This window comes from Trichomycterus rosablanca, chromosome 1, assembly GCF_030014385.1.
Source record: "Trichomycterus rosablanca isolate fTriRos1 chromosome 1, fTriRos1.hap1, whole genome shotgun sequence".
NCBI lineage: Eukaryota > Metazoa > Chordata > Actinopteri > Siluriformes > Trichomycteridae > Trichomycterus > Trichomycterus rosablanca.
The window spans coordinates 15,460,648-15,521,595 of NC_085988.1; the positions used below are offsets into that span (position 1 = coordinate 15,460,648).

General features: G+C 41.3%; 2 protein-coding genes, 2 long non-coding RNA genes and 6 other non-coding genes across 10 annotated transcripts in view; 6 read left to right on the forward strand and 4 right to left on the reverse strand.

Moving 5' to 3' along the window:
• The window catches only part of LOC134319102 (uncharacterized), a 4,762-nt gene extending 1,283 nt beyond the window's left edge, over positions 1–3,479 (forward strand). The window contains exons 5-10 of the mRNA XM_063000103.1: positions 162–280; positions 384–432; positions 520–767; positions 851–893; positions 1,041–2,409; positions 2,507–3,479. Coding sequence (XP_062856173.1) covers positions 162–280; positions 384–432; positions 520–767; positions 851–893; positions 1,041–2,409; positions 2,507–2,613 — 1,935 coding nt within the window. The 3' untranslated portion in view covers positions 2,614–3,479. The remainder of the gene's footprint in view (positions 1–161; positions 281–383; positions 433–519; positions 768–850; positions 894–1,040; positions 2,410–2,506) is intronic.
• A 3,822-nt stretch (positions 3,480–7,301) lies between these two features.
• trnas-gcu (transfer RNA serine (anticodon GCU)) lies at positions 7,302–7,383 on the reverse strand. The gene has a single exon. It is a non-coding gene; the product is annotated as a tRNA-Ser (tRNA).
• A 1,174-nt stretch (positions 7,384–8,557) lies between these two features.
• trnas-gcu (transfer RNA serine (anticodon GCU)) lies at positions 8,558–8,639 on the forward strand. The gene has a single exon. It is a non-coding gene; the product is annotated as a tRNA-Ser (tRNA).
• A 342-nt stretch (positions 8,640–8,981) lies between these two features.
• trnas-gcu (transfer RNA serine (anticodon GCU)) lies at positions 8,982–9,063 on the reverse strand. Its single transcript has one exon. It is a non-coding gene; the product is annotated as a tRNA-Ser (tRNA).
• Positions 9,064–31,434: 22,371 nt separating this feature from the next.
• On the forward strand, positions 31,435–36,612 carry LOC134319110 (uncharacterized). The gene is made up of 3 exons (XR_010013463.1): positions 31,435–31,544; positions 32,392–32,489; positions 36,544–36,612. It is a non-coding gene; the product is annotated as an uncharacterized LOC134319110 (long non-coding RNA).
• Positions 36,613–39,845: 3,233 nt separating this feature from the next.
• Positions 39,846–41,325, forward strand: LOC134319117 (uncharacterized). Its single transcript, XR_010013465.1, has 2 exons — positions 39,846–39,981; positions 40,070–41,325. It is a non-coding gene; the product is annotated as an uncharacterized LOC134319117 (long non-coding RNA).
• A 1,130-nt stretch (positions 41,326–42,455) lies between these two features.
• LOC134319122 (fibrous sheath-interacting protein 2-like) lies at positions 42,456–47,170 on the forward strand. The gene is made up of 10 exons (XM_063000130.1): positions 42,456–42,792; positions 43,101–43,196; positions 43,351–43,512; positions 43,616–43,705; positions 43,927–44,045; positions 44,149–44,197; positions 44,283–44,530; positions 44,612–44,654; positions 44,802–46,090; positions 46,188–47,170. The coding sequence occupies exons 2-9, from the start codon at positions 43,101–43,103 to the stop codon at positions 44,811–44,813; spliced, it is 819 nt and encodes a 272-aa protein (XP_062856200.1). The 5' UTR covers positions 42,456–42,792; the 3' UTR covers positions 44,814–46,090; positions 46,188–47,170.
• A 3,770-nt stretch (positions 47,171–50,940) lies between these two features.
• On the reverse strand, positions 50,941–51,022 carry trnas-gcu (transfer RNA serine (anticodon GCU)). Its single transcript has one exon. It is a non-coding gene; the product is annotated as a tRNA-Ser (tRNA).
• A 1,174-nt stretch (positions 51,023–52,196) lies between these two features.
• On the forward strand, positions 52,197–52,278 carry trnas-gcu (transfer RNA serine (anticodon GCU)). The gene has a single exon. It is a non-coding gene; the product is annotated as a tRNA-Ser (tRNA).
• A 342-nt stretch (positions 52,279–52,620) lies between these two features.
• Positions 52,621–52,702, reverse strand: trnas-gcu (transfer RNA serine (anticodon GCU)). The gene has a single exon. It is a non-coding gene; the product is annotated as a tRNA-Ser (tRNA).
• Between the last annotated feature and the right edge of the window lie 8,246 nt (positions 52,703–60,948).

Consider the following 60,948-nt stretch of genomic DNA (forward strand, 5'->3'; position numbering starts at 1 on the left):
GAGGAGGATTTAAACCCAGTCAGAAAGATCTGCTCTGAATACTGATGTGTTCAGATTCAGTATAAGCTCCTCACTACACTCATGAAACTACAGTAAAATACATTAGTGTGAAAGTGTGGGTGGTGCCTACAGCACTAACAAATGATCACTTCTGGTTACAGAAGCAGCTACTGAAGAAGTTCATGGTGCTGAAACTCAATGGTGGAGTTCCTGAGAACATCAGTGCTGCTCACATGAAAGAGTGGCTCATCTATAGAGAGAGAAGCACCTTCAGGAACATGTGAGTCTTTATGGCTTCCCAGTTTCACCTCCATCATGTATTAAATCTCTCACTCATTTATTCATATTGACATTTTCAATGATGTTTGTTTTTCTATGTAAAGCTTCAAGAAAAATGTAAAACAAGGCAGCAATTCAAGCTATGCTGAAAAGGTGAGAAAATACTTTTACTACACTTTAATGAGAATGGTGTTGGACAGGATTATTTCAATACAAACATTATATAAAATATGTGCTTAGGCCTGGGAGGTAAATCAGAGGATCGAGCTGGAGGAAATGGAGAAAAAAATTCTCAGAGAGCTCAGTGTAGAACGTCGAATCCCACAAAGACCAGTGGACGTTCCTTCTAAACTGGAAAATGTACAAAAAATATTTGTACTGCCCTGTTCGTCTGGCTCGACCATTTCACCTGCTGATGACCAGGCCGAGGGAACCCTGCTGGCTCAGGACTCAACACTAGAGAATTCACCCACTGAGAACTCAATCCAGTAAGTTCTTTAAACAGTGAATAAAAGCTCTGATATTTTATGTGTTTGACTAAAATTCTTCATTGTTGGTTTTCATGTGACAGGAAATTTAGTCAATCAGCTGATGGAGCTGCTGCAAGTATGTTGGTGAGTTTATCATCATTTTATTCAGATACGTCTACAGTATCTTCAGGATTGTAATTAGAACAGGTCTTACTACAGATCAGATGAATTGCTCTGAAAACCTTAACTTAAGATCTAATTTTAACATTTCATGTTTTCTCTGTACTTTAGATGAAGGTGGAGGATCTGAAGCAGTTTGTTAGTGGGATCAAAACCACTACAGTGATGGAAGTACAAGAAAATCAGCTTCCCGCTCTGGTGGAATTTGTTCATCCTACACAGTCCACCCTAGTGCATCTTCCAGACTTGGTCTTGAGTCAGAATCTTACAAAATCACCAAGCTCAGGGATTAAATCGGACAGTTCTGGGGGTTTTGAGAGCTCTGTAGTAATGAGCTCCTCTGATGAATCAGTGAATACACCCCCCTTACTCTCGACGGCTGAGAAGTTGGTGCTGGAGGTGCTGTACTGTTCTGCATCTCTGATCAAATGTCAGCAGGAAGAGAGCAATGACAAGGCTGATGATTTTGAGAACCTGGACTTGGATGTTCAACTTCCAAGTCCGTCACCGTCGTCTGTCTCCTCTGTTGAAGTTATCAGAGAGAGGAATGTTATTACACCAGTGGAAGAACCAGAAACTAGTTTTCAGTTCTCCAACACAGAGGAACCCGAGGTCACCTTTCTGGGATTTAGACCTCAGAGAACGTGCCAGTCTCGGACCAGCCCAACTAGCCAACATGTACAGATAGAAAACATGAGTGAAGATATTGTCGGATACACCCTGGACATGGTGATATCAGTTCTTGCAAGTGAAGGACTTTTGTCACTACAGGAAACATCAGATATGTCTGATGTATCTTCACCAGAGAATTATATAGAATCAGACATGTTTGCAAGTTGTGGCACCACAGATGAAAGCCAGAGTCCGACCCAGTGCTCATGCTCAGATTCTGGTTCCCAGCTGAGCTTACAATCAAAAAAGGTAGTAAGTGAAACTCTGGTGGGAATCCAAAGGAAATTATCAGACCAGTCTTTAACTGAAATCATCTCACCAGATAACAGTGATGCCATCAGTGACCTTATCAGTGGCATCCTAAGGCAGATCCAGGAATCACCCAGCCTGGATGCCAGTGAGCTAATCTCCTCCAGCTCTTCAGAAAGCAGCTTCATTTCACTCTCACATGATTGTAAAGCTCAGTCTGGTTCTGAGATCATGGGGGATGAATTAGTAATGAAGAACATCCAGCCACACATTGGTACCATCAGCAAGGCTCAAAGGAAACCTTCAGATGTGAATGGAGATGTTATCAACTCTCTGGTTCTAGAGGTTTTGGGATCTGCTCTGTTTGAAAACCCTTCAGAGAAAACGTCACACCTTGATGCTCTGAACAGAGACCAGACTGTCAGATTGGTAAAATCTTCAGATAATACTGCAGAGAGACCCTGCCATCAGAGGCCAAAGTCCTGCCCGTTATTAAAGAAGGACAGTACTAGTAATGCTGCAGGGGCTTCTGCCAGCCAAACACCTGAAAACCCAACTGGTGAGTAAAAGTTTGAGATGAGGTTCTGTTTAAAATTTATTGTCAAAGTTCATGTAGTTTCATTTTAACATTCATTCTTTGTTTCTTTGATTTAAAGGCAAGAAACAAAAGAAGAAGAAAAGTGTTCGTTCTTTATTCATGATGGCCTGGAAAGTGGTGAAACGGACCTTCACCAGAAGATCCAACAAGATATCTCCAATCTAATCGTCCACCATTTATTTTACCACCAGCCAAAACTGAGCAGAATTATACACTCCTTAGCTAGATCATTATCAGGGACATGTCTTGGGTCCTCGCTTAGAGAGACCTGAAGAACCACGTTCCACCAGGAAGACTTCATTGTTGTTAGACTTTTGTCAGCAGGAGGTCACCTTCCTTCTTTAGTAACCAACTTTTATCTGGCACTACTGTGATCTGTGCCATGTTGGTCACTTTTGATTATCATGAATGGTCAGTCTTGTTCCTTTCTCCACTTTGATTCTCAGTCATGAGCTCCATTATCGAGAGCTCTGCTCTGAGTTTTCTTTGGTAACATTTGGGTGAGGTATTTCTGCTGTCCCACAGTCTTACTTGGTACCATCTTGGCTTGGCAGCATCTGTTGTTCCTGGTCTTTCTGAGTACTTTCGATTGCTGAAAGGTTATTTCACTCAACATGTACCTGTTCAGCATTGCTTACATTCTCACCTGTGGAACTGTAGTTCTAAAAGATTCATTTACCTTCACAAGGAGCAGAAAATCCCTCAAACATCCCAGGATTGCAGGATTTCATGGTGACTATTCTGGTGAAGAGAGTTTCCTCTGAAGAACAGGAAGAAGACATCACACCTGCTTCTCTGAAAAACCTCACCAAGTTATGTCCAGAGTGATGATCTAGCTAGGAGTGTTAATATGCTCATATCTACAAGCCTCATGACCAAGCACACATCTGTACCAGCTGTGTTTCTTTTTCAATATAATAACAACACAGGACTCGGAGTGCCAGCCAGAAGAGGATGGATGCTGCTTAATTTTCCTGGACACTCTAGGCTTTATTCTCTGTACATTTTAACAAATAAAAATTCAAAACTGATCCTGGGTGCAAAAATGGTTTTTGTTTGAGGTCTCCATCAGTTTGAAAATGTTGATTGTTTAAGAGGTAACACAGTAACACAGGAGGAACAGTCCAGCAGTGGATCAAAACTAGATCCGGTTAGGATACTGGTACTTGTTCATGTAAAACAAAGAGTCTGTGTCTTCATAGCATTCATGACCAGCCAGGAACTACACCTGATATAACCGATTATATGAAGATCAAAACCAACTGATAACACATGGGTAAAATCAGCTGAAATGTGTGTCTGCTCAGTATGTAAACCTGCAGCCACCTCGACCCTAAGTGGACAAGACTGATTCTCAAGAATGAAAGATGTGATTATGTAATGCAGGTTTTCTGCTCTCAGCACACCTGATTTATCTTAAATAGAGTTTCATGTCATTTTTACACTGGTCATCAACAATGCACTGCATTTTTTTGGTGTTTTCTAGGTTAAACCATTACATTACATCATTACATTAATAAATAACCCTAGTTACGACTGTAACTGTGGTTATGTGAGTAGTGGATGACCGCCAGGGCGGTACTTACGTAGTGGTTGATCCCGCGCGTGTGCGCTCCAGACCGAGATAATTGTATACCAAATTAGTCACACGTGACCCCTGCAGTGATGTCACTTATAATATATACACCTGTGACTCGCTGCAGACTTCCTCAGGAACCTGGAACGTCTCGCATACTTCGAGTGACCAGGAACCCTGGTACTTACGGTACTTAAGTAGTGGATGATTTATGCCCACGCCGTCACGAGGAGTGCTTCAACTTCCACTCGTGGTAAGGGACAGGACAGCCGGTGCCAAGCTAGATGAGGCTGCAACATTCACATTATAAAAGCATGAAAACGTACATGGCGAAGACCAAGTGGCCGCCGTTCAGACCTCCGCAATGGGGACCCCTCTTAAAGCGGCCCAAGATGTGGAAACTCTTCAGACAGAGTGACCAGATGACCATGCGGGTAAAGGACGCCTGGAGCCAGACTGATCGCTATATGCCACTAGACTAATGGACTGGTTGATAAATTCTGTCCTGTGTATTTTCAGAAGAAAAGCTGGATTTGGTCTCAAGGTAACAGAGCAACTCGCAAACATGCTTTGCTGTAACAATAGCAAGCAAAAATGCTAATTTTAGGGACAACCACTTGAGACCAACCTGGTCCAGAGGCTCAAACTGAGCATTACAAATATATTCAAGCACCTTTGAAGAAGGCCACAACAAGCTTGTGTGAGTCTAGAGATGCACCGTTATTCAAGGTCAACCGGCTCGACAGAGCAGCCACGTAGATCTTCAGGGTGGATGAAGACCTCCCTGAGTCCAGCAACACTTGTAAAAACAAAAGCACTGTTTCCACTGAACAGGAAAGAGGGTCAACCAACTGTTCCGTGCACCAGTTCACAAATTACTGCCACCTGCTATCATACAAAGCTCGAGTAGATGCTGCTCTAGCATTCAGGACAGTATTTTGCACTCTCAGAAGACATGAGGAGAGTTCATTGTTGGCCCTAAGGGCCAGAGCCACAGTTGGAGAAATTCTGGTCGTGAACACCACACTTGACCCTTCAGTTGTGAGAGGAGGTCTTTTCTTAGGAGAAGCCTCCTCGGAGTACCCCGAAGTAAAGACAGTAGCCAGGGAAAACCATGGTTGTCTTGGCCATCAAGGGGCTACCAGAAGAACCTTGTGACCCTCCTCCTGAACTTTGCCCAACAGTGCCGGCAGGAGAGGGAGCGGAGGGAACGCAAACAGCAATTCCCTTGGCCAGTCGTGAGCTAATGCATCCTGACCGAGTGGGCTGTCCTGCTGGTGTTCTGAGAACCATAATGGACAATGAGTTGTGTCCGATGAAGCGAACAGATCCACCCGTGCCTGGCCAGACTTCTCCCATATTAGATGAACCATCTCTGGGTGAAGTCTCTAATGACTGGGGCTCAGAGGCTGCCTTGAGAGGGCGTCCACTGTCCTGTTGGCCGCCCCTGCTAGGTGAACAGCCTGCAGAGAAAGGAACTTTGGATGCGCCCATGTCCACAGCTCCTTTGCCATATTCAAGAGAGCTTGGGACCTGGTGCCACGAGAACCTTAAGAACGACACTCTCATGCCAAGTTTCAGGCGGCGCACACTAGACAGGATTGCACACAAGTCTAACAACAATGAAGTCTTCCTGGTGGAACGTGGTTCTTCAGGTCTCTCTAAGCGAGGACCCAAGACATGTCCCTGATAATGATCTAGCTAAGGAGTGTATAATTCTGCTCAGTTTTGGCTGGTGGTAAAATAAATGGTGGACGATTAGATTGGAGCTATCTTGTTGGATCTTCTGGTGAAGGTCCGTTTCACCACTTTCCAGGCCATCATGAATAAAGCACGAACACTTTTCTTCTTCTTTTGTTTCTTGCCTTTAAATCAAAGAAACAAAGAATGAATGTTAAAATGAAACTACATGAACTTTGACAATAAATTTTAAACAGAACCTCATCTCAAACTTTTACTCACCAGTTGGGTTTTCAGGTGTTTGGCTGGCAGAAGCCCCTGCAGCATTACTAGTACTGTCCTTCTTTAATAACGGGCAGGACTTTGGCCTCTGATGGCAGGGTCTCTCTGGTCCTGCAGTATTATCTGAAGATTTTACCAATCTGACAGTCTGGTCTCTGTTCAGAGCATCAAGGTGTGACGTTATCTCTGAAGGGTTTTCAGAGATAACCCGAAGGGTAGAACTTTGAACTGGAACACCCGGGCTATAATTGCACACTGTAGGAACCGTCTGTGTTCTGGTGCTATCGGAACGGTCCGTGTACCTTTGGTCATTCCTTTTTTAATTCAAATCCCAAAGTTGAAGAAAACGAGCCGTTTTTCGTTTATCGTTTCAAAAACCAATATTGAAAAACGGTAAAACAGGGCGTTAATCGTTTTTCATTTTAAGATCAAAAATCAAATAACAAACAAGCAGAAATAAAAAAACGGCTCGTATTTGAATTTTCCAAAATCAACATTTTCTATCAGTTCAACTGGAAATAAACACACGAGTGCGTATTTACTTAATATATAGAGAGTGTAAATCAAGTACAAGTGTTAAAAAAGTAATAATAAAGTAACAACGTGTCTCCTGTTGTTCTGACTTTTGTGTTTGTATATTTGACGTGCAGATATTTGCTCTATCTGCAAACCTTTAAACATTGAACAAAACCCCCTGAAATTCTTGCTTTCAGCTCTGTGCAAAATATTGGCGCTACTAACAAGAAAAAAACAGTTCATCTTATTCAGCAGTTCTTTTAATATGATGTTAATGACATACGGATTAGTTACCTCCCGTGGTTTAAAGGTTTCCACTTTGTGGATTTGTGTAGCTGGTTTATTGAGCATGCATCAAAAGCCTAAAAGTTGTTGTTTTCGACGAGGATGGGATTCTAATCCATGCGTGTAGAGCACAATGGATTAACAGTCCACCACCTTAACCACTCGGCCACCTCGTCCTTGGCTAATGTGTTAGATCACCCTTGATTACATAAGTAATCAGATGCAAATAGATCAGCAGTTCAAGCTGACGTGTTGATCAGTCAGACCAGAAACGCACGAGAGCCGGCAGGAATGCTCCTGGTCCGATTGCAGATGCGTCATTTGAATTTGAGCGTGGCAGAAGGCGCTTCAGAGGGCTGGATTGGCCTGAAATCAGTTGGAAAGAGGCAACACAGACATCTTAAATTGCTACTCGTACGGCCGTTTGCTTTTCCACACATGGTCAATAGGCTGCAATGTTTTCAATTTCAAAGACTGAGGACATTTGAGAGAGCTTTAAAAAGTGCTTTTGCTTCGACGAGGATGGGATTCGAACCCATGCGTGCAGAGCACAACGGATTAGCAGTCCATCGCCTTAACCACTCGGCCACCTCGTCTCAGCCTGCTTGGTAATATGTGTTTCTGGGCCGATTGGTCAGATTGATCAACACAGGTGGCTTGAACAGCTACGCTCCCTTTTGAGAAGTATTTTAGGTATTTACTAGAATGTGTTCGCATGCTGCATTAGTGCATCATTAAAGACAGTTTTAAAGAGAACTCAAATAAAATGGTACTCTGGAACTTTCTGCACTTCAGTCTTTTACAAATCTACAAAATCCTGAATCCCTTGTAATTTTTTAAGAGCATCTCTAACATGAACGGCGAAGTCACAGTGCAAGAATAAAGACACAAAGACACAAGCCGCCTGGGTTGATCAATCTGACCGATCGGCCCAGAAACGTATTTCACCATTCAGTATGAGATGAGGTGGCTGAGTGGTTAAGGTGATGGACTGCTAATCCATTGTGCTCTGCACGCGAGGGTTCATATCCCATCGAAGTACAAGCACTTTTAAAAGCTCTCTTGAATGACCTCCGTTTGCTTTTTAAAACATCGCCGCCTATTGACTACACGAGGAAGAACAAACAGGCGTGAGGAGAAGCAATTCAGTACGTCTGTGTTACCTATTTTCACCTGTTTTCAATCCAGCCTTCTGCCACACTCGATTACAAAAGGAAATAGTTTAGAGGAGCATTCCTCCTAGCTTGACCAGACGAGGTGGCCGAGTTGTGCTCTGCACGTGTAGGTTCAAATCCCATCCTCGTTGAAGTTCAGCCCTTTTAACATCAAGCTAAACTCTGACGCACTTGCTTTCAGGTTTGATAATTAAGCTCTCACCTTTAAATCATATTGGTACTACTCACACACGCTCCCATTTAAGAAATATCTGGATATTTACCAGAATGTGTGGGCACGCTGCATTAGTGCATTATTTGTTGACAGCCGGTTTTAAAGAGAACTAAAATAAAATGAGCTCTCTGCTCTTTAGTCTTTTACAAATCTTAAAAAAGGTGATGGACTGCTAATCCATTGTGCTCTTCGAGGTGAAAGCACTTTTAAAAGCGCACTCAAATGTCCTCAGTCTGCTTTGAAAACATTGCAGCCTCTTGACCATGTGTGGAAAAGCAAACGGCTGTAAGAGTAGCAATTTAAAACGTCTGTGTTGGCTCTTTCCACCCCAAATGACACATCTGCAATTGGATTAGAAAAGCATTCCACTGGACATGACCAGACGAGGTGGCCGAGTGGTTAAGGCGATGGACTGCTAATCCATTGTGCTCTGCACGCGTGGGTTCGAATCCCATCCTCGTCGAACTAAAGCACTTTTAAAAGCTCTCTTGAATTAACTTGGTTTGCTTTGAAAATATCGCCGCCTATTGACCATATGAGGAAGAACAAACAGGTGAATAGGTAGCAAATCAGTACGTTTGTGTTACCATTTTCACCTGTTTTCAGGCCGATCCAGCCTTCTGAAGAGCCTTCTGCCACACTCAATTACAAAAGAAAACACCTGCACTCAGATCAGAGGAGGATTCCTATTTCTATTTGGTGTTAAAGAGTCGTGTTTTTTTTCTGGTGAGTGGTGCCAATATTTTGCACAGAGCTGAAAGCAAGAGTTTCAAGGGATTTGTTCAATGTTTAAAGGTGTTGTTTTCGACGAGGATGGGATTCGAACCCACGCGTGCAGAGCACAATGGATTAGCAGTCCATCACCTTAACCACTCGGCCACCTCGTCCCATCCAGCCAAACCAGACCAGACCTTTAGATAGATAGATAGATAACTTTATTAATCCCAGAGGGAAAGTCAGTTATTACAACAGCTCCAGTACAGTAAAGCCAGATGTATTAAAGTACAAAAGTATAAAAGTACAAGAATTAAGTACAATAAAAGTACAATAAAAGTACAAAAGTACAAGAATTAAGTACATAAGTAATGTTATACACACTATGTAATTGAATAAATAGAATAAAAAATAGTAGTATAGAAGTATCCTGGCATTAAATATTCAGATGAGATATGTCATGTGATATACTAAGCTGTAGTAGTGTTCAATAACAACAGATATGTAGTATAGTCTTTATGAACAGAATGCTAGAACCTTCTCTATGGGTCGGTCCTGAAAGTGGTTTAGTGTTCGATTATGTCCCGAACTAGTGAGTTGTTGTACAGCGAGATCGCTGCTGGTATAAACGATCTCCTGTACCGTTCCTTGTTACAGCGGAGCTGGATGAGTCTGTTGCTGAAAGTGCTCCGCTGTCCGACTAACAGGTCATGAAGGGGGTGTGATGGGTTGTCAAGTATGGTAGTGAGTTTATTGAGTGACCTCCTTCCAACCACCAACTCAAAACTATCCAGTGAGCAGCCCAAAACTGAGCCAGCCTTCCTGATCAGTTTGTTGAGTTTCTTTACATCCCCTGCTCTGAGGCTGCTTCCCCAACACACAGCTGCAAAGAACACAGCCCCCGCAACAACAGACTGATAAAAGATGGTCAACATTTTGTTGCACACATTAAAGGACCTGAGCTTTCTCAGAAAGTAGAGTCTGCTCATCCCCTTCCTGTACACAGCCTCCGTGTTAGCCCTCCAATCCAGTCTGTTGTCAAGCCAGACACCCAAGTACTTGTACGTGTCCACCAGTTCCACATTTTGACCCATGATGGTGACAGGTCCACTTGTGGTCCTGTTCCTCCTGAAGTCCACAGACATCTCCTTAGTTTTGGAAGGAGTTTAGTTTTTTAAACAGACCATTGAACAATACCCCTGAAACTCTTGCTTTCAGCCCTGTGCAAAATATTGGCACCACTCACCAGAAGAAAACACAACTGTAACACCAAATAGAAACAGGTCATTTAATACAGCCGTTCTTTTAAAATAATGTTAATGCCATACAGATCGGTACAAAAAAAAAGTTTTCTAAAACGTGTCTTTGTGTTTTTATTCTTGCACTGTGACTTTGCTGTTCATGTTAGAGATGTGTCCTCTGGTACATTCCAGGTCCGTGTACCTTTGGTCATTTGTTTTTCACTTCAAATCCCAAAGTTGAAAAACAAGAAAACGAGCCGTTTTTCTTTTATCGTTTCAAAAACCAATATTGAAAAATGGGAAAACATGGAGTGCACTGACATGCACGTATTTACTTAATATATAGAGAGTGTAAATCAAGCACAAGTGTTAAAAAAGTAATAATAACGTAACGACGCGTCTCCTGTTGTTCTGACTTTTGTGTTTGAATTTGTGACGTGCAGATATTTGCTCTATCTGCAAAAAACAAACATTATGGGGAAGTGATTTCCGTACTGGACGTTGTACGTGGTCAAGTTAGTTTTACACTTGATGATCGCCTGACGTCCAAGACTCATTTATTTATTTATCTTGTATTATAGTATGTCTTGTTCTCGGCCAATAAACATCCAAAAATAAATAAAATTGCACGAACTAACTCTGCAGTAAACAAGGAGCAAACAACAATTAAATATATTTAAAAAAGTTATTTGGTTAGTTTTTAGTTAAAGCTATTTCTTAAAAGTGCATGAAGCAGAACGCTGATTAAACTGCATTAAATGATGTAATAGTTACACAGTGACGTGTACGATTAGTTATGTCTGTATTACAGAATTGAGGTAAAAAAAAAATTTAAATGTTAATGTTGTAACGACGGTGATGTAAAATAATGTAAAATAATTCAAAGTCCAAACATTTGAGTGGGGGTTTACTGTCACACAAGCTCAGTGCAAAAAAACATAGACACAGCCGGAGACGATCATTTCTGATATCTTCCCTACACACTCGCTCCCTATGCCCTAGCATAGTACACTTAACATTCTTAACTAGGGCCAGACAATATATTTGTAATTCACATTACATGACAGGTGAGACGTTATAAAACAACATTCTTTTTTCTTAGAATGGCACTTTTTTTTTTTTTAAGAAAAATACTTCTTGTGTGAATTACAAGGGCAGGAAAAACCAAGGCAGACACAAAAGTCAGAACGGGATGCGGTGTAATGTTATTATTACTTTTTGCTCCGTCTTCTCAACACTTGTCAGCGCATGCACGTGCTCGTGTGTTTATTTTCACTTGAACTGATAAAATGTTGATTTTGGAAAATTAAAATATGAGCCGTTTTTTAATTTCTGCTTGTTTGTTATTTGATTTTTAATCTTAAAACGAAAAATGAATAACGCCCTGAACCAAAAGACGAACGTCCAAAGACCAAATCTCGTAGATCCACTAAGGTGAACCGTTCCCATTTTTGTACACTGCGAAGAACAGTCGCCGTGTGGAGCATTCGAAGGGAAAGAACCTTCAGGTAGAAATTCAATGGACAGAGGTCCAGAATCGGCCGGAAGCCTCCGTCCTTTCTTGGAACAACAAAATATGTTGAATAGAAGCCCTCTGGTTGAACATGAGGGTCCACAACCTCTATTGCTCCTCTCCTCAGGAGAGAACAAACTTCCTGAGAGAATGGAGGAACTTTGTTTAGCACTGAAGTTACCCTCGGTGAGGAAATGAGGGGTGGCCGGTGACGGCCTGATGACATGACTTTGAGAACCCACTGATCTGTAACCATACTTTCCCATCATGTCATGTGCTGGGTCTTCAGCGGTTTCTCCACTGGCTGAAGCCCGTCAGTGACGGTTATGGGCGGCGCTCCCCTTAGAATAGGGGTTGCGCGGCATTGACCTGGTCCCACGAACAGAAGGTTTTGTCTGGCGTGGCACATTCTGCATCTTGGGTCTTGACTGTGGCTCTGAGCTCCGCAAGTACGTGCGTGGTGGAGGGCGGTTTGATACTCCTGAGTGGCGAAAGCGGTGAAAACCTCGAGAAGCTTCAGTTCTAGAGGGCTTCTTTGACCGGAGGGCCAAAAACGTATCCTGGCACCAGGGGCAGTGACCTGATTGTCGTTCTACAGGTTTCAGAAAGCAATAATTGGGCCAACCACACTTGACGGCGCCCATGGATCAGTGTCCCTATCAGTCTCCCATGGTTCCGGGCCAAGTAGCCGACTGATTGTAGGGCTGTATTTAAGAGCTCATCCACCGGTCCACTACTATCAGTACCTTGTAGAGAAGACTGCAAGGCCAGAAGTAGAAGAGAGAGAGAGTTAGCTATTTTCACCATCCTAGTTGCAGTGTCATGTGCCTTAGAAAACATCCCATCAGTGCGTCTACACTCAGCACTGGGGCAACGTGGGTCTGGGCGTAAAGCTTCATCAGCAGACACCATCTTAGACGCCACACAAGCATCCACCGCTGGCATCTGGCTAAGTCCCATGGAAGCAGCATTTGCCAAGCATGCTAGTGCCAGCTCTGCGGCACTTGCCCGCGAACGCTGGTTACTCGTGTGGAACCCGGCTGTGAATTCGGCAGTGAAATCTTCTTCGGCAGGGACAGCCCGCATAAAAAACTTACTAGCTTTTGGGGCTGTAGGATTTGGGGCATCAAGTCCTAGTTTGGCCAACTTGAGCGGTGTGCTCAGGGGTGGCCGTCGGAGCACCCGACTGCGCTGAAGCCGTCGGCGGGGAACCACCCGGCTGCAGAAAATCCTGAAAGAATTCGGCATTTGATGCTAAGGTAGAAAGTGCGTCATCCGCTTTTACTGAAGCACTATCAGGACCTTTAGGCAACTTTAACTCAGGCTCTGGAATACTACAAGCATCTAGTTTGTCACTAAGCTTCATAAATAATGACTTCAGCTGAGACAATTCTTCAGAGAACAAGGCCATGCGTTCCGACAGCGCCATGGACCGTCTCTTTTACCTTTGCATAGGCCCCGGTCCCTCTGAGGGTAACGCAGCCTCGCACCCAACCTCCAGCCCCGCCAACCGTTCTCGGTGGCGGTCTATTGGAATAATAGCACAATCCATGCAGGGGTTCACCAAGGCTTCACGAAGGTGATCCAACCCAAGACATGAAGGGCATAGCTCATTCCCGTCGTAAGTCTCCAAGGCAGCAAAGCACTGGTTACAACCGTTTAAAAGCTTGACGGTTCTGCGTTGTTGATATCGCTGTTTCACTCCTAGTATTGAGTAGTACTAAAAGGAGTAAAAAACTGCACCGAGTACAAACTCGAGGTGAAAACGGCTATTGCTGTAATATCACGAGCCATCAGTTTCACTTAACACCGAGTATGCAACTCTAGGTGAAGGGGTTGTGCTGGTAGAGCTTAGCGATTAAGAGAAAACCACTCGTTAAAGCGAATGAGTGGTGGGCTTCACTTAACACCGAGTACAACTGTAGGTGAAGAAAGACGAGCTGTTGGCGCTCGGAGTTATAACTTTTCGAGCAGCGTGCTCCACTTAAAACCAAGTAACACTCTAGGTTAGAGCGAGCTAACTCACGTTGTAAATACAGCGTTCACTAACCTGAGTTTCACGCAGATCGTTACCATTTCAGCTTATTCCACATCGAGTGGGAAATGAAGAAAATCCAGTAACAAACACAGCTTCTCTAGCCCATTCTCACACGGAGCGTGCTCCAGGTGAAATAGGTTGCCAGATCCCGCTGTGGTATTCACAGCCCGTAGAGCAGGGCTGCCCAATTTGCGGCCCGCGGGCCAAAGTTGGCCCGCCGTCTCTTTTTTTTGGCCCACCTCCCTAGATCAAAGTAGCCCTACTTTTGTCAGTACTGTAGCTGGGAATTTCTTTCATCAGGTGTTTAACTGCCTATAACACTAGCTGCAATTCATTGGCTGACCACAATTTTACATGAGACAGTGGATAGGAGAGGGGGGCGCTGTGGAGCTCCTGTCAGCAGAGATAAATTAATCTATGATGACACGAGTGAGGATGTTAATAATGGAGCGTAGAAGGCAGTGGAATACAGATAAGCGAACATTTAAAAACAGTTGGCAGCATGAATATTTTTTTAGCAATATTGATTCGACCGCAGTTTGCCTCATCTGCAGACAGAGAGTGGCTGTACTGAAGGAGTACAACATCCGTCGGCACTATGAATCAAAACATGCACACCTGTTCTCCAAGTACAGCGGCGAGGAGAGAAAGGTGAAGGCAGGAGAAATGCTGGCTAAACTGAATTCACAGCAACGTGCTTTGTTGCAGCCATCATCAGCACAAGAAAAAGCAACTCGTGCAAGTTATCTGATTAGTGCGATGATTGCAAAGAGTGGACGAGCTCTTTCATGCGGTGATTTTGTTAAGCATTGTATGACCGTGGCTGCTGACACTGTGTGCCCAAGCCAGACACGGGCGTTCTCTCAGATTAGCCTGTCCAGAAACACCGTTACTCGCCGCATTGAGGATATGGCTCAAGACATCCGTGAGCAAATCTTTGCTAAAGCAGGGAGATTAGCTTTCTTTTCAATAGCGTGCGATGAGAGCACAGACATATCTGACTCTGCACAGTTGTTGGTGTTTTTGCGAGGCGTTACTGAAGATTTTGAAGTGTTACAGGAGCTGGCTGGGCTTAAAACACTTTCAGGTACAACAACAGGAGCGGATTTTTTTTTGGCGGTAGAAAGAGTTCTGGAAAAGTACAATTTAAAGTGGGGAAATATGGCTGGCATTACAACCGATGGCGCTCCGGCAATGGTAGGAAGAAAATCGGGCCTCACTACACTGGTATCAAAGAAAGTCCACGACAGTGGGGGCAAGATTTTAAAATACCACTGTATCTTACACCAAGAACAGTTGTGTGCCAAATCTATTGGACTGAAGAATGTGATGCGCGACGTTGTTTGTATCGTCAACAATATCCGCTCAAGGGCACTCTCTCACTGTCAGTTCAAAACTCTGCTGGATGAGATGGATGCGCAGTATGGTGATGTACTGTATCACCAGGAGGTAAGGTGGTTAAGTCGAGGTAAAGTTTTACGCCGTTTTTTTGAGCTGCGTGATGTGATCAGGGTGTTTCAAGGAAGAAATGAAGGTAACATTCAAGTGCCCACGGATAAACAATGGACTTCCGACCTGGCTTTTCTGGTGGACATCACAGAGCTACTGAATACTCTGAATCTTCAGCTCCAAGGGAAGGACCAGATAATCAGCCAGCTGTTTGACCACATCAGAGCCTTCAAGCAAAAACTCTTGTTGCTCAGCAGACATCTCTCAACAGGTTAGGACTAATTACAACATTAAAATGATCACAAAACAATAATACAAAGTAAAGTAGTTATGAAACATACTGTTATTATTAATTGTGTGTTGTATGCAACCACATTTTATTTTTTACTTATTTAAAATAAAGTTTAATTTACTATTTAAATCTTTGTTGTTCTTTTTGTCTTTATTCACATTCAGGAAACTTGGCACATTTTCCCAGCCTTAGAGAAGTAGGCTTGACAGAGGACAATGTACCCAAGTACATGGACATTCTCAGCAATCTGGTGCTTGAGTTTGACAGCCGCTTTCAAGATTTTAGAGAAAATGCAACATCCTTAGAGTTATTTGCCCAACCCTTTTCTGTACATGTGGACACAGTCAGTGAGGATATTCAGATGGAGCTACTTGAGCTTCAGTCTGATTCACAACTCCAAAACAAGTTCAGAGAGCTTTCCTTGCAGGACTTTTACAGATGTTTTCCAGCAGACAGGTATCCTCAGATCTGCAAACATGCACAGATGATGCTGTCCCTCTTTGGAAGTACCTACCTTTGTGAGCAGACTTTTAGTCTGATGAATCTAAATAAGTGTAAACTAAGAAACTCACTGTCTGACTCTCACCTTCATGATATCCTCACTCTATCAGTAAGTCAGCTGGAGCCTAATATTGAAAGACTTTTGAAAAACAAAGACAAGCTTCATGTCTCCCACTGAGTTTAAGTGATATACAGTGAGATTGAAGGTCTGTTACATATGGGCATCTTGTGTTCTGTAATCCAAAATTTACATAATCTAAATTTAAGTGTTTAAGCTTAAACATTTCCACATATTTAACAAGGTGGACCATCAAAGTGTTTTCCACCTATTTTTAACAAAGCACATTTAGTTTTACAGAGCGTTTCAGAAAAGTTGCTTTTCTTTCTGTATTCCTCAGTTTACATTACCTCTAAATTTTCTTTTAAAGATATTTTGCATGTTTTTCATTACAATTTTAAATTTGTTCAAATGTTTCCTAAAAAAAAGATTTTGTATCATCCATTGAAATTAATAAAAGCACTGTTAATTAGAATAAACAGTAGTGTTCTAATTTTATGCAATATTAAAATAACATAACCTTTTAGTTTTGGCCCGTGGCCCTTCACTGAGATTCACTTTTGGCCCCTTATAAGAAATTATTTGGGCACCCCTGCCGTAGAGGATGAAAAAATTCGTAGCTCTGACCCAGTGTCGCCGGGCTGTACTGTCGGTCTTGAAGGTGAGACGAGAAAAGAGAAAGTCTGCAGCGAGTCACAGGTGTATAAACTGTATTGTAAGTGACATCACTGAATCCCTGAATCCACTACTCACATAGCTTCATATTAATTACCTTAAGACAATATCACTGACACAATCATATAAGAATATCATACAAAGGATAACTTACAATCCCCCACACATACATTCAGAATAGAACATTTCCAAAATGGTGCAGTCCAAAGACTTCAAATACCATCAACCCTCAGCGCTCGGGTCTTTAACCTCTCAGTAAAGCTGCCTGCATGCCTGATGAAAACCTGTGAGTACAATTACTTAAACCAAACTTACAAAACCATTTAACACTGCCAACAAAGCATAAAGTATCCTCACACTTCTTAAATCATCCACACCTTCAGTTGGCCACCCTGACTAATGTTGGATAATCACAGTTTGTATTGTTTACCAGGTTAGTGATTCTGGTGATTGTCCACTGCAGCAGTCAAGCAGTAAAAAGAATCTTCACCCATTATCTGTGTGTTTTCATCTTAACTTGTACATGTTCATACCATGAAACAAACTTTAGTTCTGTTACAGCAAGGCAGGAATACCCTGTACAGTTCAACAGTACATCACAGCTTCTCAGCCATCCCACATCACACATAGCCAATTATGTGTTGATGCCCAGTCAGCCAATACCATCACTGATCAACACAATCTAAAATGCTGTCAAAAAAGCTCTGATGTGCCAAACATGGACTCCACAAGACAACTGAAGGAGTCATGTGGTATTCAGTACCAGGACATTACCAGCAGTTGTTGTGAGATAGATCATCGTACAGTGTGTTTAGGTTCAATGTCTTTTACAAGCAATCATCTAAATGATCTTGCTAATGCCCGTGTGTCCACACTGGACATGACTTAGCATGGGCACTTTACATTTACATTTTCGGCATTTAGCAGACGCTTTTATCCAAAGCGACTTACAGTTGTGACAGTATACAATCTAAGCAATGAGGCCTTGATCAGGGGCCCAACAGTGGCAACCTGTCAGTGTGTAACAGTTGTTACTGCCAATTCCCAACCCCGACCACTAAGTGGCAGTAATCTTATTAGAAGGGCAGTTCTCAACCTAAAAGGGGAACCATGTGGTAAAGGTGATGGTTTGTAGAAGCACCACATTGTATTGTAATGTGCTGTGCTAAGGAACCTTATTGAGGAACTTGTTTGTTCTAAAGCTCAATGTAAGTTGTTTGTTACTTTTGTTTATATATTTAACCAAACTTTATGCAAGTGTTGCTAATAGAAAGTTTGTACTGTTTTCTTTTTCAGAAGGTTTTTTTTATTTCTTCATTCTGGTCTGGAAGATTATCTTTGTCTCTATTCAATTGTTGTAAATGTTTGTGTCTTGCATCAACAACTTGCTGGTTGGATGGACTGTGGGAAACAAGCCCAGTATTCACAAACTAACTGGAAAGGATTTCATCTTGTATTGGACCCAACAAGGACTTCTATAGACTCTTGATGGAATTAATTATATCTACAAAGGCCCGGTGAGATCTATCTAATTATTAAATTATGGACTGAAAGACTCAATGAACTCTTCCAAGACTTATATTCAATGAATGGACTTTATAGTGGCATTTGAGATTATGATTTGTGTTTTTCATATGTTCTGATTTTGATGTTTAGTAAAATGAGTTAAAGCACTCTTGGTGGATGGTACCCTGATTTAAAAATATGATAACGAGTTTATAAAAAGAAAAAATCGTTACATTGGCGCCCGAACAGGGACGTCCCAGCTGGTTTTAATCATCGGCATATTTAAGAGTGTCTACTTTGTTGGCTATACTCTTTGTCATAATTTACAAACCAATTTCAAATTTATTGTCAAAGCTTTTAGTCTCTTTGTTTTCTGGTCCATAAATACATCTATAGATAGCTTTGGTTATGGCCACGTCAAAACCCGATGCAGTGGATGGGTCAGTAGATCCAGATTTCACTGTTGGTTCATTTGTTACATGCCGGGAGCCTGTACGTGACCTTATATCCACATTCAGCAACCTTTATATTGATTCGGATGGTGATGCAGAGGAAGAAGGAAGCATCCAAGATGAACAAGACTTTTTACCACCTCCTCCACCTGAAGAATACCCCGCAATGGCAGGATTGTCAGGAGAGTTAATGGAAAGAGTGGTAAACCTTGAAGAGAAATTTAACCGAACAGTGGAAGACATGCAAAGTCGCCTTCACCGTGTAGAGACTCAGGTAACAGATCTACATGTAGTAATTGACAATCAAAGAGATGCTATACAGCAAATGGTTGTATACAAAATAGAGTAATAGAGTCAAACAAAATCTGGAAAACCAACTACAAGATTTAACCCAGTCTGTTATAGACTGTCTCAAGAGACGAGATGTACAGCTCAAACGTATGATGTCCCGATACCAACCCAGTTCACCTATGCAGCCTGTTACACCAAGTACATATCCAGTACCAAACCCCACTACGTCCACTCCAGTAGGTGTTTTAGACAGCTGTTCTTATGTGGTAAAGTATGCAGCTCCAATCAAACTAGACTTCCCCAGATACGGAGGTTCAGAACAGGATCCGGTGGCTTTTATTGAAAGGTGTGAGGAATATCTAGCTGTGAGACCCCTCAGTGATCCAGAAATTTTAGCTACTTTGACATCTGTGTTGTCGGATACTGCAAAAGACTGGTGGCTTGCAGAAAAAAAGAACATTAAGACATGGAAACAGTTTAAAGTCATGTTTTTACACTCCTTTTTATCTGAAGACCATGAAGAAGAGGCAGAAAAGCGCTTACGCGAAAGGAAACAAGGAGCTGACGAAAACATCAGAGAGTTTGCATTTCGCTATCGTGCATTATGTCTACGGTGGAAGCCAAACATGAAAGAGAAAGACATTATACACTCAATTTTACGTAATTGCAAACCACGCCTGGCTAGTATTTTAAGGGGGACCGTTTTTACAGTGGATGAGTTGGTTCGACTTGGCACTTTAGTGGAAAGAGATCTTTTGGAGGAAAGAGCATACTGGAGACAAGTCCAACAGGAAACACAAAGTCAAAACAAAAGGCCTGACAACAGACCACCCAAGAAAACCTTCACCCATAATGCAGCCATTCATTGTGAACAAACACATGCAGAGGTAAAAACACTCATCTTCCCAGTATGTTTAAGAAGTCACAAGTATGACGCTGTAGTAGACACTGGCAGTACTTTTTCATTGATTCAGGAATCACACTGCAGGTTATTAAAGTTTGATGGTGAGATTTGGAAGTCCAGCCAAGGACAGAGGTTCACACTGGCAAATGGACAGTTGCAGACTGCTCTGGGAAGGGTGAGTTGGCAATGTACATTGCATGGACAGAATTTTCCCATTGAATTATTTATTATGAGAGACCACGACCTCTCTTTTCCTGTCATCATAGGACTACAGTTTTTATTGACAGCAGGCATTGTTTTGGATTTCACTAATCATACCTATAGGTTACCCACTGAAGATGATGATGGTCATAGTTTTACATGTTGCAGTTCTACTTACAATCCTGTTAGTCTGTGTCTTGCTACAGGGAAGATAACAGTATCTGCAGAAACTACAAGAATCATTCAGCAGTTGGTGGAACATGCAGATGCAACAACTACAGAAAAGCGGATGCTGGAAAGTATGCTTGTGAGTTGGCCAACTGTGTGTACTGATAAACTGGGTCACACCACCATCATCAGTCACCAAATATTAACAGTGGATGAAATTCCTGTGAGAAGAAAAGCGTACCCAATTCCTGTGGCTAAACAACAGTTTCTGGACAAAGAAATTGAGTCTATGCTTAGGGAAGGCATCATCAAACCCTCAACATCTCCCTGGTCCGCTCCGGTGGTCTTAGTACCAAAGAAGGATGGTGGCACACGTGTCTGTGTAGACTATAGAGCCCTAAATGCCAAAACACACCTGGATGGATTTCCTATGCCTCAAGTCCAAGAAATCTGCGATTTACTTCACGGAGCTACAGTGTTTAGTTCTTTAGACCTGAAGAGTGGATACTGGCAGGTCAGTATGGACCCAGAAAGCATTCACAAGACTGCATTTGTGGTAAAGAACAACTTATACCATTTTTTACGTCTTCCTTTTGGTTTAAAGAACTCTGCAGCTACCTTCCAACGCTTAATGAATCATGTGTTGAAAGATGTAATAGGAAAATTTAGCTTTGTCTACATTGATGACATTGTGGTCTATTCCAACACTGTTGACCAGCACCTTATTCACCTTCAATATGTCTTTAGCCTTTTGGAGAAAGCTGGTCTTACCCGTAATCTAAAAAAATGTAATCTCCTTCAAAAAGCTCTCACCTATTTAGGTCATGTCATCTCAGGCAAAGGCATCAAGACAGAAGCTGAAAAAGTGGAAGCAGTAAAAAACTTTCCGGTACCTCGTAATGTAAAAGAGGTTCAAAGGTTTCTGGGGCTCGCAGGTTGGTACCACAGATTCATTCCAAGATTTTCAGAGTGTGCAGCTCCACTTCATGCCCTAAAAAAGAAGGGTGTTGTATGGGATTGGACCACTATCTGCCAACAGGCCTTCAATGACATCAAATCTTCTTTGATAAAAGCACCTGTCTTCAGCGCTCCTAATTTCAACTTGTCTTTTAAGGTCCAAACCGATGCCAGTGAGGTGGGTTTGGGTGCAGTTCTTACACAGGAATGGGATGAAGCTGAACATGTAATTGCTTATGCATCACGGTTACTCAACAATGCCGAGAAGAACTACTCTGTGTCTGAGAAGGAGTGTCTAGCTGTGGTGTGGGCTGTGGAGAAGTGGCGGCACTACCTAGAAGGGAGGCATTTTGAGGTGTTTACGGACCATGCTGCTTTGACATGGGTTTTCAACCAACCTCGTCCATCTTCTCGTTTAACAAGGTGGGCCATTAAGTTACAAGGATTCGATTTTAAAGTTTACTATCGCAAAGGAGGTTGTAATGTTGTTCCAGACACTCTCTCCCGCGGGATGCAGGAAGCAAACCTATGTCTTCTTGCTATTCAATAAGCCACACCAAAAGGGGAAGACTTACCAGTTAGCTGGGAAGAGATTGCCAAACATCAGAGGGAAGATCCTACTCTACAACCCTTATGGCAATCGTCAAAAAATACCCTCAAAAACCCCAACCGCATGCATTATGTAGAACACAATGGTTACTTGTTCCGCAGCATTACAGACAGCCAAGAAGGTCAAATACTTCAAGTAGTAATACCCACTGCCTTAAGATCCAGATTCCTTCTTTTTGCCCATAATAACCCTTTAAGTGGCCATCTTGGTCGTATGAAGACTTTGAAGAGGTTACTCAATGTAGCATACTGGCCAGAAATGCGCAAAGATGTATGGATACACTGCAAACAGTGCACGACCTGCCAACAATACAAGCCAACATTGTCCAAATTGTCTGGATTACTCCAATCCACCCCGGTGGTAGAACCTGGACATATGTTAGGTGTTGACCTAATGGGTCCATTCCCACGGAGCAGCAAAGGGAATGAACATCTAGTGGTGGTCGTAGATTATTGCAGTAAATGGGTAGAACTATTTCCCATCCGTAGTGCTCGAACACCACAGATAGCCAGCATCTTAACCCGAGAGATATTCACTCGTTGGGGGACACCGGTTTACTTGGTCTCTGATAGAGGGCCGCAATTCACCTCACAGTTGTTAAATACCATCTGTAAAGAATGGGGAGTGATCCAGAAACTCACTACTGCTTACCACCCACAGACCAATTTGACTGAGAGAGTTAACCGTACCTTAAAAACCATGATTGCATCATTTGTGAAAGATAACCACTGTTATTGGGACCGATGGATTCCGGAATTCAGATTTGCAATAAATTCTGCATGGCACGAAAGCACTAACTACACACTGGCTAAAATGGAGTTAAGACACAAGCTAAAGGGACCGTTAGAACGCCTTGCACAAAGACCACCCAACCCTGACCAGCCAGCTTATGAACTTTTGCAGCGACAACAGACTCTGCTTAATAGAGTTAAAGCCAGCATGGATAAGGCACAGGCCCGACAAGCAAAATATTACAACCTGCGCCGCAAGAAAGAACAGTACCAAGAAGGCGAACTTGTCTGGGTACGTACTCATCCACTGTCTCGGGCAGGGGACGCATTTATGGCCAAGCTAGCTCCCAAATGGCAAGGGCCAGCCAAAGTCATTAAACAACTAAACCCTGTTAACTACAAAATAGCTATGCTAAACGCACTAGATCAACATGGTACATATCATGTTGAAAATATTAAAAGATATTATGGCTTAGTGAAGCCTTAAACAAAGGGGGAGGTATGTAACAGTTGTTACTGCCAATTCCCAACCCCGACCACTAAGTGGCAGTAATCTTATTAGAAGGGCAATTCTCAACCTAAAAGGGGAACCATGTGGTAATGGAGATGGTTTGGAGAAGCACCACATTGTAATGTGCTGTGCTAAGGAACCTTATTGAGGAACTTGTTTGTTCTAAAGCTCAATGTAAGTTGTTTGTTACTTTTGTTTATATATTTAACCAAACTTTATGCAAGTGTTGCTAATAGAAAGTTTGTACTGTTTTCTTTTTCAGAAGGTTTTTTTTTTTTTTTTTTTTTTTTTTTTTTTTTTTTTTACAAAACAACTTTGTTTGTTTAATAGCAAATGTATGTGTATAAAATTGTTCGAACGATGATGCAGTCACAAAACAATGGTTACAAAAAGCAGTCTACGTCTGGCACCAAGCATCTTCTCTTTCTTTTGTTTTCTTCCCTCTGTCTGCTCGACACGCCGCTCCTCTCTTGTCTGCACTTGGTGCTGTTTATAGTTATTCTGATGAACCATTTGCGTTTTCTCTGGTGCAGTAGTTTGAGTTGGAAAAGGCTTCAGCTTACCTTTAAGTCAAATGTTTTCTTCTTGTTGGTCCCTGGGGTATTAGAGCCACTGAAGATAAATGGATTAATTCCTGTACCAGGTGTTCTGGACATCCGAGCTGGAGTCTTCAACAAAGAACGTTTGTGCTCATTATCCAGAGTGCCCCGAGAAAACCTGACGATTTTCTTGGTTGAGATAGTAGGTTTGAAGAGTGCGGACTTCAGTGCTGGACGCTTGGCTGACTGCTTGGCTGACTGCTTCTGCTGTTGTGGTGAGGGTGGTCCGGGTGTTGGGGATGATGCGGGACGTTGCCGGGTAGAAGGTGCATTCTCAGAGCCTTCCTGTTCAAAATGCTGCTTTACTGCTCTCAGCAACTTAACAGCCTTCATGTTGGCTTTCAAGCCAACACTTTTGGCTAATTGTTGCAAATCTGCATATTTAAGCAAATCTAAATCCATCCCTGACCGCCATTGCACCACGCAAAAACCACAGCCAAAATGAAAACAGTACAAACTTTCTATTAGCAACACTTGCATAAAGTTTGGTTAAATATATAAACAAAAGTAACAAACAACTTACATTGAGCTTTAGAACAAACAAGTTCCTCAATAAGGTTCCTTAGATAAGATAACCACCGTTATTGGGACCGATGGATTCCGGAATTCAGATTTGCAATAAATTCTGCATGGCACAAAAGCACTAACTACACACCGGCTGAAATAGTGTTAGGACACAAGCTAAAGGGATCGTTAGAACGCCTTGCACAAAGACCACCCAACCCTGACCAGCCAGCTTATGAACTTTTGCAGCGACAACAGACTCTGCTTAATACAGTCCCTGACATAAGTTCTGTCGCTTATCCCTGTTGTGGAAACAAAAGCTTATAACCTGACTTTAAATTCATCCATTGGTTTTAGAAATGACTCATATGAAAGCTGAAACCCTCCCAAATAAGGTTTAATTTACGAAAATAAATTTGCTTCACTGCAGAAATATTGATCATTTAATGAACACAGAAAGGTCAGATTTTGGCAAGACAAAAGTTTTGTCGCCCACAGAAAGTAATGTGAAAATCAAACAAATAATTTACTTCAAATACAAAGATATGTTTCATAACATTGGTGAATGAAGTTGTGGTGCTATTAGAGCCATATTTAATATTTTGTGTGACTTCCATGAGCTTTAAGGACTGCATCCATGCGGTTCGACAATGATTCATACAATTTATTGATGAAGTCATCAGGAATAGCAAAGAAGTTCATCAAGATTCTTTGGTTTTGTCTTCCAAGCTTCCTCTTTCATCCTACCCCAAACATGCTCAATGATGTTCATGTCTGGTGACTGGGCTGGCCAGTCCTGGAGCACCTTGATCTTCTTCGCCTTGAGGAACTTTGATGTAGAGATGGATGTATGAGATGGAGCACCATCCTGCTGCAAAATTTGACCCCTTTTATGATTGGGAATGTAAGAGGTAGCTAATACTTCTTGATATTTTAGGCTATTGATATTTCCTTCCACCTTGCAAATGTTTCGCACACCCCCATACTGAATGTAACCCCAGACCATGATCTTTCCACCACCAAACTTAACAGTTTTCTGGGTGAATCTTGGATCCATACGGGCTCCAGTAGGTCTCCTGCAGTATTTGCGGTGGCTGTGGTGTAATTCAACTGAAGATTCATCTGAGAAATCCACCTTCTGCCACTTTTCCAGCGTCCATCCGTTTAGCAGGCTGTGGGCCTTTTGTTTAGTGCTGGCTTCTGGGCACTGATTTGACCATGGAGGCCATTTCGAGACAGAATCCTACAAACTGTTCTAGTTGACACAGGGACTTGAGGTGACCAGGCCTGGTGGAGCTCTGCTGCAGTGGAAGAGGGGCTGGCTTTGGATTTTCTAACCAACAAACGTTCCTCCTTAGCAGTTGTCTTGCGGGGTCTGCCGGACCTGGGCTTGTCAAAAACATCTCCAGTCTCTTCAAATCTTTTTTTAATTCTTTGTACTTGACGCTAAGACACATTAAAGGTGCCAGCCACCTCTGCAGTGGATCTGGTCTTCAGCCTCTTGATAATCAAGGCTTTGGTCGCAGGGTGGATTTTTGGCATGTTGTCAGAGGTGAAGTTGCAGTTCAAGTGAAGGTCTGGGGTGCTGGGGTTCTTTTTATACACACCCACTAATTAACCGATCAATTAGTGAGCACAGGTGAGGCTGTAAACTAGGATTGGGTGCATTATATGACAAAACTTTTGTCTTGCCAAAATCTGACCTTTCTGTGTTCATTAAATGATCAATATTTCTGCAGTGAAGCAAATTTATTTTCGTAAATTAAACCTCATTTGGGAGGGTTTCAGCTTTCATATGAGTCATTTCTAAAACCAATGGATGAATTTAAAGTCAGGTTATAAGCTTTTGTTTCCACAACAGGGATAAGCGACAGAACTTCTGTCAGGGACTATAGAGTTAAAGCCAGCATGGATGAGGCACAGGCCCGACAAGCAAAATATTACAACCTGCGCCACAAGAAAGAACAGTACCAAGAAGGCGAACTTGTCTGGGTACGTACTCATCCACTGTCTCGGGCAGGGGACGCATTTATGGCCAAGCTAGCTCCCAAATGGCAAGCGCCAGCCAAAGTCATTAAACAACTAAACCCTGTTAACTACAAAATAGCTATGCTAAACGCACTAGATCAACATGGTACATATCATGTTGAAAATATTAAAAGATATTATGGCTTAGTGAAGCCTTAAACAAAGGGGGAGGTATGTAACAGTTGTTACTGCCAATTCCCAACCCCGACCACTAAGTGGCAGTAATCTTATTAGAAGGGCAATTCTCAACCTAAAAGGGGAACCATGTGGTAATGGAGATGGTTTGGAGAAGCACCACATTGTAATGTACTGTGCTAAGGAACCTTATTGAGGAACTTGTTTGTTCTAAAGCTCAATGTAAGTTGTTTGTTACTTTTGTTTATATATTTAACCAAACTTTATGCAAGTGTTGCTAATAGAAAGTTTGTACTGTTTTCTTTTTCAGAAGTTTTTTTTTTTTTTTTTTTTTTTTTTTTTTTTTTTACAAAACAACTTTGTTTGTTTAATAGCAAATGTATGTGTATAAAATTGTTCGAACGATGATGCAGTCACAAAACAATGGTTACAAAAAGCAGTCTACGTCTGGCACCAAGCATCTTCTCTTTCTTTTGTTTTCTTCCCTCTGTCTGCTCGACACGCCGCTCCTCTCTTGTCTGCACTTGGTGCTGTTTATAGTTATTCTGATGAACCATTTGCGTTTTCTCTGGTGCAGTAGTTTGAGTTGGAAAAGGCTTCAGCTTACCTTTAAGTCAAATGTTTTCTTCTTGTTGGTCCCTGGGGTATCAGAGCCACTAATGATAAATGGATTAATTCCTGTACCAGGTGTTCTGGACATCCGAGCTGGAGTCTTCAACAAAGAACGTTTGTGCTCATTATCCAGAGTGCCCCGAGAAAACCTGACGATTTTCTTGGTTGAGATAGTAGGTTTAAAGAGTGCGGACTTCAGTGCTGGACGCTTGGCTGACTGCTTGGCTGACTGCTTCTGCTGTTGTGGTGAGGGTGGTCCGGGTGTTGGGGATGATGCGGGACGTTGCCGGGTAGAAGGTGCATTCTCAGAGCCTTGCTGTTCAAAATGCTGCTTTACTGCTCTCAGCAACTTAACAGCCTTCATGTTGGCTTTCAAGCCAACACTTTTGGCTAATTGTTGCAAATCTGCATATTTAAGCAAATCTAAATCCATCCCTGACCGCCATTGCACCATGCTAAAACCACAGCCAAAATGAAAACAGTACAAACTTTCTATTAGCAACACTTGCATAAAGTTTGGTTAAATATATAAACAAAAGTAACAAACAACTTCCATTGAGCTTTAGAACAAACAAGTTCCTCAATAAGGTTCCTTAGATAAGACAACCACCGTTATTGGGACCGATGGATTCCGGAATTCAGATTTGCAATAAATTCTGCATGGCACGAAAGCACTAACTACACACCGGCTGAAATGGTGTTAGGACACAAGCTAAAGGGACCGTTAGAACGCCTTGCACAAAGACCACCCAACCCTGACCAGCCAGCTTATGAACTTTTGCAGCGACAACAGACTCTGCTTAATAGAGTTACTGACATAAGTTCTGTCGCTTATCCCTGTTGTGGAAACAAAAGCTTATAACCTGACTTTAAATTCATCCATTGGTTTTAGAAATGACTCATATGAAAGCTGAAACCCTCCCAAATAAGGTTTAATTTACGAAAATAAATTTGCTTCACTGCAGAAATATTGATCATTTAATGAACACAGAAAGGTCAGATTTTGGCAAGACAAAAGTTTTGTCGCCCACAGAAAGTAATGTGAAAATCAAACAAATAATTTACTTCAAATACAAAGATATGTTTCATAACATTGGTGAATGAAGTTGTGGTGCTATTAGAGCCATATTTAATATTTTGTGTGACTTCCATGAGCTTTAAGGACTGCATCCATTCGGTTCGACAATGATTCATACAATTTATTGATGGTCATCAGGAATAGCAAAGAAGTTCATCAAGATTCTTTGGTTTTGTCTTCCAAGCTTCCTCTTTCATCCTACCCAAACATGCTCAATGATGTTCATGTCTGGTGACTGGGCTGGCCAGTCCTGGAGCACCTTGATCTTCTTCGCCTTGAGGAACTTTGATGTAGAGATGGATGTATGAGATGGAGCACCATCCTGCTGCAAAATTTGACCCCTTTTATGATTGGGAATGTAAGAGGTAGCTAATACTTCTTGATATTTTAGGCTATTGATATTTCCTTCCACCTTGCAAATGTTTCGCACACCCCCATACTGAATGTAACCCCAGACCATGATCTTTCCACCACCAAACTTAACAGTTTTCTTGGTGAATCTTGGATCCATACGGGCTCCAGTAGGTCTCCTGCAGTATTTGCGGCGGCTGTGGTGTAATTCAACTGAAGATTCATCTGAGAAATCCACCTTCTGCCACTTTTCCAGCGTCCATCCGTTTAGCAGGCTGTGGGCCTTTTGTTTAGTGCTGGCTTCTGGGCACTGATTCGACCATGGAGGCCATTTCGAGACAGAATCCTACAAACTGTTCTAGTTGACACAGGGACTTGAGGTGACCAGGCCTGGTGGAGCTCTGCTGCAGTGGAAGAGGGGCTGGCTTTGGATTTTCTAACCAACAAACGTTCCTCCTTAGCAGTTGTCTTGCGGGGTCTGCCGGACCTGGGCTTGTCAAAAACATCTCCAGTCTCTTCAAATCTTTTTTTAATTCTTTGTACTTGACGCTGAGACACATTAAAGGTGCCAGCCACCTCTGCAGTGGATCTGGTCTTCAGCCTCTTGATAATCAAGGCTTTGGTCGCAGGGTGGATTTTTGGCATGTTGTCAGAGGTGAAGTTGCAGTTCAAGTGAAGGTCTGGGGTGCTGGGGTTCTTTTTATACACACCCACTAATTAACCGATCAATTAGTGAGCACAGGTGAGGCTGTAAACTAGGATTGGGTGCATTATATGACAAAACTTTTGTCTTGCCAAAATCTGACCTTTCTGTGTTCATTAAATGATCAATATTTCTGCAGTGAAGCAAATTTATTTTCGTAAATTAAACCTCATTTGGGAGGGTTTCAGCTTTCATATGAGTCATTTCTAAAACCAATGGATGAATTTAAAGTCAGGTTATAAGCTTTTGTTTCCACAACAGGGATAAGCGACAGAACTTCTGTCAGGGACTGTAGAGTTAAAGCCAGCATGGATGAGGCACAGGCCCGACAAGCAAAATATTACAACCTGCGCCACAAGAAAGAACAGTACCAAGAAGGCGAACTTGTCTGGGTACGTACTCATCCACTGTCTCGGGCAGGGGACGCATTTATGGCCAAGCTAGCTCCCAAATGGCAAGGGCCAGCCAAAGTCATTAAACAACTAAACCCTGTTAACTACAAAATAGCTATGCTAAACGCACTAGATCAACATGGTACATATCATGTTGAAAATATTAAAAGATATTATGGCTTAGTGAATCCTTAAACAAAGGGGGAGGTATGTAACAGTTGTTACTGCCAATTCCCAACCCCGACCACTAAGTGGCAGTAATTTTTTTAGAAGGGCAATTCTCAACCTAAAAGGGGAGGAACCATGTGGTAATGGAGATGGTTTGGAGAAGCACCACATTGTAATGTACTGTGCTAAGGAACCTTATTGAGGAACTTGTTTGTTCTAAAGCTCAATGTAAGTTGTTTGTTACTTTTGTTTATATATTTAACCAAACTTTATGCAAGTGTTGCTAATAGAAAGTTTGTACTGTTCTTTTTCAGAAGGTTTTTTTTTTTTTTTTTTTTTTTTTACAAAACAACTTTGTTTGTTTAATAGCAAATGTATGTGTATAAAATTGTTCGAACGATGATGCAGTCACAAAACAATGGTTACAAAAAGCAGTCTACGTCTGGCACCAAGCATCTTCTCTTTCTTTAGTTTTCTTCCCTCTGTCTGCTCGACACGCCGCTCCTCTCTTGTCTGCACTTGGTGCTGTTTATAGTTATTCTGATGAACCATTTGCGTGTTCTCTGGTGCAGTAGTTTGAGTTGGAAAAGGCTTCAGCTTACCTTTAAGTCAAATGTTTTCTTCTTGTTGGTCCCTGGGGTATCAGAGCCACTAATGATAAATGGATTAATTCCTATACCAGGTGTTATGGACATCCGAGCTGGAGTCTTCAACAAAGAACGTTTGTGCTCATTATCCAGAGTGCCCCGAGAAAACCTGACGATTTTCTTGGTTGAGTTAGTAGATTTGAAGAGTGCGGACTTCAGTGCTGGACGCTTGGCTGACTGCTTCTGCTGTTGTGGTGAGGGTGGTCCAGGTGTTGGGGATGATGCGGGACGTTGCCGGGTAGAAGGTGCATTCTCAGAGCCTTCCTGTTCAAAATGCTGCTTTACTGCTCTCAGCAACTTAACAGCCTTCATGTTGGCTTTTAAGCCAACACTTTTGGCTAATTGTTGCAAATCTGCATATTTAAGCAAATCTAAATCCATCCCTGACCGCCATTGCACCACGCTAAAACCACAGCCAAAATGAAAACAGTACAAACTTTCTATTAGCAACACTTGCATAAAGTTTGGTTAAATATATAAACAAAAGTAACAAACAACTTACATTGAGCTTTAGAACAAACAAGTTCCTCAATAAGGTTCCTTAGATAAGATAACCACCGTTATTGGGACCGATGGATTCCGGAATTCAGATTTGCAATAAATTCTGCATGGCACAAAAGCACTAACTACAATGGCGTTAGGACACAAGCTAAAGGGACCATTAGAACGCCTTGCACAAAGACCACCCAACCCTGACCAGCCAGCTTATGAACTTTTGCAGCGACAACAGACTCTGCTTAATAGAGTTAAAGCAAGCATGGATGAGGCACAGGCCCGACAAGCAAAATATTACAACCTGCGCCGCAAGAAAGAACAGTACCAAGAAGGCGAACTTGTCTGGGTACGTACTCATCCACTGTCTCGGGCAGGGGACGCATTTATGGCCAAGCTAGCTCCCAAATGGCAAGGGCCAGCCAAAGTCATTAAACAACTAAACCCTGTTAACTACAAAATAGCTATGCTAAACGCACTAGATCAACATGGTACATATCATGTTGAAAATATTAAAAGATATTATGGCTTAGTGAAGCCTTAAACAAAGGGGGAGGTATGTAACAGTTGTTACTGCCAATTCCCAACCCCGACCACTAAGTGGCAGTAATCTTATTAGAAGGGCAATTCTCAACCTAAAAGGGGAACCATGTGGTAATGGAGATGGTGGCGGCGGAAACGTACTGGAAGGAGGACGTTTTACGGCGGAAGGTTTGAATTAAACTAATACAACTGTACAGTGAATGTAAAGTGGACAATGGCAGAGGAATCAGATGGTTATATACGGGATCATGAGGATTTGGATGAAAATGACGAAATGTTCTGGGAGGAAATTAGGAAAAAACAAGTAAGACGAAGATCAGAATTTAGCAGTAGTAATGAGTCCATAGACACAGTTAAAAGGAGCAAGTCTGAATTAAGAACTAGAGTCAAGGAGCCAAATAAAGAAGTTTGGAAAGTAGTTATAGTGTTTGAACAACAAGGAGGGCCAGATTTACACCCCATTCATGTTACCAAAGCAATAGAGAAGGAAATAGGTAAAATTAATCATGCACGGTTTATGGGTAATGGTAGATTATTGATATTTGCAATGTCTGAGGCTCAGCGAGGGGCGATTTTAAAAAAGACTACGTTAAATGGTACTAAAATAACCTCGCATATCCCAGGAATAGCGGCAAAGAAAAGAGGAGTAATATTCGGGATTCCAGTTTCAGTATCAAACGAAGAGATCAAGAGTAACCTGAAAGGGGGAGAAATAGTTAATGTGAAACGCCTGACTAAAGGTAAAGAGAAAACAGGAAGTTTGTCAGTCCTGCTTTACTTTAAAAATGAAATGCCTACAAAAGTCCAAATGGGTTTCATGTGCTACCCAGTAAGAGAATTTACACCCCCTCCATTACGGTGTTTTAAATGCCAAAGATTTGGTCATATAGCTGCACAATGTAAAGGTAGGCTAAGATGTGTAAAGTGTGGAGGTGAACATGTATATGGGAAATGTGGAGAAAATGTTCAGTTAAAATGTTGCAACTGTGGAGGTCAGCATAGTGCTGCTTATGGAGGATGTGAGAAACAAAAGGAAGCAAAAGAAATACAGAAATACAAACTGACTCATCAAGTATCATATGCAGATGCAATCAAAGAAATACACAGAGCTAAGAAAGACACTAATACTAACAATACTGTTTCTCCAACAGAGCAAACTTCTAGGACACCAACAAGTAATACCTACAGTTCAAACACAGTGAGACAGAATAATGAGAACCATATGAGAGAGATAACACAACAGACAAAGGTAGGCTTACCAAGGTCTAACCAAGCATCAGAATGTTGTGAGTGCAAAACAAGAATTTCCAATGAGACTCTGTTGATTAAAAAAAATGAATTTATAGCATTTATCTGTTCCATAGTCAATGTCACAATGCAACACGCCAGAAAAAGTGACCGAATTAGATCAGTTGTAGAAAATGCAAATGATTTTTTGGGCACAACAACTAAAGCTGATGAGATTCATGAAATGTTAAATAATAAATATGGAGAATCACAAACTGTCTAAATATTTAATGGTATTAATCATTCTTCAATGGAATGCAAGAAGTTTGATTGCAAATGGGCAAGAGTTTAAAAGATATGTTCACGAGATAACTAATAAGCCAGATATTATTTGTATACAGGAAACATGGTTAAAATCACATTTAGAATTTGTTTTAAAAGGCTACAACAGCATAAGGCAGGATAGAGGAAAAGATAGAGGAGGAGGATGTATAACTTTTATCAAAGAAGGAATATCATACAGACATATAGAAACAGCTGAGGAACATGAATGTATTGTGACTGAAATTTTTAATGGCACTACTGGTAAATATACAATTATTAATTATTATAACCCATGCAAGGTTTTAATTAAGGAAGTATTGAAAAACATTATCAAAAGAACTCATAGAGAAATTTGGTGTGGGGATTTTAACGCCCATAACAGTCTATGGGGAAGTAAACATACAAATTTAAATGGGGAGGTTGTTGAAGAAATGATAAATGACAGAATGCTTGTATGTTTAAATAATGGTAATGGAACACGGATAAATATATACAAAAATGAAACATCATGTATTGACCTGACTTTAGTTGATAGGAAAATAGCTAATATATGTGAATGGGAAGTAGATCAGAACACAAGCATTGGTAGTGATCATTTCCCTATCTTCTGTAAAATTGAAATGGAGTTGAAGACTGAAAAGAGTTACATTCATCATAAATGGCATTTCATAAAAGCAAACTGGGAGAAATATTATCAAAGATGCAATGAAGAAATGAAAAATATACCTGAGACAGACCAATCTATAGATCAGTTGAATGATAGTATAAGCAGACTCATTCTCACTGCAGCTAGTCAGAGCATTCCTATTAGCAAAAGTCAAAAAGAAAGAGTAAATGTTCCATGGTGGAATGATAAATGTCAAGAAGTCATTAAAAACAGAAATAGAGCTTTTAAAATATTACGTAAAACTTTAACTGTAGATAATCTTATAGAATATCAAAGGAAAAAGGCACTAGCAAGGAAAGTAATAAAAGACGCTAAAAGAGAATCTTGGAGGCAGTTTTGTTCTACAATTGGAGGAGAAACAACTCTGGATAAAATATGGAAGATGATTAAAAGGATATCAGGCAGATATAAACCAACAAGTATCCCAGTACTAATAGATAATAACAATATTAAAGCTATATCAGATAAAGGAAAGGCTGATATGCTGGGTAAAATGTTTGCCGATGTCCATAAAGGCGATCATTTAGATGAATGTTTTAAAAAAAGGAAAGAGGATATCTTAAAAGTAAATAAAGGTATCCTAAATGCCAAAACAGAAATAGGAACTATACTGGATGAAGAATTTAATATTTCAGAATTGCGAATGGCTGTAAATAACACAGCATACTCATCACCAGGAACAGACAATTTATGTTATCCAATGTTTAGGAAACTCCCTGATGAAATGCTGGAAAAGATCCTAACACTATTTAATAAAATTTGGAATGAAGGTAAATTACCTAAAATATGGAAAAAGGCAATAATTCTTCCATTTCCTAAACCAGGAAAAGATCCAAATAACCCAGGGAATTACAGACCAATAGCTTTGACCTCACATTTAGGAAAGCTCATGGAAAAGATGGTAGTTGCTCGTTTGAACTACTTTTTGGAAAATAAAAATTTGGTTAAAAGTTATCAAACAGGATTCAGGAAGAGTAAATCAACCACTGATGCCCTAGTGAAACTCTGTAATGAGATAGAGAAATCATTAATTATGAAAGAAGTAATGACTGCAGTCTTTCTTGATATTGAAAAGGCTTATGATACTATGTGGAGGGAGGGTCTATTAATCAAACTAGAGAAGATTGGGATTAAAGGTAAAATGTACAACTACATTCTTGACTTTTTGTCACAACGCACCTTGAGGGTCAGAGTAAATAATGAATTATCAGAAGAATTCATGGTGGAAAGTGGAATTCCCCAAGGGAGTGTAATCAGTCCTATTCTATTTAACATCATGATAAATGATATATTTGGAAAAGGAAGTGAAGGATTATTATATGCCGATGATGCTGTGATTTGGAAAAGGGGACGTAATGTTCCATATATAGCAGAAATCATACAAAAAGAAATGCAAATATTAGAGCAATGGGGAATGGACTGGGGTTTTAAATTCTCCATGCAAAAATCTAAAGTGATGTTTTTTACTAGAAGGAAAGTACCAGACAACTTTAAAATAATGTTATATAACCAGCCACTTGAAAGAGTGAAACAATTTAAATACCTAGGAATCTGGATGGATAAAAAAATGACATGGAAACATCATATAGTACATGTAGAAACCAAATGCAAAAAGGTACTAAATCTCATGAGGATGATCTCAGGGCAATACTGGGGTGCAGACAAACAATCCTTGATGAATATATATAAAGCACTAATCAGATCAACCATAGATTATGGATGCATAGTATATAGGTCAGCATGCATAACATCTCTCAGAAGTTTAGACAGGATTCAGTATAAAGGAATAAGGATTGCTTTAGGAGCCATTAAAACAACACCTACATGTGCACTTCTAGTAGAATCTAAAGAAACCCCATTTAAACTAAGATATGATCAATTATCCTTAACATACTGGGTAAGGCTGAAAGGGAGTGTGTGTAATCCATCTTTATCAGTTTTAAATGAATGTTGGGAATATCAAACAAAGAGTAATGGTTTTGGATGGAACATTAATAGCACAGCAGAAAGGTATGGAATTAAAGATTTTAAATTTAGTCCTGCATTAGTGATAAGTAGGGTTCCACCATGGATACTACCAACTCCAACTGTTGATATTAAATTACTGAAAGAGAAGGCAGAGCAACCAAATGAACAAAGTCTTGCAGAATGCAGTCAACGGTACCTTATATCTAAATATTATGGCTTTCTTAAAATTTTTACAGATGGGTCAAAAGATCCAGAAAATGATCATTGTGGAATAGGGATCTAGATTCCAAATTTTAAGAAAAAGTATGGATACAGAGTAAGCAATTTATCAATTTACTCAATAGAAATGATTGGAATAATAACCGCTCTGAGGTGGATCGAAGAAATCAAACCAATTAGATCAGTTATATGTAGTGACTCACTAGCAGTTTTAATGAGCTTTGAAACAGGTAAATCAATAAGAGAGGATTTAATTATGGAGGTTAGGCATATTTTACTGAATTTAAAGAACCTTGGAATAATAGTTCAGTTTTGTTGGGTTCCATCACATGTTGGTATTAAAGGAAATGAAATGGCTGATAAATTAGCTAAAAAAGCGCTAGGAAAAGGAAATATAGAAATTAAAATTCCAATAGGGAAGGGAGAAGCTAAAACCAAAATTAAATCTGAAGTTATACTGAAATGGCAAAATGAATGGGAAACAGAATATAATGCCAGGCAATATTATTCAATTCAAGGAAAGGTGTGGGGGAAAAGGACAACATCAATAGGTATCAACAGAAGGGAAGAGATTGTATATAGTAGACTAAGGTTGGGTCACACAGGTCTTAATAACACACTACGGTTAATAGGGAAAGGCAATGGGTTATGTAATGTATGTCACGTCCAAGAAGATGTAAATCATGTATTATTTAAATGCAATAAATACACAAAATATAGACACCAATGGCAAGAAAGGGAGGAAGGGAATGAAATAGGAAATATTCTTAAAGAAGAAGGGATGCAGTGTGACCGAATTAAATCATTAATTATATTCCTTAATGATACAGGTTTAATTAAAAGAATCTAAGACCTAGAAAACATAGCCTGTTAAGTCCCTTTACACACTCCTGTACAGTAGGTGGCGGTATGCACCAAAGAGATGTCACCCGCCAATAAACCAACAAGAAGAAGAAGAAGAATGGAGATGGTTTGGAGAAGCACCACATTGTAATGTACTGTGCTAAGGAACCTTATTGAGGAACTTGTTTGTTCTAAAGCTCAATGTAAGTTGTTTGTTACTTTTGTTTATATATTTAACCAAACTTTATGCAAGTGTTGCTAATAGAAAGTTTGTACTGTTTTCTTTTTCAGAAGTTTTTTTTTTTTTTTTTTTTTTTTTTTTTTTTTTTTTACAAAACAACTTTGTTTGTTTAATAGCAAATGTATGTGTATAAAATTGTTCGAACGATGATGCAGTCACAAAACAATGGTTACAAAAAGCAGTCTACGTCTGGCACCAAGCATCTTCTCTTTCTTTTGTTTTCTTCCCTCTGTCTGCTCGACACGCCGCTCCTCTCTTGTCTGCACTTGGTGCTGTTTATAGTTATTCTGATGAACCATTTGCGTTTTCTCTGGTGCAGTAGTTTGAGTTGGAAAAGGCTTCAGCTTACCTTTAAGTCAAATGTTTTCTTCTTGTTGGTCCCTGGGGTATCAGAGCCACTGAAGATAAATGGATTAATTCCTGTACCAGGTGTTCTGGACATCCGAGCTGGAGTCTTCAACAAAGAACGTTTGTGCTCATTATCCAGAGTGCCCCGAGAAAACCTGACGATTTTCTTGGTTGAGATAGTAGGTTTGAAGAGTGCGGACTTCAGTGCTGGACGCTTGGCTGACTGCTTGGCTGACTGCTTCTGCTGTTGTGGTGAGGGTGGTCCGGGTGTTGGGGATGATGCGGGACGTTGCCGGGTAGAAGGTGCATTCTCAGAGCCTTCCTATTCAAAATGCTGCTTTACTGCTCTCAGCAACTTAACAGCCTTCATGTTGGCTTTCAAGCCAACACTTTTGGCTAATTGTTGCAAATCTGCATATTTAAGCAAATCTAAATCCATCCCTGACCGCCATTGCACCACGCAAAAACCACAGCCAAAATGAAAACAGTACAAACTTTCTATTAGCAACACTTGCATAAAGTTTGGTTAAATATATAAACAAAAGTAACAAACAACTTCCATTGAGCTTTAGAACAAACAAGTTCCTCAATAAGGTTCCTTAGATAAGACAACCACCGTTATTGGGACCGATGGATTCCGGAATTCAGATTTGCAATAAATTCTGCATGGCACGAAAGCACTAACTACACACCGGCTGAAATGGTGTTAGGACACAAGCTAAAGGGATCGTTAGAACGCCTTGCACAAAGACCACCCAACCCTGACCAGCCAGCTTATGAACTTTTGCAGCGACAACAGACTCTGCTTAATACAGTCCCTGACATAAGTTCTGTCGCTTATCCCTGTTGTGGAAACAAAAGCTTATAACCTGACTTTAAATTCATCCATTGGTTTTAGAAATGACTCATATGAAAGCTGAAACCCTCCCAAATAAGGTTTAATTTACGAAAATAAATTTGCTTCACTGCAGAAATATTGATCATTTAATGAACACAGAAAGTTTTGTCGCCCACAGAAAGTAATGTGAAAATCAAACAAATAATTTACTTCAAATACAAAGATATGTTTCATAACATTGGTGAATGAAGTTGTGGTGCTATTAGAGCCATATTTAATATTTTGTGTGACTTCCATGAGCTTTAAGGACTGCATCCATGCGGTTCGACAATGATTCATACAATTTATTGATGAAGTCATCAGGAATAGCAAAGAAGTTCATCAAGATTCTTTGGTTTTGTCTTCCAAGCTTCCTCTTTCATCCTACCCCAAACATGCTCAATGATGTTCATGTCTGGTGACTGGGCTGGCCAGTCCTGGAGCACCTTGATCTTCTTCGCCTTGAGGAACTTTGATGTAGAGATGGATGTATGAGATGGAGCACCATCCTGCTGCAAAATTTGACCCCTTTTATGATTGGGAATGTAAGAGGTAGCTAATACTTCTTGATATTTTAGGCTATTGATATTTCCTTCCACCTTGCAAATGTTTCGCACACCCCCATACTGAATGTAACCCCAGACCATGATCTTTCCACCACCAAACTTAACAGTTTTCTGGGTGAATCTTGGATCCATACGGGCTCCAGTAGGTCTCCTGCAGTATTTGCGGTGGCTGTGGTGTAATTCAACTGAAGATTCATCTGAGAAATCCACCTTCTGCCACTTTTCCAGCGTCCATCCGTTTAGCAGGCTGTGGGCCTTTTGTTTAGTGCTGGCTTCTGGGCACTGATTTGACCATGGAGGCCATTTCGAGACAGAATCCTACAAACTGTTCTAGTTGACACAGGGACTTGAGGTGACCAGGCCTGGTGGAGCTCTGCTGCAGTGGAAGAGGGGCTGGCTTTGGATTTTCTAACCAACAAACGTTCCTCCTTAGCAGTTGTCTTGCGGGGTCTGCCGGACCTGGGCTTGTCAAAAACATCTCCAGTCTCTTCAAATCTTTTTTTAATTCTTTGTACTTGACGCTGAGACACATTAAAGGTGCCAGCCACCTCTGCAGTGGATCTGGTCTTCAGCCTCTTGATAATCAAGGCTTTGGTCGCAGGGTGGATTTTTGGCATGTTGTCAGAGGTGAAGTTGCAGTTCAAGTGAAGGTCTGGGGTGCTGGGGTTCTTTTTATACACACCCACTAATTAACCGATCAATTAGTGAGCACAGGTGAGGCTGTAAACTAGGATTGGGTGCATTTATATGACAAAACTTTTATCTTGCCAAAATCTGACCTTTCTGTGTTCATTAAATGATCAATATTTCTGCAGTGAAGCAAATTTATTTTCGTAAATTAAACCTCATTTGGGAGGGTTTCAGCTTTCATATGAGTCATTTCTAAAACCAATGGATGAATTTAAAGTCAGGTTATAAGCTTTTGTTTCCACAACAGGGATAAGCGACAGAACTTCTGTCAGGGACTATAGAGTTAAAGCCAGCATGGATGAGGCACAGGCCCGACAAGCAAAATATTACAACCTGCGCCACAAGAAAGAACAGTACCAAGAAGGCGAACTTGTCTGGGTACGTACTCATCCACTGTCTCGGGCAGGGGACGCATTTATGGCCAAGCTAGCTCCCAAATGGCAAGGGCCAGCCAAAGTCATTAAACAACTAAACCCTGTTAACTACAAAATAGCTATGCTAAACGCACTAGATCAACATGGTACATATCATGTTGAAAATATTAAAAGATATTATGGCTTAGTGAAGCCTTAAACAAAGGGGGAGGTATGTAACAGTTGTTACTGCCAATTCCCAACCCCGACCACTAAGTGGCAGTAATCTTATTAGAAGGGCAATTCTCAACCTAAAAGGGGAACCATGTGGTAATGGAGATGGTTTGGAGAAGCACCACATTGTAATGTACTGTGCTAAGGAACCTTATTGAGGAACTTGTTTGTTCTAAAGCTCAATGTAAGTTGTTTGTTACTTTTGTTTATATATTTAACCAAACTTTATGCAAGTGTTGCTAATAGAAAGTTTGTACTGTTTTCTTTTTCAGAAGGTTTTTTTTATTTCTTCATTCTGGTCTGGAAGATTATCTTTGTCTCTATTCAATTGTTGTAAATGTTTGTGTCTTGCATCAACAACTTGCTGGTTGGATGGACTGTGGGAAACAAGCCCAGTATTCACAAACTAACTGGAAAGGATTTCATCTTGTATTGGACCCAACAAGGACTTCTATAGACTCTTGATGGAATTAATTATATCTACAAAGGCCCGGTGAGATCTATCTAATTATTAAATTATGGACTGAAAGACTCAATGAACTCTTCCAAGACTTATATTCAATGAATGGACTTTATAGTGGCATTTGAGATTATGATTTGTGTTTTTCATAGGTTCTGATTTTGATGTTTAGTAAAATGAGTTAAAGCACTGTTGGTGGATGGTACCCTGATTTAAAAATATGATAACGAGTTTATAAAAAGAAAAAATCGTTACAAGTGGTGGGGCTTGAACCGGCAACATTTTGGTTACTAGTCCAGTACCTTAACCACCAGGCTACAACTGCCCTGACTTTGACTGGCCTGCAATTATGCAGCCCCATACACAGGAGGGTTCGATGCACTGTGTGCTGTAAAACATTCACCTCATCCTCAGTCTGTTGGTCAGTATATGACACCATAGCCTTCATGTCCTCTGGCATCAATAAGACTTTGTACCCAACAACAGATATTTATCACATGGCCTGATGAAGTCTCTCCTATTGTGAAGAATGACAGATGCATTTTATAACTGCATGAACATTTATTTAGGCCAGTGGGATCAGATCAGAGTAAACATGACTACATCTTGCAAAAATTAAGAGAAGTTGCCAGACCTCTCCAAGAAGCAAAAAAGTGGACCCTTCTGATTGAGATGGAGGACCTCACTGTCCTTGCCAACTTTCCACATATGATACACAGAAAGTAAACATTATGGTATTCAGTACTGAAGAGGAGGTTTTGGGCAGGAAACCTGATACTCAGAATACCATGGCAGTATCATCTTATTTTTCACAGACCTTGTTTTTCAAAAATCACCAGTGCCACATTTTACAGCAGTCATTAAATAACATACATAACATTCATACAAAATTCTCATCCCTGTTTTGATCCCCCTTTCCCTCGCCACGTCCACAGAATTGGTTGGAAGTTTTCCAAACTTACCCGAGTCATATTTTTAGCTGCTTTACACCTCAGCATCTTCAACATTTTGTCTAACCGACTGCTAATGTACAGAAGAAATAAATGGTACATAGACAAACTATCAGAAGCGTAATACTTTACTGACTTTTCTTTTGAGGTGCAGCAAAGAGATGATCACATGTGTAGAGAAGCACAATTTTACATTAATTATGGAATCCCAAAAGTGACAAAATGCACTCATATTTACTTATACTGTAGCAACTTCAAGACAATAGAGAAAGAAAGGTAACCAAATCAACTGTTTGTACAAGCACACGTTTCTAGTCCTGCCTGGTTGTCCTGTAATATTTTTTGCTTTACTGTCAGCAATGCCAAGGAGATGGGACACAGATGAAATAAAAGCAGCTGAGAAACATCTCATGTACATCAGCATTTGCAAAACATCCATGTGGCTCAGGTTTGGTCTCCCAGTGGTCTGGATCAAAGGGATATCATATTTTTTCACCAGCAAAGTGCTGGGCTGGTCCCACTTCCTGTAAACTAGCAAACCTTTTAAGAACAGATCAGCATTTTCACTGGACAAAGTTCAAAGGCCAGGGTCTGTCATGGTTGGGGGTTGTGTTAGTGTCCCTCACGAAGGTAGTTTACACTTCTGTGATGGCAGCATTAATACACAAAAGTAAATTTACGTTTAGAGCAACATGTGCTGCCTTCAAGACGACCAGGGATGTCCCTGCATTTTTTAATTAAACACTGCAAAAACTCATGCAGAAGGGTACAGGTACCGGACTGGCCTGCCTGCAGTTTTGAGCTGTCTTCAATAGAGAATGTGTGCACAATTTTGAAACAAAAAAATGCATCAGTGACAACCCCGTTCTGTTGCACATCTTAACACGTGTTTGCAGGAAGAATGAGACAAAATTAAACCTGAAACATTTCATCACTGTATTTTCAGTGGCAAAACATCTTTTAAGTGGTAAATAGGAATGGCAACATTACAAAGTGGTAAATGCTTTACTGTCACAACTTAATTTGGAATGTGTTTCAGGTCTGAAATGAATGAATTTATAATAACAAATTAATTTAAGTTAACCAGACAAATCATGAACTATCTTGGGTTCATGCTGTCTGCAATGATATAAAAGTCTAAACAAATGCAGTAAATGCAACGTTTTTTATTTGAAGTTTCTATACTGTCTCGTCTTTTTCTTTTTTGGGGTTATATGTAATTCATTTTGATTGATTTAGTAATGAGTGGAAAAAAAACTTCAGTAATTAGGAGGAGTGTCCACATACTTTTGACCAAACTGTGTTTATTATTTATAAGGTGATGTCTCCATCTACTGGTTATGACTTTAATATGTAACTTATACTCTCCAGTCCAATATACAGTAGTTCTCCCAAAAACCATGCTAATATGCTGCACCCATCGTTGTAATTGATCACGTGACTCGGGGCTCAGCATTGATGTGACGCAATCGCGGCTGTGTTAGAACTCTGATGACGTCACAGAGAGCTGCACTGCATGACCTGAGCGCGAGGTGAATCAGAGCTTCATTTCTTCTTACTGGGGAGTAACACAAAGCAGAGAGATGTGAGTGCAGCTCATTCTTTATTTATTTATCTCTCTATTCATCTATTTATTCATACTCATCATTCATTCTTTATATTTTACCATCTATAGAAGATGTAATATGTATAGAATGGTAAGGGGACGTGGCTATTTGCATTATAAACACTGATTTAGACAGCACTACACCACTGCACAGCACCATTAAAGCTAGATGGGTGTGGAAATTTTTTACACTGTTGAGGCTTTCTGAGACTTAGCAGCAATGTGGGCTTCTTTAAAAAAGCTCTAATATGAAATTAAACATGATGTTGTTTCTTTTGTGCTTCCAGATGCCTCAAGTGAACAAAGTGGACGTTGTCCAGTCCAAGGTTCCTGATCTCCAGGAGCCTTCACTACAATACTTCAGGGGAAAATTAGGGGAAAGTGTAAGCACCTAAACAAGTTTTACTCTCGACTCTATTCATGACACTCCGTTATTAAATCAGTAAATAGATTAGACACTTTGAATTCCACACTTGAATGTGAGATCATGTTTGGTAAGTAATATTACAGTGTTTTTATCTTTGGTTCTTCCCATAGCTGTTTGTGAAATCGGCAGAATTCGACTCGTCGGACAAAGACATGGAAATAACGTGTGGATCCTACAACTGCCTCCACGATCCACACTTAAAGAACTTCTTTAACCAGCCACAAAGGAAAAAGCATCTGCTCAAACAGGGTCTCATCATTCAGGACGATCAGGTACACACATTAGAACAGAAACCAACAAGAACTGAACATTTCACACCTTTAACATGTCAGAAGGTCTACTGGCACCTCTGATCTAGCGCTGTATTACTTTTAGGTGCTGTGCTCGGCGAAAGATCTAGTTCAGTACATGCGGTACATCAGAAGAGTGCTGATGAGCTGGAACAAACTTCACCAACAAGAGCAGGTAACATGAAGCCTGTAGTATTTCCACCACCATCATCAAAACCCCTTTCAGCAACTGTCTGAGGAGGATTTAAACCCAGTCAGAAGGATCTGCTCTGAATACTGATGTGTTCAGATTCAGTATAAGCTCCTCACTACACTCATGAAACTACAGTAAAATACATTAGTGTGAAAGTGTGGGTGGTGCCTACAGCACTAACAAATGATCACTTCTGGTTACAGAAGCAGCTGCTGAAGAAGTTCATGGTGCTGAAACTCAATTGTGGAGTTCCTGAGAACATCAGTGCTGCTCACATGAAAGAGTGGCTCATCTATAGAGAGAGAAGCACCTTCAGGAACATGTGAGTCTTTATGGCTTCCCAGTTTCACCTCCATCATGTATTAAATCTCTCACTCATTTATTCATATTGACATTTTTAATGATGTTTGTTTTTCTATGTAAAGCTTCAAGAAAAATGTAAAACAAGGCAGCAATTCAAGCTATGCTGAAAAGGTGAGAAAATACTTTTACTACACTTTAATGAGTGGTGTTGGACAGGATTATTTCAATACAAACATTATTTAAAATATGTGCTTAGGCCTGGGAGGTAAATCAAAGGATCGAGCTGGAGGAAATGGAGAAAAAAATTCTCAGAGAGCTCCGTGTAGAACGTCGAATCCCACAAAGACCAGTGGACGTTCCTTCTAAACTGGAAAATGTACAAAAAATATTTGTACTGCCCTGTTCGTCTGGCTCGACCATTTCACCTGCTGATGACCAGGCCGAGGGCACCCTGCTGGCTCAGGACTCAACACTAGAGAATTCACCCACTGGGAACTCAATCCAGTAAGTTCTTTAAACAGTGAATAAAAGCTCTGATATTTTATGTGTGACTAAAATTCTTCATTGTTGGTTTTCATGTGACAGGAAATTTAGTCAATCAGCTGATGGAGCTGCTGCAAGTATGTTGGTGAGTGTATCATCATTTTATTCAGATATGTCTACAGTATCTTCAGGATTGTAATTAGAACAGGTCTTACTACAGATCAGATGAATTGCTCTGAAAACCTTAACTTAAGATCTAATTTTAACATTTCATGTTTTCTCTGTACTTTAGTACCCGCTCTAATGGAATTTGTTCATCCTACACAGTCCACCAGAGTGCATCTTCCAGACTTGGTCTTGTCAGAATCTTACAAAATCACCAAGCTCAGGGATTAAATCGGACAGTTCTGGGGGTTTTGAGAGCTCTGTAGTAATGAGCTCCTCTGATGAATCAGTGAATACACCCCCCTTACTCTCGACGGCTAAGAAGTTGGTGCTGGAGGTGCGGTACTGTTCTGCATCTCTGATCAAATGTCAGCAGGAAGAGAGCAATGACAAGGCTGATGATTTTGAGAACCTGGACTTGGATGTTCAACTTCCAAGTCCGTCACCGTCTTCTGTCTCCTCTGTTGAAGTTATCAGAGAGAGGAATGTTATTACACCAGTGGAAGAACCAGAAACTAGTTTTCAGTTCTCCAACACAGAGGAACCCGAGGTCACCTTTCTGGGATTTAGACCTCAGAGAACGTGCCAGTCTCGGACCAGCCCAACATGTACAGATAGAAAACATGAGTGAAGATATTGTCGGACAGACCTTAGACATGGTGATATCAGTTCTTGCAAGTGAAGGACTTTTGTCACTACAGGAAACATCAGATATGTCTGATGTATCTTCACCAGATAATTCTATAGAATCAGACATGTTGGCAAGTTGTGGCACCACAGATGAAAGCCAGAGTCCGACCCAGTGCTCATGCTCAGATTCTGGTTCCCAGCTGAGCTTACAATCAAAAAAGGTAGTAAGTGAAACTCTGGTGGGAATCCAAAGGAAATGATCAGACCAGTCTTTAACTGAAATCATCTCACCAGATAACAGTGATGCCATCAGTGACCTTATCAGTGGCATCCTAAGGCAGATCCAGGAATCACCCAGCCTGGATGCCAGTGAGCTAATCTCCTCCAGCTCTTCAGAAAGCAGCTTCATTTCACTCTCACATGATTGTAAAGCTCAGTCTGGTTCTGAGATCATGGGGGATAAATTAGTAATGAAGAACATCCAGCCACACATTGGTACCATCAGCAAGGCTCAAAGGAAACCTTCAGATGTGAATGGAGATGTTATCAACTCTCTGGTTCTAGAGGTTTTGGGATCTGCTCTGTTTGAAAACCCTTCAGAGAAAACGTCACACCTTGATGCTCTGAACAGAGACCAGACTGTCAGATTGGTAAAATCTTCAGATAATACTGCAGGACCAGAGAGACCCTGCCATCAGAGGCCAAAGTCCTGCCCATTATTAAAGAAGGACAGTACTAGTAATGCTGCAGGGGCTTCTGCCAGCCAAACACCTGAAAACCCAACTGGTGAGTAAAAGTTTGAGATGAGGTTCTGTTTAAAATTTATTGTCAAAGTTCATGTAGTTTCATTTTAACATTCATTCTTTGTTTCTTTGATTTAAAGGCAAGAAACAAAAGAAGAAGAAAAGTGTTCGCTCTTTATTCATGATGGCCTGGAAAGTGGTGAAACGGACCTTCACCAGAAGATCCAACAAGATATCTCCAATCTAATCGTCCACCATTTATTTTACCACCAGCCAAAACTGAGCAGAATTATCCTTAGCTAGATCATTACCATGGACATGTCTTGGGTCCTCGCTTAGAGAGACCTGAAGAACCACGTTCCACCATGAAGACTTCATTGTTGTTAGACTTTTGTCAGCAGGAGGTCACCTTCCTTCTTTAGTAACCAACTTTTATCTGGCACTACTGTGATCTGTGCCATGTTGGTCACTTTTGATTATCATGAGTGGTCAGTCTTGTTCCTTTCTCCACTTTGGTTCTCAGTCATGAGCTCCATTATCGAGAGCTCTGCTCTGAGTTTCCTTTGGTAACATTTGGTTGAGGTACTTCTGCTGTCCCACAGTCTTACTTGGTACCATCTTGGCTTGGCAGCATCTGTGGTTCCTGGTCTTTCTGAGTACTTTCTGATGCTGAAAGGTTATTTCACTCAACATGTACCTATTCAGCATTGTTCACATTCTCACCTGTAGAACTGTAGTTCTGAAAGATTCATTTACCTTCACAAGGAGCAGAAAATCCCTCAAACATCCCAGGATTGCAGGATTTCATGGTGACTATTCTGGTTAAGAGAGTTTCCTCTGAAGAACAGGAAGAAGACATCACACCTGCTTCTCTGAAAAACCTCACCAAGTTATGTCCAGAGTGATGATCTAGCTAGGAGTGTTAATATGCTCATATCTACAAGCCACATGACCAAGCACACATCTGTACCAGCTGTGTTTCTTCTTCAATATAAAAACAACACAGGACTCGGAGTGCCAGCCAGAAGAGGATGGATGCTGCTTAATTTTCCTGGACACTCTAGGCTTAATTCTCTGTACATTTTAACCAATAAAATTTCAACACTGATCCTTGATGCAAAAATGGTTTTTGTTTGAGGTTTTAATCACTTTGAAAATGTTGATTGTTTAAGAGGTAACACAGTAACACAGGAGGAACAGTCCAGCAGTGGATCAAAACTAGATCCAGTTAGGATCCTGGTACTTGTTCATGTAAAACAAAGAGTCTGTGTGTCTACAGGTTTTTATAGCATTCATGACCAGCCAGGAACTACACCTGATATAACCGATTATTTGAAGATCAAAACCAACTGATAACACATGGGTAAAATCAGCTGAAATGTGTGTCTGCTCAGTATGTAAACCTGCAGCCACCTCGACCCTAAGTGGACAAGACTGATTCTCAAGAATGAAAGATGTGATTATGTATCACACCTGATTTATCTTAAATAGGGTTTCATGTCATTTTTACACTGGTCATCAACAATACACTGCATATTTATTGGTGTTTTGAATGTGTGAGTGTGTTTAATCAGTATTCCTACAATACATTATCAACATAAGAGTTGACAAAAAGAAAATATCTCTGCCCACATTGGCTGAAGTCTGCTTCTTAAATACTCTGTGTTATTAGACAAAACCAGTTACAGGTAACTCAGCATTTCCACAAGTTCACCATTATCAAGCATACATTGGTCTAGGTTAAACCATTACATTACATCATTACATTAATAAATAACCCTAGTTACGACTGTAACTGTGGTTATGTGAGTAGTGGATGACCGCCAGGGCGGTACTTACGTAGTGGATGATCCCGCACGTGTGCGCTCTAGACCGAGATAATTGTATACCAAATTAGTCACACGTGACCCCTGCAGTGATGTCACTTATAATATATACACCTGTGACTCGCTGCAGACTTCCTCAGGAACCTGGAACGTCTCGCATACTCCGAGTGACCAGGAACCCTGGTACTTACGGTACTTAAGTAGTGGATGATTTATGCCCACGCCGTCACGAGGAGTGCTTCAACTTCCACTCGTGGTAAGGGACAGGACAGCCGGTGCCAAGCTAGATGAGGCTGCAACATTCACATTATAAAAGCATGAAAACGTACATGGCGAAGACCAAGTGGCCGCCGCACAGACCTCCGCAATGGGGACCCCTCTTAAAGCGGCCCAAGATGTGGAAACTCTTCAGACAGAGTGACCAGATGACCATGCGGGTAAAGGACGCCTGGAGCCAGACTGATCGCTATATGCCACTAGACTAATGGACTGGTTGATAAATTCTGTCCTGTGTATTTTCAGAAGAAAAGCTGGATTTGGTCTCAAGGTAACGGATGCCCCATCCAGGCTCCATCTGAGACACTTGGGGCTAACTGAAAGCGCATGCAACTCGCAAACATGCTTTGCTGTAACAATAGCAAGCAAAAATGCTAATTTTAGGGACAACCACTTGAGACCAACCTGGTCCAGAGGCTCAAACTGAGCATTACAAATATATTCAAGCACCAAGGGAAGGTCACAAAGTGGTGGGCAAACCACGGAAGGAGGGGGGGGTCTAAGCCTCCTCGCACCTTTGAAGAAGGCCACAACAAGCTTGTGTGAGTCTAGAGATGCACCGTTATTCAAGGTCAACCGGCTCGACAGAGCAGCCACGTAGATCTTCAGGGTGGATGAAGACCTCCCTGAGTCCAGCAACACTTGTAAAAACAAAAGCACTGTTTCCACTGAACAGGAAAGAGGGTCAACCAACTGTTCCGTGCACCAGTTCACAAATTACTGCCACCTGCTATCATACAAAGCTCGAGTAGATGCTGCTCTAGCATTCAGGACAGTATTTTGCACTCTCAGAAGACATGAGGAGAGTTCATTGTTGGCCCTAAGGGCCAGAGCCACAGTTGGAGAAACCTGTGCCTGGCCAGACTTCTCCCATATTAGATGAACCATCTCTGGGTGAAGTCTCTAATGACTGGGGCTCAGAGGCTGCCTTGAGAGGGCGTCCACTGTCCTGTTGGCCGCCCCTGCTAGGTGAACAGCCTGCAGAGAAAGGAACTTTGGATGCGCCCATGTCCACAGCTCCTTTGCCATATTCAAGAGAGCTTTGGACCTGGTGCCACGAGAACCTTAAGAACGACACTCTCATGCCGAGTTTCAGGCGGCGCACACAAGACAGGATTGCACACAAGTCTAACAACAATGAAGTCTTCCTGGTGGAACGTGGTTCTTCAGGTCTCTCTAAGCGAGGACCCAAGACATGTCCCTGATAATGATCTAGCTAAGGAGTGTATAATTCTGCTCAGTTTTGGCTGGTGGTAAAATAAATGGTGGACGATTAGATTGGAGCTATCTTGTTGGATCTTCTGGTGAAGGTCCGTTTCACCACTTTCCAGGCCATCATGAATAAAGAACGAACACTTTTCTTCTTCTTTTGTTTCTTGCCTTTAAATCAAAGAAACAAAGAATGAATGTTAAAATGAAACTATATGAACTTTGACAATAAATTTTAAACAGAACCTCATCTCAAACTTTTACTCACCAGTTGGGTTTTCAGGTGTTTGGCTGGCAGAAGCCCCTGCAGCATTACAAGTACTGTCCTTCTTTAATAATGGGCAGGACTTTGGCCTCTGATGGCAGGGTCTCTCTGGTCCTGCAGTATTATCTGAAGATTTTACCAATCTGACAGTCTGGTCTCTGTTCAGAGCATCAAGGTGTGACGTTATCTCTGAAGGGTTTTCAGAGATAACCCGAAGGGTAGAACTTTGAACTGGAACACCCGGGCTATAATTGCACACTGTAGGAACCGTCTGTGTTCTGGTGCTATCGGAACGGTCCGTGTACCTTTGGTCATTCCTTTTTTAATTCAAATCCCAAAGTTGAAGAAAACGAGCCGTTTTTCGTTTATCGTTTCAAAAACCAATATTGAAACACGGGAAAACAGGCGTTAATCGTTTTTCATTTTAAGATCAAAAATCAAATAACAAACAAGCAGAAATAAAAAAACGGCTCGTATTTGAATTTTCCAAAATCAACATTTTCTATCAGTTCAACTGGAAATAAACACACGAGTGCGTATTTACTTAATATATAGAGAGTGTAAATCAAGTACAAGTGTTAAAAAAGTAATAATAAACTAACAACGTGTCTCCTGTTGTTCTGACTTTTGTGTTTGTATATTTGAGGTGCAGATATTTGCTCTATCTGCAAACCTTTAAACATTGAACAAAACCCCCTGAAATTCTTGCTTTCAGCTCTGTGCAAAATATTGGCGCTACTAACAAGAAAAAAACAGTTCATCTTATTCAGCAGTTCTTTTAATATGATCTTAATGACATACGGATTAGTTACCTCCCGTGGTTTAAAGGTTTCCACTTTGTGGATTTGTGTAGCTGGTTTATTGAGCATGCATCAAAAGCCTAAAAGTTGTTGTTTTCGACGAGGATGGGATTCTAATCCATGCGTGTAGAGCACAATGGATTAACAGTCCACCACCTTAACCACTCGGCCACCTCGTCCTTGGCTAATGTGTTAGATCACCCTTGATTACATAAGTAATCAGATGCAAATAGATCAGCAGTTCAAGCTGACGTGTTGATCAGTCAGACCAGAAACGCACGATAGCCGGCAGGAATGCTCCTGGTCCGATTGCAGATGCGTCATTTGAATTTGAGCGTGGCAGAAGGCGCTTCAGAGGGCTGGATTGGCCTGAAATCAGGTGGAAAGAGGCAACACAGACATCTTAAATTGCTACTCGTACGGCCGTTTGCTTTTCCACACATGGTCAATAGGCTGCAATGTTTTCAATTTCAAAGACTGAGGACATTTGAGAGAGCTTTAAAAAGTGCTTTTGCTTCGACGAGGATGGGATTCGAACCCATGTGTGCAGAGCACAACGGATTAGCAGTCCATCGCCTTAACCACTCGGCCACCTCGTCTCAGCCTGCTTGGTAATATGTGTTTCTGGGCCGATTGGTCAGATTGATCAACCCAGGTGGCTTGAACAGCTACGCTCCCTTTTGAGAAGTATTTTAGGTATTTACTAGAATGTGCTCGCATGCTGCATTAGTGCATCATTAAAGACAGTTTTAAAGAGAACTCAAATAAAATGGTACTCTGGAACTTTCTGCACTTCAGTCTTTTACAAATCTACAAAATCCTGAATCCCTTGTAATTTTTTAAGAGCATCTCTAACATGAACGGCGAAGTCACAGTGCAAGAATAAAGACACAAAGACACAAGCTGCCTGGGTTGATCAATCTGACCGATCGGCCCAGAAACGTATTTCACCATTCAGTATGAGATGAGGTGGCTGAGTGGTTAAGGCGATGGACTGCTAATCCATTGTGCTCTGCACGCGAGGGTTCATATCCCATCGAAGTACAAGCACTTTTAAAAGCTCTCTTGAATGACCTCCGTTTGCTTTTTAAAACATCGCCGCCTATTGACTACACGAGGAAGAACAAACAGGCGTGAGGAGAAGCAATTCAGTACGTCTGTGTTACCTATTTTCACCTGTTTTCAATCCAGCCTTCTGCCACACTCGATTACAAAAGGAAATAGTTTAGAGGAGCATTCCTCCTAGCTTGACCAGACGAGGTGGCCGAGTTGTGCTCTGCACGTGTAGGTTCAAATCCCATCCTCGTTGAAGTTCAGCCCTTTTAACATCAAGCTAAACTCTGACGCACTTGCTTTCAGGTTTGATAATTAAGCTCTCACCTTTAAATCATATTGGTACTACTCACACACGCTCCCATTTAAGAAATATCTGGATATTTACCAGAATGTGTGGGCACGCTGCATTAGTGCATTATTTGTTGACAGCCGGTTTTAAAGAGAACTAAAATAAAATGAGCTCTCTGCTCTTTAGTCTTTTACAAATCTTAAAAAAGGTGATGGACTGCTAATCCATTGTGCTCTTTGAGGTGAAAGCACTTTTAAAAGCGCACTCAAATGTCCTCAGTCTGCTTTGAAAACATTGCAGCCTCTTGACCATGTGTGGAAAAGCAAACGGCTGTAAGAGTAGCAATTTAAAACGTCTGTGTTGGCTCTTTCCACCCCAAATGACACATCTGCAATTGGACCAGAAAAGCATTCCACTGGACATGACCAGACGAGGTGGCCGAGTGGTTAAGGCGATGGACTGCTAATCCATTGTGCTCTGCACACGTGGGTTCGAATCCCATCCTCGTCGAACTAAAGCACTTTTAAAAGCTCTCTTGAATTAACTTGGTTTGCTTTGAAAATATCGCCGCCTATTGACCATATGAGGAAGAACAAACAGGTGAATAGGTAGCAAATCAGTACGTTTGTGTTACCATTTTCACCTGTTTTCAGGCCGATCCAGCCTTCTGAAGAGCCTTCTGCCACACGCAATTACAAAAGAAAACACCTGCACTCAGATCAGAGGAGGATTCCTATTTCTATTTGGTGTTACAGAGTCGTGTTTTTTTTCTGGTGAGTGGTGCCAATATTTTGCACAGAGCTGAAAGCAAGAGTTTCAAGGGATTTGTTCAATGTTTAAAGGTGTTGTTTTCGACGAGGATGGGATTCGAACTCACGCGTGCAGAGCACAATGGATTAGCAGTCCATCACCTTAACCACTCGGCCACCTCGTCCCATCCAGCCAAACCAGACCAGACCTTTAAACAGACCATTGAACAATACCCCTGAAACTCTTGCTTTCAGCTCTGTGCAAAATATTGGCACCACTCACCCAGAAGAAAACACAACTGTAACACCAAATAGAAACAGGTCATTTAATACAGCCGTTCTTTTAAAATAATGTTAATGCCATACAGATCGGTACAAAAAAAAAGTTTTCTAAAACATGTCTTTGTGTTTTTATTCTTGCACTGTGACTTTGCTGTTCATGTTAGAGACGTGTCCTCTGGTACATTCCAGGTCCGTGTACCTTTGGTAATTTGTTTTTCACTTCAAATCCCAAAGTTGAAAAACAAGAAAACGAGCCGTTTTTCTTTTATCGTTTCAAAAACCAATATTGAAAAACGGGAAAACATGGAGTGCACTGACATGCACGTATTTACTTAATATATAGAGAGTGTAAATCAAGCACAAGTGTTAAAAAAGTAATAATAACGTAACGACGCGTCTCCTGTTGTTCTGACTTTTGTGTTTGAATTTGTGACGTGCAGATATTTGCTCTATCTGCAAAAAACAAACATTATGGGGAAGTGATTTCCGTACTGGACGTTGTACGTGGTCAAGTTAGTTTTACACTTGATGATCGCCTGACGTCCAAGACTCATTTATTTATTTATCTTGTATTATAGTATGTCTTGTTCTCGGCCAATAAACATCCAAAAATAAATAAAATTGCACGAACTAACTCTGCAGTAAACAAGGAGCAAACAACAATTAAATATATTTTAAAAAGTTATTTGGTTAGTTTTTAGTTAAAGCTATTTCTTAAAAGTGCATGAAGCAGAACGCTGATTAAACTGCATTAAATGATGTAATAGTTACACAGTGACGTGTACGATTAGTTATGTCTGTATTACAGAATTGAGGTAAAAAAAAAATGTAAATGTTAATGTTGTAACGACGGTGATGTAAAATAATGTAAAATAATTCAAAGTCCAAACATTTGAGTGGGGGTTTACTGTCACACAAGCTCAGTGCAAAAAAACATAGACACAGCCGGAGATGATCATTTCTGAGATCTTCCCTACACACTCGCTCCCTATGCCCTAGCATAGTACACTTAACATTCTTAACTAGGGCCAGACAATATATTTGTAATTCACATTACATGACAGGTGAGACGTTATAAAACAACATTCTTTTTTCTTAGAATGGCACTTTTTTTTTTTTAAGAAAAATACTTCTTGTGTGAATTACAAGGGCAGGAAAAACCAAGGCAGACACAAAAGTCAGAACGGGATGCGGTGTAATGTTATTATTACTTTTTGCTCTGTCTTCTCAACACTTGTCAGCGCATGCACGTGCTCGTGTGTTTATTTTCACTTGAACTGATAAAATGTTGATTTTGGAAAATTAAAATATGAGCCGTTTTTTAATTTCTGCTTGTTTGTTATTTGATTTTTAATCTTAAAACGAAAAATGAATAACGCCCTGAACCAAAAGACGAACGTCCAAAGACCAAATCTCGTAGATCCACTAAGGTGAACCGTTCCCATTTTTGTACACTGCGAAGAACAGTCGCCGTGTGGAGCATTCGAAAGGAAAGAACCTTCAGGTAGAAATTCAATGGACAGAGGTCCAGAATCGGCCGAAAATATGTTGAATAGAAGCCCTCTGGTTGAACATGAGGGTCCACAACCTCTATTGCTCCTCTCCTCAGGAGAGAACAAACTTCCTGAGAGAATGGAGGAACTTTGTTTAGCACTGAAGTTACCCTCGGTGAGGAACTGAGGGGGGGCCGGTGACGGCCTGATGACATGACTTTGAGAACCCACTGATCTGTAACCATACTTTCCCATCATGTCATGTGCTGGGTCTTCAGCGGTTTCTCCACTGGCTGAAGCCCGTCAGTGACGGTTATGGGCGGCGCTCCCCTTAGAATAGGGGTTGCGCGGCATTGACCTGGTCCCACGAACAGAAGGTTTTGTCTGGCGTGGCACATTCTGCATCTTGGGTCTTGACTGTGGCTCTGAGCTCCGCAAGTACGTGCGTGGTGGAGGGCGGTTTGACACTCCTGAGTGGCGAAAGCGGTGAAAACCTCGAGAAGCTTCAGTTCTAGAGGGCTTCTTTGACCGGAGGGCCAAAAACGTATCCTGGCACCAGGGGCAGTGACCTGATTGTCGTTCTACAGGTTTCAGAAAGCAATAATTGGGCCAACCACACTTGACGGCGCCCATGGATCAGTGTCCCTATCAGTCTCCCATGGTTCCGGGCCAAGTAGCCGACTGATTGTAGGGCTGTATTTAAGAGCTCATCCACCGGTCCACTACTATCAGTACCTTGTAGAGAAGACTGCAAGGCCAGAAGTAGAAGAGAGAGAGAGTTAGCTATTTTCACCATCCTAGTTGCAGTGTCATGTGCCTTAGAAAACATCCCATCAGTGCGTCTACACTCAGCACTGGGGCAACGTGGGTCTGGGCGTAAAAGCATCAGCAGACACCATCTTAGACGCCACACAAGCATCCACCGCTGGCATCTGGCTAAGTCCCATGGAAGCAGCATTTGCCAAGCATGCTAGTGCCAGCTCTGCGGCACTTGCCCGCGAACGCTGGTTACTCGTGTGGAACCCGGCTGTGAATTCGGCAGTGAAATCTTCTTCGGCAGGGACAGCCCGCATAAAAAACTTACTAGCTTTTGGGGCTGTAGGATTTGGGGCATCAAGTCCTAGTTTGGCCAACTTGAGCGGTGTGCTCAGGGGTGGCCGTCGGAGCACCCGACTGCGCTGAAGCCGTCGGCGGGGAACCACCCGGCTGCAGAAAATCCTGAAAGAATTCGGCATTTGATGCTAAGGTAGAAAGTGCGTCATCCGCTTTTTCTGAAGCACTATCAGGACCTTTAGGCAACTTTAACTCAGGCTCTGGAATACTACAAGCATCTAGTTTGTCACTAAGCTTCATAAATAATGACTTCAGCTGAGACAATTCTTCAGAGAACAAGGCCATGCGTTCCGACAGCGCCATGGACCGTCTCTTTTACCTTTGCATAGGCCCCGGTCCCTCTGAGGGTAACGCAGCCTCGCACCCAACCTCCAGCCCCGCCAACCGTTCTCGGTGGCGGTCTATTGGAATAATAGCACAATCCATGCAGGGGTTCACCAAGGCTTCACGAAGGTGATCCAACCCAAGACATGAAGGGCATAGCTCCTTCCTGTCGTAAGTCTCCAAGGCAGCAAAGCACTGGTTACAACCGTTTAAAAGCTTGACGGTTCTGCGTTGTTGATATCGCTGTTTCACTCCTAGTATTGAGTAGTACTAAAAGGAGTAAAAAACTGCACCGAGTACAAACTCGAGGTGAAAACGGCTATTGCTGTAATATCACGAGCCGTCAGTTTCACTTAACACCGAGTATGCAACTCTAGGTGAAGGGGTTGTGCTGGTAGAGCTTAGCGATTAAGAGAAAACCACTCGTTAAAGCGAATGAGTGGTGGGCGTCACTTAACACCGAGTACAACTGTAGGTGAAGAAAGACGAGCTGTTGGCGCTCGGAGCTATAACTTTTCGAGCAGCGTGCTCCACTCAAAACCAAGTAACACTCTAGGTTAGAGCGAGCTAACTCACGTTGTAAATACAGCGTTCACTAACCTGAGTTTCACGCAGATCGTTACCATTTCAGCTTATTCCACATCGAGTGGGAAATGAAGAAAATCCAGTAACAAACACAGCTTCTCTAGCCCATTCTCACACGGAGCGTGCTCCAGGTGAAATAGGTTGCCAGATCCCGCTGTGGTATTCACAGCCCGTAGAGGATGAAAAAATTCGTAGCTCTGACCCAGTGTCGCCGGGCTGTACTGTCGGTCTTGAAGGTGAGACGAGAAAAGAGAAAGTCTGCAGCGAGTCACAGGTGTATAAACTGTATTGTAAGTGACATCACTGAATCCCTGAATCCACTACTCACATAGCTTCATATTAATTACCTTAAGACAATATCACTGACACAATCATATAAGAATATCATACAAAGGATAACTTACAATCCCCCACACATACATTCAGAATAGAACATTTCCAAAATGGTGCAGTCCAAAGACTTCAAATACCATCAACCCTCAGTGCTCGGGTCTTTAACCTCTCAGTAAAGCTGCCTGCATGCCTGATGAAAACCTGTGAGTACAATTACTTAAACCAAACTTACAAAACCATTTAACACTGCCAACAAAGCATAAAGTATCCTCACACTTCTTAAATCATCCACACCTTCAGTTGGCCACCCTGACTAATGTTGGATAATCACAGTTTGTATTGTTTACCAGGTTAGTGATTCTGGTGATTGTCCACTGCAGCAGTCAAGCAGTAAAAAGAATCTTCACCCATTATCTGTGTGTTTTCATCTTAACTTGTACATGTTCATACCATGAAATAAACATTAGTTCTGTTACAGCAAGGCAGGAATACCCTGTACAGTTCGACAGTACATCACAGCTTCTCAGCCATCCCACATCACACATAGCCAATTATGTGTTGATGCCCAGTCAGCCAATACCATCACTGATCAACACAATCTAAAATGCTGTCAAAAAAGCTCTGATGTGCCAAACATGGACTCCACAAGACAACTGAAGGAGTCATGTGGTATTCAGTACCAGGACATTACCAGCAGTTGTTGTGAGATAGATCATCGTACAGTGTGTTTAGGTTCAATGTCTTTTACAAGCAATCATCTAAATGATCTTGCTAATGCCCGTGTGTCCACACTGGACATGACTTAGCATGGGCACTTTACATTTACATTTTCGGCATTTAGCAGACGCTTTTATCCAAAGCGACTTACAGTTGTGACAGTATACAATCTAAGCAATGAGGCCTTGCTCAAGGGCCCAACAGTGGCAACCTGTCAGTGTGTAACAGTTGTTACTGCCAATTCCCAACCCCAACCACTAAGTGGCAGTAATCTTATTAGAAGGGCAGTTCTCAACTTAAAAGGGGAACCATGTGGTAAAGGAGATGGTTTGGAGAAGCACCACATTGTAATGTGCTGTGCTAAGGAACCTTATTGAGGAACTTGTTTGTTCTAAAGCTCAATGTAAGTTGTTTGTTACTTTTGTTTATATATTTAACCAAACTTTATGCAAGTGTTGCTAATAGAAAGTTTGTACTGTTTTCTTTTTCAGAAGGTTTTTTTTATTTCTTCATTCTGGTCTGGAAGATTATCTTTGTCTCTATTCAATTGTTGTAAATGTTTGTGTCTTGCATCAACAACTTGCTGGTTGGATGGACTGTGGGAAACAAGCCCAGTATTCACAAACTAACTGGAAAGGATTTCATCTTGTATTGGACCCAACAAGGACTTCTATAGACTCTTGATGGAATTAATTATATCTACAAAGGCCCGGTGAGATCTATCTAATTATTAAATTATGGACTGAAAGACTCAATGAACTCTTCCAAGACTTATATTCAATGAATGGACTTTATAGTGGCATTTGAGATTATGATTTGTGTTTTTCATATGTTCTGATTTTGATGTTTAGTAAAATGAGTTAAAGCACTCTTGGTGGATGGTACCCTGATTTAAAAATATGATAACGAGTTTATAAAAAGAAAAAATCGTTACATTGGCGCCCGAACAGGGACGTCCCAGCTGGTTTTAATCATCGGCATATTTCAGATTGTCTACTTTGTTGGCTATACCCTTTGTCATAATTTACAAACCAATTTCAAATTTATTGTCAAAGCTTTTAGTCTCTTTGTTTTCTGGTCCATAAATACATCTATAGATAGCTTTGGTTATGGCCACGTCAAAACCCGATGCAGTGGATGGGTCAGTAGATCCAGATTTCACTGTTGGTTCATTTGTTACACGCCGGGAGCCTGTACGTGACCTTATATCCACATTCAGCAACCTTTATATTGATTCAGATGGTGATGCAGAGGAAGAAGGAAGCATCCAAGATGAACAAGACTTTTTACCACCTCCTCCACCTGAAGAATACCCTGCAATGGCAGGATTGTCAGGAGAGTTAATGGAAAGAGTGGTAAACCTTGAAGAGAAATTTAACCGAACAGTGGAAGACATGCAAAGTCGCCTTCACCGTGTAGAGACTCAGGTAACAGATCTACATGTAGTAATTGACAATCAAAGAGATGCTATAGAGCAAATGGTTGTATACAAAATAGAGAGAGAGAGTAATAGAGTCAAACAAAATCTGGAAAACCAACTACAAGATTTAACCCAGTCTGTTATAGACTGTCTCAAGAGACGAGATGTACAGCTCAAACGTATGATGTCCCGATACCAACCCAGTTCACCTATGCAGCCTGTTACACCAAGTACATATCCAGTACCAAACCCCACTACGTCCACTCCAGTAGGTGTTTTAGACAGCTGTTCTTATGTGGTAAAGTATGCAGCTCCAATCAAACTAGACTTCCCCAGATACGGAGGTTCAGAAGAGGATCCGGTGGCTTTTATTGAAAGGTGTGAGGAATATCTAGCTGTGAGACCCCTCAGTGATCCAGAAATTTTAGCTACTTTGACATCTGTGTTGTCGGATACTGCAAAAGACTGGTGGCTTGCAGAAAAAAAGAACATTAAGACATGGAAACAGTTTAAAGTCATGTTTTTACACTCCTTTTTATCTGAAGACCATGAAGAAGAGAAACATCAGAGAGTTTGCATTTCGCTATCGTGCATTATGTCTACGGTGGAAGCCAAACATGAAAGAGAAAGACATTATACACTCAATTTTACGTAATTGCAAACCACGCCTGGCTAGTATTTTAAGGGGGACCGTTTTTACAGTGGATGAGTTGGTTCGACTTGGCACTTTAGTGGAAAGAGATCTTTTGGAGGAAAGAGCATACTGGAGACAAGTCCAACAGGAAACACAAAGTCAAAACAAAAGGCCTGACAACAGACCACCCAAGAAAACCTTCACCCATAATGCAGCCATTCATTGTGAACAAACACATGCAGAGGTAAAAAACACTCATCTTCCCAGTATGTTTAAGAAGTCACAAGTATTATGCTGTAGTAGACACTGGCAGTACTTTTTCATTGATTCAGGAATCACACTGGAGGTTATTAAAGTTTGATGGTGAGATTTGGAAGTCCAGCCAAGGACAGAGGTTCACACTGGCAAATGGACAGTTGCAGACTGCTCTGGGAAGGGTGAGTTGGCAATGTACATTGCATGGACAGAATTTTCCCATTGAATTATTTATTATAAGCGACCACGACCTCTCTGTTCCTGTCATCATAGGACTACAGTTTTTATTGACAGCAGTTTTGGATTTCACTAATCATACCTATAGGTTACCCACTGAAGATGATGATGGTCATAGTTTTACATGTTGCAGTTCTACTTACAATCCTGTTAGTCTGTATCTTGCTACAGGGAAGATAACAGTATCTGCAGAAACTACAAGAATCATTCAGCAGTTGGTGGAACATGCAGATGCAACAACTACAGAAAAGCGGATGCTGGAAAGTATGCTTGTGAGTTGGCCAACTGTGTGTACTGATAAACTGGGTCACACCACCATCATCAGTCACCAAATATTAACAGTGGATGAAATTCCCGTGAGAAGAAAAGCGTACCCAATTCCTGTGGCTAAACAACAGTTTCTGGACAAAGAAATTGAGTCTATGCTTAGGGAAGGCATCATCAAACCCTCAACATCTCCCTGGTCCGCTCCGGTGGTCTTAGTACCAAAGAAGGATGGTGGCACACGTGTCTGTGTAGACTATAGAGCCCTAAATGCCAAAACACACCTGGATGGATTTCCTATGCCTCAAGTCCAAGAAATCTGTGATTTACTTCACGGAGCTACAGTGTTTAGTTCTTTAGACCTGAAGAGTGGATACTGGCAGGTCAGTATGGACCCAGAAAGCATTCTTTGTGGTAAAGAACAACTTATACCATTTTTTACGTCTTCCTTTTGGTTTAAAGAACTCTGCAGCTACCTTCCAACGCTTAATGAATCATGTGTTGAAAGATGTAATAGGAAAATTTTGCTTTGTCTACATTGATGACATTGTGGTCTATTCCAACACTGTTGACCAGCACCTTATTCACCTTCAATATGTCTTTAGCCTTTTGGAAAAAGCTGGTCTTACCCTTAATCTAAAAAAATTTAATCTCCTTCAAAAAGCTCTCACCTATTTAGGTCATGTCATCTCAGGCGAAGGCATCAAGACAGAAGCTGAAAAAGTGGAAGCAGTAAAAAACTTTCCGGTACCTCGTAATGTAAAAGAGGTTCAA

Excerpts from the sequence above, each read along its gene's own strand:
- LOC134319122 (XM_063000130.1), top strand. The coding sequence starts at position 43,101 with ATGCCTCAAGTGAACAAAGTGGACGTTGTCCAGTCCAAGGTTCCTGAT. Across the intron at positions 44,198-44,282 it reads ATTCAAGCTATGCTGAAAAG|GCCTGGGAGGTAAATCAAAG; the intron begins GTGAGAAAATAC and ends ATATGTGCTTAG. Across the intron at positions 44,531-44,611 it reads CCCACTGGGAACTCAATCCA|GAAATTTAGTCAATCAGCTG; the intron begins GTAAGTTCTTTA and ends TTCATGTGACAG.